A 72089-nucleotide genomic window follows, 5' to 3' on the forward strand; every position below is an offset into this window, starting at 1 on the left:
TGAATTATCATAAAAGCAACTTTTTTATAAGCAAATAATTTTATCAAAATCTGAAAAAAAGTGTGATCCCAGTACACTAGCTGTATATAACAGGAAACACAAGACAGGAAAAATAAATAAATCTGAAAAAGAAAACAACAACGAAAAACTCAAGGAGGCCAAAAAATCTAGGAACCCTCAATCAAAAATGATGTAGGCGGCAACTTCCACTCATACAAGGACTTGAGGAATATATATTTCAGCTTGGTCATGCTAAGTTCTTCACCCTCAAAGAACCTGGCATTAACTTCTTTCCAAATGCACAACAAGACAGAATGGAACTACTCGTCCTAATTATGTAATATTTAAAGCTGAACTGTAACATATTGTACTGTGCTGTTCAAGAGGTACATGAATATTTTTATATGTTTTGAGTCCTTTTTTCTATTTGGTTCAAAAGTTCTTGATTGCTTTTCACTATTATTAGGAGTGCTGGTATTTCTAGGAAATGGTTATTAAAAGTCCTAGTCTTTTTCTAGGTATTGGCAATAGCCTATAAAAGTGTCTTTATGTCTTCAACAAAATAAAAAAGTGAGATTTTAATAAAACTCCAACAGCTTGCTTTGAGCTTTGAGGGCGTGATTGCCTTCTCCCACCTAAGATTAACTGTTAAGATAACCTGGGTGTGATTGCCTTCTCCCACCTTAGAGTAGTTTCTTAGGATAACCTAAGTGTGATTGCCTAGAGTTTTATCTTTTATTTTTTTTTATAAATAATAAATTTTATTGAAATTAAAAGAGTCACCCAAGTATACAGGATGTATAAAAATGGGGACAAAACAGTCTATCTCGCAAATTACAATGGCCTATCAAATCACAAATTTAATATAAAGAATAACAATCCACAAGTGACATCAAATCCAACAAGGTTCTAAAGAAAAATAATTTAATAAGATCAGGCAAAGTTTTTTTCATAATCCTCAAATAGCTAGTGAATGCGAAAACAGCTATCAAACAAATTAAAGATCCAATAAACCCTTAAACATCAAACCTAACTCAAGAACCCTTCAAAATCCGCATCAAGAAACCTAATCTAGTGCTGAATTCCTAAAAATCCTACATCAAAAATTGGTATCAAAGCCCATTCAATCTTCTGTCTTGCATCAAAGATTCAAAGGGAACTAGTTATAGAGTTGGCAACCAGCATATAGTTGATCAAAGTGATTATATGAAGTCGACAATAAGCATTGGAGCACATTATTGACCCAACAAAAACCATGAAGACAAGGACATTGGTCACTACATTCTAGCCAAATTAAGTACAACTTGCCAAACTTCTTTCTAAAATTCAGATAGGCATTTCGAAATTTCTCCTGTATTCAATGCACATTTCCAAGAGTTCCCAATGTTCCAATCTCGCCCAATCTTACTTTCCTCTAATAAAACCCAAATTTACGCATGTGTTGCTACATGCTTTAATAAATTCACATATACCCAGTTATCAAACCGCACTTCTTATTGAAAGTAAAGCTTTTTAAAACCTCATTCTTTTCTAGGTACATCTTTTTCAAACAACCCCATTTTCAAAAAAAAAAAAAAAAAAACTGAAAAATAAGTTATTAGATTTAACTTTTTTTTTAATTTTTTGTTTTTCATAAGAAGGGTTGGTCGAGTTATTAGATAAAAGGACAGAACTTTTGACAAACAACATGTGGGCACTCGAAACATCAACCAACAAAAGATAAGATTGTTAAACTCTGTATGTTATGGCATTGATAAGAATAAGAAAAAACTAAAAACATAATAAATCTACGGTAATTGATAGTTGATAATGATGATGAGAATAAACAAAAGTTGAAATGAAAAGTATTAGGGTATGTTTCAGAGAAGATGACGACGTCGTTTTTCAGCTTACCTGAGCAACCGGAAATCGATTGGACGATGATGAATTAGGAGAGAGAGCTTTGGGGTTTGGAGATTGTTTGTTTGGAGCTTTTGTTTCTTTCTTTCTTTCTTTCTTAATGCAGCGAAAGAGCAATTGCCTCTTTGATTCTAGGAACAGTCAAAATTGGTACCATGTGACCGGGTGAGATAACAAACGGCGTCATGTTCCACCCCTTTTTGAACTATCAACTATGCCCCCCCACAATGCACAATTACCTTCATTGCCCCCCTTCTTTCTTTCTTCTTCTTCTTTTTTTTTTTTATTTTTTTATTTTTTAATGACAAAATTTGGCTATGCCTACATTTTTACATTTTTAAAAAAATGTTTACGTATTTTAAAATTAGTTGTTGGATTGCATATTTTTTATATTATTATTATTTTTTGAAAATGCATATATATTTTATGTTCTTAATATGCATTTCTGTATAAAAAAAAAAAACCAGGTATTTCAGATTTCTTGCCAATTAGATTTTATTTATTGTTCAATCCATAAAATTATTTTTTATCCATAATTTTAGACTACAAAAATCTAGAATTTAAATATTTGATTGGTAGCATGATATTTGATTTGATTTTTTTTTGAAATTTTACAAGTATAGAAGATATAAGAAGAAAATATAATTTAATAACAGATGTGTCAAAATTCACATTCAATAAAAATATAGTTAATGGAATTGTAGCTTGTATTTTTTTTTTCCCTAATTGAGCTTCTTCTATAGATCTAGTCATCACATTATTAATGGTGATTGAATTTTGATATTATAGTTAAGAAATCTTAAAACGTATATTTAAAATTAAATTAAATTTTTATATATTTAGATTAGAGTGATGGAACTAAAAATTATATATATATATATATATATATATATATATATATATATATGTAATTGCACAATTGCGCCTAGACCCAAAAATACACGTGGGCTCAGGCCCAATGAGCCTTAAACAATGAAATTTGTAGAGTGTGGGCTCACAATCTAGTTTAGAGATATTCGAAACTTGATGAACAGGCTAAATTATTACAGTGTTTGCAAATAAAAGACAAACGGGAAAAATAAACTTCCTCGGACATGTCTTTCTCTTTTCTCAAAGGCCACAGTTCTTCCTATTTTTTCCGCCCCCCTTTCTTTGCCCTCTTTCCTCCTTAAATACTTCTTCTTCTTCCCTCTTTGTCCACGTGTCACACAAATCACCCTATTAGTCACCTATCCCCTCCACCACCCTCTGGAAGTCTTTGAATTATAGCAAGAAGACTGACTTCTATTATTCAGGGGTCACTCCCCCATTAATGCGGCCAGTGAGGTAGGTGCAGGGTCTTTAATGTGGAGGCAGCAGCCTTTTCCTGAGATATTTCTCTTACACCGAAATGTCTAGAGGGTATTTGGACTCCCTCCGTAACCTATAGTCTTTCCAGAACTCTGCCCTGATCTTTCTAGTGAACCTCCAAGTAGTTATTGGTATGTCCGAGGAGTGACTCTTCCTTGGATGAATCCTCGGGCCCTCGGCTCGTGAGCCAACTCATGGCCCTAAAAGCCTTTAGTCAAGAACGAATTAGCGCCCATTGATAAAGCCCAAGGCCCAAATACCCACTTAGGTTCTTTCACTCCCCACAATAGCCCCTCAAAACTTTATTTTTCCCTATTCGAGGAGAAAAATGGAGTTTTGATCCGACCTAAACTTCCCCCACACGTTTCATACCTCACCACGTATGTGGAAATCGTTTCACTTCCTAGAAAATGCCGTATGGCGCTTCGAATTTCATAAACGCGCGCATTTATGACCGCAAGTTACACCTTGTTTCCCACGTTCAACGGTGAGATGAACATCCAACGGTCCGTATTGCCCCCTGAAAATTTGGCGGGATGAATCCAATTTCGAGGCCGCTTTACGCACGTCATAATGCTTTGGAAATATGCGCCTTCATTTATTTCTTCAGAACTCAATCATATCAAAACATCAGTCATTGCCTTTTCCCTCAAGAAATCCGTGGAAACTCGCATAACTACGAACTCGTAAGTTCCTACTTTTTCTTTTAATCCTTTCTCCTCGGATTCTATCCTCGGCTCCCTTCCTAACCATTTTCCTTCTTAAAACCTTCCCTTTCCTTTCTCATAGATGGATAGATTTAAGTGTTTAGTTGACACCGCCGCTGGGATGGAAGGTTTTAGGGCCAAATATCAGATTCCCAGCGATGTAGGCTTGAGATACTGTCCAGCGGAAGCCGTAGGTAGTTCCAAGAATACGGGAGAGGTCATTATCCCTATGATTGCCTTCATAGAAGGTGGGATGACCCTCCCTATGAGAAGCGTAACTAGGGAATATCTTCGCAATCACCGGTTGTGCCCTGACCAGTGTGCCCTCAATGTATTTAGGGTCTTAGGAAGCGTCGACGCCCTAAACGAGCAGATGGGCTTGAACCTCACTTGGCATGACGTTGTCTTCATGTACGAATGCCACAAACTTAGGAACGTAGGCTATTACATTAAATCCCGGTCTAGTGTAGTTAGGTTAATTTCCTGTTTGCCCAAGTCTAATAAAGGCATGAAGGACGACTACCTCATCGCCTCAGGCAACTGGCACGACGGCCCACACTGCCCAGTCGTATGGGGAGATCCAGGTGTGACTCCTTAGGATCTAATTTCCCAACCCTGTAACTCCATCTAAAAATCCTTAAATGCTTATTTACTTTCATAAACTATCTAACTCTAATTTGTTATATGCATTACTAATCTGACCACATTTGCCCTTTTGGGTGTCTTTTTCTTCACACAAGCAACTCATGTGCCCACGCCTGAGCCATTGCAACGTCGCTGACCTGAACCGCGTGCTGCGCTCAGAAGTTTTTGTGAGTAAAGATTTACAGTTGAGAGCGGCTCACGTAATATTGGGATTCAACCCAATATCCTCGGACTTCCAGGAGATAGAGAACGCGATTATCGCGGGAGATAAGAGGCGCAAGAGAATAAACGTAGCCAGACCAAACTTTCTTGCTAACTACGGCATTCCCGACAACCCCAACACCATTCTGTACACGCGTCCCATTGCGGCGATCCCTCTCTCGACGCACTCTCAAGCAACTGCCATCCCGGAGGAGCGAGTGTCCTCTTCGCACACATTGGACGACGAGATAGACAAGTTTCAGCTCGAGGACGTCGAAAGACCCCGAGGAAACCAGTTCGTCGTACTTTCTGACGAGGAAGAAGAGCCCACTAAGGCCTCCGGAGTTGCAGGGTTAGTAGTTACCCATCCAAAAGACGATTCTGAGGAGGAGGACATGGACAAGCTTCAAGGCTTTCTAACTAAGAGAGGTGAGAAAGTTGCCCAGAAGAAGGCGGGAGGGTCCCAAGTTCCTCCATCTTTGCCACCTCCCCCTCCTCCAGCCGAACCCAAATTTCCAGCTGAGGAGCCCAAGAAGAAAAGAAAGGGGGAGGCCGAGGAGACTGATGGCGAAAAACAAAAGAAGCCACGACAACAGCCACAACCAGCTCAGCAGCAGAAGCTAGACAAGGGCAAAGGACGGGCTCGCTCAGTTGAGAGTGGGGAGATCAGAGACATGGCCGAAGTGCGCCGAGCACCGGCTACCTGGTCTCCTGACTTAAGACTGGACGGAGCACCAATTTCTTGCCAGTCCAGCATCAGGGCAGTCCAACAAGGCCACGCCCACCACCTGGCCGACGCGTTGGAACGCCCTCTTCTGCTGCCTAAGGATATGGAAACCTTGGAAAAAATGAGCCAACCTCAGCTATTCCTGTTTTTAAAAAGGGAATTAGCCCTTGTAAGTTTAACTTTTTATAAATATTTCATTTTTCATAATATCGGATTATTAATGAGTGTTCTGCTATATCTAATTCTCTAACACTTTGTCGTAGGCTGTTCAAGAAGTCTTTGTAGCCAAGAAGTTTGTAGAGGACTCTTGGAAGAAGGCCAAAATGGAGGCTGACATTCGGATGGAGACTGAGAAGTCCCTAGGCCAGGCCCTCGTAGAAAATGAGAAACTCACCTCTCAACTGGCTGATCTGAAAAGAGAAAGAGACGGTGCCGAGGCCAGCCTGAGAACTATGAGGACTCAAGTAGAAGGGCAGCGCAAGCTTCTCCACCAAAAGAATGATGAGCTCTCCCAGGCCTAGAAGGAACGCTCGGACATGGAGAAGGAGCTCGTGCAAATGAAGGAGGAAGCCGGCACCTTCAAGCGCTCTCTGGAGGCCGCCAAGCAGGCGAGTTATGAGGAAGGGGTAGTTGCAATAGAAGACCAGCTGACAGAGGCTTTTGCGACCTTGTGCCGAGAATACTGTCAGCAGGTCTGGGGGGAAGCTCTAAACGTAGCAGGGGTTCCTTCGGCCCCCGAGGCGAAATCCGAGAACGTTTGGCTTCCTCTTGACATACAGGAGATAGAAGAGGCTCCTGCTGTTGCTCCTGCCCTTGAGGCTGCTCCTCCTGCTCTTCCTCCTATAGTCCTAGAGCTCATTCCAGATCCTACAGAACCTTCAGGTTCCAATAAAGAGAAGGAAGGGAGTGGGGATGCCGAGAAGGGCCTAAGCCAATGTATGGAGCCTATCGTCCCTCCAATCACTACAACAGACAAAGGGAAAAAAGTCCTGTCTGCCTTTAAATTGGAACTAAAAAGCACCGAGGCTAGCAGTACTTCTCATCAAGACCCCCCTCCACGAGCTTAGGGCCGAGCTTAGGGCTTCTTTTTCTCTATACTTGAAATTTTCCATGTAATAATATATATTGACATAATTAATGGAAGACAATTTTATTTGATTTTCATCTGAGTTATGTTTACTTCATCTTTTCATCTTTATGTTTACCATAAAGTCCTTATTAGCACGCAGCGAACAGAAAAAACGAGATAAATAGGTCCACTTTCAGCAGTTTGGAACGATTAAAACTTGTGAAATAAATAAGTTCACTTTCAGCAGTTTGGAACAATTAAAACTTATGAAATAAATAAGTTCACTTTCAGCAGTTTGGAACAATTAAAACTTGTGAAATGAATAAGTTCACTTTCCGCAGTTTGGAACAATTAAAACTTGTGAAATAAATAAGTTCACTTTCAGCAGTTCGAGGACCCTACCTTATCAAATTTCTGCCTAACACTTGAAGATATATAACTTAAGTCTCAATTTAACCACAGTTCTGTTTGACAAAAAATCAAACATCAATCTTAACAAGGCATGTGGTCGGAGGACCTTACAAAACCAAGTTTCTATTTGATACTTAGTAATGGTAACTTAAGATGTTAATTTCCCCAAAGTGGAAGGCCAGAGGACCCGGCATAACTAAGGTTCTGTTTAACAAATAATAAGATATCAATTTCCACAAGGCATGTAGTCCAAAGACCGTGCATAACCAAGTTTCTGTTTGATACTTAGTAATAGTAACTTAAGATGTTAATTTCCCCAAAGTAGAAGGCTCGAAGACCCGGCATAACTAAGGTTCTGTTTAACAAATAATAAGATATCAATTTCCATAAGGCATGTAGTCCAAGGACCGTGCATAACCAAGTTTCTGTTTGATACTTAGTAATAGTAACTTAAGATGTTAATTTCCCCAAAGTAGAAGGCCCGAGGACCCGGCATAACTAAGGTTCTGTTTAACAAATAATAAGATATCAATTTCCACAAGGCATGTAGTCCGAGGACCGTGCATAACCAAGTTTCTGTTTGATACTACGAGCGTTGTAATTGATAAGTTCATATACATTTATAACTTAAACCACGGATGACAAAAGTACCTTTTATTAATAATAATACCTTCGAAGGTTATTTACATTCCATGGACGTTGTACAACTTTTTCATCTAAATCAGCTAGTCGATATGACCCTATGCCTGCTACAAAAATAATCCGATATGGTCATTCCCAGTTCGGTCCCAATTTTCTCCAAGTTGGGTTTCTTGCAGTACCCACGACTTTTTTCAGAACCAGATCCCCAGGCGCTAGGGGCCTGAGCTTCACACGGGCATCATACCCTCGTTTAAGCTTCTGTTGATAATAAGCCATTTGGACCATAGCTGTCTCTCGCCGTTCCTCCACTAGATCTAGGCCTTTCTCCAAGAGGCCGTTGTTGTTTTCTGGGCTAAAAGTACTCGTCCTTAGTGTGGGGAAACCAGACTCTAAAGGGATCACTGCCTCGGCCCCATAAGTCATAGAGAATGGTGTTTCTCCTGTGGATCTACGCGGCGTAGTTCGATACGTCCGTAAGACATGCGGCAGTTCTTCCACCCATCTGCCCTTCGCATCGTCCAGTCTTTTCTTGAGTCCACTAACCATGACCTTGTTGATGGCCTCGGCCTGCCCATTTCCCTGAGGATAAGCTGGAGTGGAGTATCTATTTATGATGCCCATGTCACTACAATATTTTCTAAAAGCTCTACTATCAAATTGAACCCCATTGTCCGAAATGAGTGTATGCGGTACCCCAAACCTAGTGATAATGTTTTTCCAGATGAACTTCTTCGAATCGACGTCCCTAATATTTGCCAAGGGCTCAGCCTCGACCCACTTGGTAAAGTAGTCGGTGCCCACGAGTAGCCACCTTTTGTTTCCTACTGCCCTCGGGAATGGCCCGACTATGTCCAATCCCCATTGAGCGAAAGGCCAAGGACTGGAAAGAGGATTAAGGACTCCTCCAGGCTGATGTATGTTATGAGCGAACCTCTGGCATTGATCACACTTTCTTGCATAATCCTGAGCTTCTCTCTGCATATTGGGCCACCAATATCCCTGAGTTAGGGCCCTATGAGCTAGGGACCTTCCCCCAATGTGGCTTCCACAAATCCCCTCATGCAGTTCTTCCAAAAGTGCTTCCGTTGACTCGGGGTGCATGCATAACAGGTATGGTCCGGAGAACGATCATTTATACAGCTTCTGATCCTCAGATAACCAGAAATGCGTCGCTTTTCGACGGATCTTGTCTGCTTCAGACTTGTCCTCGGGAAGAATGTCGTTTTTCAGAAAGGATATCACAGGGTCGATTCAACTAGGCCCAGACCTTGTTAACTGGATACGGGGTGCACTGACGATGGCAAGAGCTGACTCTAACAAATCTTCAACAAGGATAATCCTAGGCAATCCCTGGGCCAAGGATGTAGCTAAGGTAGCCAAGGAGTCTGTGTGTGTATTTTCACTTCTAGGGATGTGAGACAGGATAAAGGAATCGAATTTAGATCGCAAACGTTTGACCTGAGTCAAATATCCTTGCATTCTGGGGTCCCTAGCCTCCATGGTCCCCATCACCTGGCCGACCACTAACTGAGAATCCGAACGCACATGAACTCCCTTTCCGCCCATCCTATGCACCATGTTCATACCGACCAAGACTGCTTCGTACTCAGCCTCATTATTGGTAGCCGAGAATGCCAACCTCAGAGATTTTTCAAAGACAATTCCCTTAGGGGATACTAGGACAAGTCCGATGCCAGATCCTTTCTGGTTAACTGCCCCATCAACGTACACTTCCCAAGTGGGAGGTCCTATGCCCGTGATTACGCCAACTGATTTTTCATCCATGTGTGATTCCTTCACGGCTTCCTCCAATAATGGTTCCGCGAATTCCGCCATCAAATCTGCAAGAACCTGGCCTTTTATTGAGGTGCACGGCATGTATTTGATATCATAAGCTCCCAAAATAGTTCCCCATTTAGCCACCCTTCCGGAGTAGTCAGCGCTGCACAAAACTGACTTGAGAGGCAGTTGGGTCAGAACCACAACAGTGGGGGATTGAAAATAATGAGAAAGCCTCCACGTGGCATGAACTATGGCTAAAAGTGCTTTCTCCAAAAGTAGGTAACGCACCTCGGCCTCATTCAGAGTTTTACTGATGTAGTAGACTGGTTTTTGCACCCCACCGTCGTCCCTTATGAGGACTAGGCTGACTGCATGAACGGCCACTGCCAGATATGCAAACAGGACCTCATCTAGTTCAGGCCGAGACATAATAGGTGGTCGGGAAAGATATTCCTTAAGTTGTTGGAAGGCTACAACGTACTCCTCGGACCATTGGAACCCCCTCCACTTATTCAAAAGTTGGAATAAAGGCTTGCATCGGTCAGCCGACCGAGAAATGAACCTGCTGAGAGCAGCGATCATTCCGGTCAATTTCTGAACTTCTTTAGGATTCCGAGGTGTCTGTAAGGTCTGAATAGCTCTAACCTGCGCTGGATTCACCTCTATATCCCTATGAGTAACCATATAACCCAAGAACTTCCCAGAACTCACACCAAAAGAACAATTCGAAGCGTTCAGACGCAACTTGTACTTTCTAAGTACCTGAAAAGTGTCGTCTAAATCCTTCACGTGTGCAGATATCGTCCTACTTTTCACTACCATGTCATCCACGTATATCTCAATGGTCTTTCCAAGCTGCAACTCAAACATTCTGGTCATCATCCTTTGGTAAGTAGCCCCAGTATTCTTCAATCCGAACGACATCACTTTATAGTGATAATTCCCTGTTGGAGTAATAAAGGCAGTTTTCTCCTGATCTTCTGCTGCCAGTGGAATTTGGTGATAACCCTGGAAGGCATCCAAAAAACTCATCCGAGGATGTCCCACGGTGGCATCCACTAGCTAGTCGATGCGCGGCATCGGGAATGAGTCCTTTGGGCAAGCTTTGTTTAAATCTGTGAAGTCCACACACACTCGTCATTTCCCACTTTTCTTTTTGACCACAACCGTGTGCGCCAGCCACTCCGGATAGAAAACTTCCTTAATAGCCCTAGCCCTTTTGAGCTTGAGCACCTCTTCCCTAACGGCTTTAGAATGCTCCCTAGAGGAACGCCGAGGGGGCTGCCTTCTAGGAGGAATAGCAGGATTGACGTTCAAATGATGACAAATGAAGCTTAGGTCAACCCCCGGAGCCTCATAGGGGCCCAGGCAAAAACATCGACGTTGCTCTTTAGAAACTCCACCAATTCCATCTTCTCCTGGTGTGGTAAACATACCCCAACCTGGAAGAACCTTTTGGGATCATCCGATATCAAAAACTTGTCAAGGTCCTCGCATATGGCCTTCTCTACTGTCACCACGTTGGGCGCATCCAGAGTCATTAATTGCTATAAGTTTTTCATAGCCGAGGTCGAGGACTGTGGTTCGGTCTGATGCAGCATTGCGGCCGATATGCATTGCCTGGCCATCAATTGGCTATCGAGGATCTCTTCAGTGCACTCCCCCGAAGGGAACTTAACCTTAACGTGCAACGTGGAGGAAACGGCTCCCAGAGCGTGCAGCCAAGGCCGGGCAAGGATGGCAGTGTATGGGGAATATGCATCGACCACGATAAAATCCACCTCGACCGTCTCGGAGCCAGATTGCACGGGCAACCGAATCTGTCCCTTTGGTATAACGGCTCTTCCTTCAAAACTTATTAACGGTGAGTCATAAGGGGTGAGGTCTTCTAATTTCAATTTTAGCCCCTTAAATAAGTCAGGATACATGATATCCGCGCCTCTGCCTTGATTAATCATTACCCTTCTCACATCATAGTTCCCTATCCTCAGAGTAACCACTAGGGCGTCGTCATGGGGTTGGACGGTCCCAACTTTATCTTCCTCTGAAAATCCCAAGATGGGTACACTTAGCTTCAGTCTCTTCGGCTTGGAGCCCCCTCCTTGGCTTGGGAGTCCGAAACGGCCATCACCCTAGTAGGACATGAGCCAGTCCTATCCGGCGTAGCAAAGATAACGTTGATCGTTCCCAAAGGAGGCTGAGATGAGTTATTCCTCTGATTATTCAAGCCAGACTGACTGCCCTGCCTGCTAGGTTGGTACAGGTGCTGCTTTAACTTTCCTTCGCTAACGAGCTGCTTCAAGTGATTCTAGAGAGTCCGACAGCTCTCGGTAGTATGACCCACGTCTTGATGGTACTGATAAAAGAGATTTTGATTCCTCTTGGCAGGATCCCCCGCCATCTCACTAGGCCACCTGAAGTAGGGTTCCTTACGGACCTTCTCGAGTAGTTGGTGCACCGGCTCTCGGAATACAATATTAACTGTCTGAGGTGTCGCCGAGCCAGACTGACTGGAGTAATCTCTTCTCGGCTTGTTGTTGTGATACCTGTCCGACCTGAAATCCCTTTTCTCCTGCGGGATAACCTTTGCCTTACCCTTCCCCTGCTGTTGGTCTTCCTCGACCTTTTTATATTCGTCAATACGGTCCATGAGGCGACGTACACTTCGTACGAGTTTTTTGGTCAAGGACTTCCTCAAGTCATGATCAGTTGGAAGGCCCACCTTAAAAGTATTGATCGCCACCTCATCAAAATCACCATCTATCTCATTAAACATCTCCCAATACCTGTCGGAGTATGCTTTCAACGTTTCGCCCTCCTTCACAGCCATAGACAACAGTGAGTCCAACGGTCGAGGAACTCTGCTGCATGTAATAAACCTTGACGCAAACACTCTGGTCAGTTCCCCGAACGAACTTATAGACCCTGATTTGAGATCGTTGAACCACTTCATAGCAACAGGTCCTAAGCTAGAAGGGAAGACTTTGCACATCAATGTCTCATTGTGAGAATGCACAGCCATTCTCTGGTTAAAGTGGCTCACATGTTCCACTGGGTCAGTCCGGCCGTTATAAATGGTGAAAGTAGGCTGGGTGAACCTCCTGGGGAGCCTCCCATTCTCAATCTTGCGCGAGAGTGGCGATCTGGAGAGCTGGTGCAACGCCCGGCTCATGGCATCGTTCCCTAAACCCCTGGAGGGGAGCTTCTTGCTCCTACGACCCGATAGGCTATCCTCTTCGCAAGAGGATGTTTTACTGGGGATGACCATGACCTCGAACTGTAACTACTTCCCCGGGATTTCCCGGAAGAGGTACTGGATGAGGGTGAGGCACGCCTCCGCCTAACGTGACGCAGCTTCTTCTTAAGGTGATTAATCTCCTTCTGCATGGCTTTAGCACCTTCTTCATGGGCGGTACTAGCCCCTCCACTGTGAGTATGACTTGCTCTAGGATACTCGGTATGAACGCTACCCTCTCGATCCCTTCGGTGCTCAAGGCGCTCGAAAAGATTCTCAGGTTGCGATCCCTGCGATTCTGCATGGTGTGAGCCTAAGCCTGCCATGGTGTTCGAGTTCTCCCGCCCTAGATTCCCACAGACGGCGCCAATTGTAAGTGCACAATTGCGCCTGGACCCAAAAACACACGTGGGCTCAGGCCCAATGAGCCTTAAACAATGAAATTTGTAGAGTGTGGGCTCGTAATCTAGTTTAGTGATATTCGAAACTTGATGAACAGCCTAAATTATTACAGTGTTTGCAAATAAAAGACAAATGGGAAAAATAAACTTCCTCGGACGTGAACCGAGGAGAAATTATATATTATTTGTCTTTCTCTTTTCTCAAAGGCCACAGTTCTTCCTATTTTTTCCGCCCCCCTTTCTTTGCCCTCTTTCCTCCTTAAATACTTCTTCTTCTTCCCTCTTTGTCCACGTGCCACACAAATCACCCTATTAGTCACCTGTCCCCTCCACCACCCTCTGGAAGTCTTTGAATTATAGCAAGAAGGCTGACTTCTATTATTCAGGGGTCATTCTCCTATTAATGCGGCCAGGGAGGTAGGTACAGGGTTTTTAATGTGGAGGCAGCAGCCTATTCCTGAGATATTTCTCTTACACTGAAATGTCTAGAGGGTATTTGGACTCCCTCCGTAACCTACAGTCTTTCCAGAACTCTGCCCTGATCTTTCTAGTGAACCTCTAAGTAGTTACTGGTATGTCCGAGGAGTGACTCTTCCTCGGATGAATCCTCGGGCCCTCAGCTCGTGAGCCAACTCATGGCCCTAAAAGCCTTTAGTCAAGAACGAACTAGCGCCCATTGATAAAGCCCAAGGCCCAAATACCCACTTAGGTTCTTTCACTCCCCACAATAGCCCCTCAAAACTTTATTTTTCCCTATCCGAGGAGAAAAATGGAGTTTTGATCCAACCTAAACTTCCCCCACATGTTTCATACCTCACCACGTATGTGGAAATCGTTTCACTTCCTAGAAAATGCCGTATGGCGCTTCGAATTTCATAAACGCACGCATTTATGACCGCAAGTTATACCTTGTTTCCCACGTTCAATGGTGAGATGAACATCCAACGGTCCGTATTGCCCCCTGAAAACTTGGCAGGATGAATCCAATTTCGAGGCCGCTTTACGCACGTCATAATGCTTTGGAAATATGTGCCTTCATTTATTTCTTCAGAACTCAATCATATCAAAACATCAGTCATTGCCTTTTCCCTCAAGAAATCCGTGGAAACTCGCATAACTACGAACTCGTAAGTTCCTACTTTTTCTTTTAATCCTTTCTCCTCGGATTCTATCCTTGGCTCCCTTCCTAACCATTTTCCTTCTTAAAACCTTCCCTTTCCTTTCTCATAGATGGGTAGATTTAAGTGTTTAGTTGACACCGCCGCTGGGATGGAAGGTTTTAGGGCCAAATACCAGATTCCCAGCGATGTAGGCTTGAGATACTGTCCAGCGGAAGCCATAGGTAGTTCCAGGAATACGGGAGAGGTCATTATCCCTATGATTGCCTTCATAGAAGGTGGGATGACCCTCCCTATGAGAAGCGTAACTAGGGAATATCTTCGCAATCACCGGTTGTGCCCTGACCAGTGTGCCCCCAATGTATTTAGGGTCTTAGGAAGCGTCGACGCCCTAAATGAGCAGATGGGCTTGAACCTCACTTGGCATGACGTTGTCTTCATGTACGAATGCCACAAACTTAGGAACGTAAGCTATTACATTAAATCCCGGTCTAGTGTAGTTAGGTTAATTTCCTGTTTGCCCAAGTCTAATAAAGGCATGAAGGACGATTACCTCATCGCCTCAGGCAACTAGCACGACGGCCCACACTGCCCAGTCGTATAGGGAGATCCAGGTGTGACTCCTTAGGATCTAATTTCCCAACCTCGTAACTCCATCTAAAAATCCTTAAATGCTTATTTACTTTCGCAAACTGTCTAACTCTAATTTGTTATATGCATTACTAATCTGACCACATTTGCCCTTTTGGGTGTCTTTTTCTTCACACAAGCAACTCGTGGGCATTTTTGTCAATCAATAAAAAATTCACCACCTAGTTTTCTCTCAATTTTAGGGAGAAAACATTTTGGTGGTCTTGGGGAGAAAATACCTAGGCCCCACCATTTATTTCCTTCCTCCCCACTCAACTAAACACACTCCAAAAAAGTTTTTCTTCCCATTTTTTCTCCAAAGTTTTCAATCCATCTTATTTCACATCCAAACAAACGCACCCTAGGACTGGGAGAAACCCATCTCAAATGACCCTAAACTCCATCAAGACAACACATCTTCAACCTGATCTTCAAGACTCAAAACAAAAATTCAATTTTGGCTTTTAGATTAAAGTTGTCAATATTATACATGAGATCATTTTGATTCTAACAATAGAATGAAACGTTTTGATATTGGTCAATAATAGTATATCGTTTTGAGATTACTGCTATATATATATGTAAGTACTCAGGAAATATGGTCCAAGCCCACTAAGAACAGTAGTACCTTACCCTTTATACTAAGTCCAAACAATAGAATTTCTAAGAGAGTGAGAAAAATACTTCAAGTATAATTCACAACTAAGTCCTGGTATATAGCCAAAGAGATTAGAATGATAGAGAAGAGAAATTTAAGTAGTAATTGGTTGTAATGCTCTCCTTGGGTAGGTCCAAGGATTAGTTTCTTATTTATGAGTATTACAAGTTCTAGACCAAATTATACATAGTTCACTTCCTTGTTTTTCTATTTCTTAGAGAAAATAAAAATCCATCCTTGTTTTTGGGATGCTCTTTTCCTTTTATATCCTTCCTCCTTGTCCCATTTGAATTCTGCTGAATGTGGTAGAAGGGGCTGTTAGCTGCGAAGTACTGTTCAGATGTCATTTCTACATTAATGTAGCTAATATGGTTGGTGTAGGGCATTCAATGCGGAGGTGAGAAGTATCTCATTCAAGAAGCTTCCTCTCACATCCCTTACCCTAATCATGGTTCTTCATAGGTACTAAATGCCCATGCTTCTACTTCCATCCTCGGGTTAATGGAATCCTCGGAGCTAACTCAATTCCTAGGACTGACATGCAAACCATTCTTCGATTGATTCATCCTCGGTCCTCGGACCCCCCACAATACACACACACGCGCGCGCACACACACACACACACTTTTTTGTATGCAAAATTATTAATTAGGTTTTTATATTTAGCCTTTACCAACATCTACTTTTTAGTTGATATACAAATACTTTACTTAATTTTCTTTTGAAATAATCATTTTTAATTGAAATTTTATCCATTTTAGTTTTGATTTTTTTTTTTTTTTGCAAAAACAATGTAACAAGTATTGTCTGGAAAATTCTATAATACATTCATTTGGAGAAATAATTATTCTTTTTATATAATCAAGAGTTGTTATATTACAAGTTTGAACATCATTATGATTATTTTCCTTATCATTTTTTCCATTGTATTATCTCTAATCTATATATAAAATCGAACATATTTGACTTTTAGTTTACATCATAATGTTGTATCACATAAATTTTTGATATCACAAAATTTTACATGTCATTATATTAATATATATTTTAAATGAAATTAAATTTTATGTTTAAACCTATCATTATAATCTTAATAAATTATATTTTCTTAAGATAGTACTATATCAAACACAATCGTAGCAGAATTGAGTGTTTTCAAGGTAGTTGTGGAGGGTGATTGTTTGAAGGTGGTTCAGACTTTGAAAGCTAGGGAGCGTTGCAATACTTTGTATGAGACTGTTATTGAAGATGCGTGCAATCAAGGGGCTTCCCTGCAAGCTTGTCATTTTCAGCATGTTAAAAGAGAGTGTAATAAGTTGGCTCATGCTTTAGCTAAGAGAGCGGTTTTATCTGCAGATTTTGATGTATGGGTAGAAGAACTACCTAGTGATTTAGAGGATTTATTCATTTCTGATTTTTCTGTTTTAGCTTAATAATATGGACTTACTGGTTTCTAAAAAAAAAAACACAATCGTAGCAAATAATTAATACTAAAATATATAGTTCTTTTTTCTTTTTCGAAAACCTAAAATATATAGTTCTATATGCAATTAAAATCATTATAAATGTCTATGCATAACTAACAAAATGATCAAATTTCATATTTAGACAAAAAAATAAAACAAAAAATTATATTATATTGAAATTGTCTATACATTGCACAGGTTACCAACTAGTTTTATTATATTATCACTCTTTTTATGATAAATTCTCATTGATTTGTGAGGTTTTTATCTCATATTTTTATATTCATAATAATAGATTTATCAAGGAATCCAATGTAATATTTCAATAAAATTTTCTGTTCTTCTCTTTTCTTTTTTACCTTAAGTTTTTCATGTCTAGATCAATATATATTTTTTGTAAAGACCTCTAATTAAAATAATATTTACAAAAAAAAAAAATTATCTACAATATAACACTATAATATGACAAGAATAAAATAAATTTCAAAGCATTGAATATTATATTCTAATTTATCAAAACTACGACTATAACTTCATTTAACAACATAATAACCTAACAATCTCAACTTGCCACAAAGACGAATTTAATAAATAACTTGATAGATTAATAGTAACCAAACCAAGATTAATTTTAGATAGAGAATCATATAACATGGTTTATACATAAAATTTAACAAAAAAAGAGAGACAATTTTTTTTATAAAAAAAAGTGTTTTAATTTACCTTGAGAAAATTGATATATGGTGTATGTGCAAGTTAGATTTGAGCTTATATATGGAAGTGAAATAAGTTACCTAACAATACATTTACATGTGAAAGCTTGAAAAGATGCAAGCTTTGACATGACAATCAAACAAGAAATAAAGAAAGTGATGATAGGACATGAAAAAGGCGGACATTTAAACAAGAAGAAGAAACTAATTACTTAAACAATACAGGATATACGTGGAAAACCCTACAGAAAATATAAAAACTACAATTTGAGCAAAAATGTAACATTTTTGCTCGGCCCAGCTTGTATTATGCGTGAAAAAGAGATTAGTTTACAATGAGATTGTCTTTCTTTCCTACCAACTCTCCGCTTTCATCTCAAAATATCTACTTGGGTTCTTGCCCTAATAGCATAGCTACATGTTCCTCTTATACTTTGAGGAATATGGCTGAGTACAAGGAGAGATGTCAAGTCATTATTTTCTCTTTTGGATCTTTTTACACCTGTGATATTATCTGCTAATCAAGGGATAAGAACTGCGCCAACGTGGCATTGAGACCCGTAGGTAGGTAGCTTTGCCACTACTTGGGAGATAAGTCTTGGTCATCAAAAGGGACATCGGGAGTACTGTGATTGGTACACGTGTCTCTGAGGTGACTCGTTGTGCATTCAATCAATAAGGGGTGTCCTCATAGCCTTTGATCTCAGAAAGTCACTATATCCCTTTTTGGTGAGTGCTTGAGTATCGTGTCAGATGTAAATCTCACTTCAAGGCAGTCATGCCTTTAGCATAGACCAAGACAAAATCTCTTAGCCAACACCTCCTCTCCCTTTTCCTCATAGCTGCTTCACGTGTAGAGTCCAGATTCACCCACTTATGCATTCTCCCATGCCTTAGTGGTGTTATGTACACATGGTATAGATAAATTGAAATCTAATTTTCTAAATTTAATTTTGGTGTTGAGAGAGAGAGAGAGAGAGAGAGAGAGAGAGAAAGAGATTATTTGGGTGCACCCATGTAAGAGAATGAATGGCTAATGTTAGAAATCTACTATGTGAGAGGCTGATTTATAAAAATTGAAATCTCAAGTCATTATGGAAAATTTATCATCAAATATATTTTTGCATATTCGTATTAATTTTTAGTAAAATACTATTTTGGTCCCAAAACTTTATAGATTTTTTTTATCACCTTAAACTTTAAAAGTTATTTGTCATCCTTAAACTTTGTAAAGAGTTTAGGGATAAAAAAAAATATTTTTTAAGATTTAATGACAAAAAGTAAATCATTTTCAATAGTTTAAGGATGAAGGCAAACTTTTTGGTAGTTTAGGGATGTATTTTTTTTTTGGTTGAAGTTAAGGGATGAAAAAGAATTTTTTGGTCAAATTTAGGGACCAAAAGAGTATTTTACCATTTTTTTTTTGTGAAACAGTTTAGGATTTCAATTGAGTTTGATTTCTACTCACCTAATATGATGATGCCAAGAAAATCAGTAGGCTGGATGCTTCGGACTAGAAAGGACTACTGGATCTTTCTACGGCCTGAAAAAGAAAGAAAAGCGTATCAAAGGCGACCGGGGCTGCCGGCCAAAAGTCCTCCGATGGCAAAGTTAGTTTTTTCCTCTAAGTTATTTGAGTTCCAACTTTTTTGGAGTCAAAACTGAACATACCTTGGGTTTGTCTGAAACAGCCTTTATATAGTGTTATCATAGGCGGTTACCAAAATTGGAACTTCTCCTGGCTTCAAGGAGAGATAGAAATCAAACGTAACTTGCATAACCGTCTGGAAGTTATGCTCTTGTTTCACAACGGATACCTGGCGGTTACGCGTGGGATAAGGGATTATCATATCTCATTTGGAGATTTTCCTAAGTATGACAACCTCGTCCTTGAGTTCCTCGATTGGGCGTGCTTTGTTTCGCACGCGGGGGCTGCCTCGTCTAACGGGTGAATTTGCTCAAGACGAGGATGTCGACACTGACGAGTGCATCACTACGATGGTGCGTACCTCGTCTTGAGCTCTTCTTCCGGACGAGGCACTTGTAGGTAAGTTTCGAGGGTGTTTATGGTAGTAGGTGGGCTATGGACGCACCTTTATGGACGACTTGGAGATAGGCTATATTATTCCCCTATCGGTTGCCCCCGTTCTAAGGTCGTCCAAAGCTCTTTTGTTTCTTCGACTCGTTTCAACACATTATTTCACGTGTCTCAAAGTAAGGGACGAGGTTGCCAAGGCTTCATATTATGTCACGTGTCATTACTTACTCGGGTTAACCGTTGTGTGGGTTAGGGTTTTCGAGGAGGTTGCCACGTGGTTCTTCTGATTGGTCATTGCGTTACGGGTTTTACTTTTCAACGCCTATAAATAGTGGATTTCCTCCCCTACCCTCCTCATTCTTAAAATTCTCTCGTTTGACATCTCTCGTCCATCGCCTCGTCTAGGAGTATTCCAGCGTCCTTTAGTTTTCTTCGTCTAGAGCCAGGTATTTTCTCTACGCTCGTTTTAGGCTTCCCTTACATTTCCAAAATGTCAGAAAGTTTTTCTTCGTCTAGCAATAGCGTTGATAGGGAGATCGATGAATATCGTAACACAACTAGCTATAGTGGCTCTAGTAGTGACGGTAGGAGTAGTGGTAACACCTCGACGAGTATGTTTCGGGGTTCCTGGGGTTCCCTTAGAAGTTTTCCAGAAGAATTTAGGACGAGGGTAGCATCTCGGGTCTAGGGCTGGTCCTTCTAGCGCGCCCTCGTCCTTAGAAGGGACGAGGTTGGGCTATACAGGCATGTTGCGGGGGTTCCGACCAAGACGGACGAGAGAAAACTAACGTCCCTTAGGAGTTGGTACCAAATTCCGGACGAGCTAAATCCTAGATTGGCCGTCCGTGATGAGTGGTGTTGCCAACCTCATTTTGGCATTGGGGTTTATGAAGCCTATCTTCTAGGGGGTCTTAGGTCGCCTCTCAATGCTTTTGCCGGGGAGTTGCTTACTAGGTTAGGTATAGGTTTATGTCAATTAAATCCTAATGCATGGAGACTAGTTGTTTCTATGCAAATTTTGTGGAGAGAGGTTTTCGAAGGGGACCGTCCTCTTACCGTGGACGAGTTCCTTTTTGCTATAAACCCTCCGAAATTAGTCAATCTCGTGGCTTTTATCAATTCACGGCCAGGAGAAAAGATCGTAGGATAATTAAATCTTTGGTCACCTCGGATAGGAGTTGGAAGACGGAGTTCTTCTTCGTCTCGGAGTTTTTAAGGGCGGGACGCCCCCGCCGATGTGGGCGGGGATTCATTTCCCCCATATACGGGAGATTTAGGGAACCTTCGTCCCGAAGGTATGCTCACCACTACTTTGTAGCATCGCCTTCATTACACATCTTTATGGGCTAATTTCTTCGTCCTTGTTGCGAGGTGTTAGGAGGCCGTCGTTGAGCCGAGTTCCATCTAGGACGCGTCCGTAAAGCTCGTCTTCACCTGCAGAGGGACTTCCACTCTTTGGTTACTCTTGCAGCGTCTTGCAACTTGGGGACTTGGCCCCGAGCCCTCTCCCCGAAGCCTTAGCCCACGAGATTACGGTCCGCCGACGTGAGTTCTCGTCTTGCCTTTCCTCTCCTTTTTTTTTTTTTTTTTTTTTTTTTTACTTATAATTATTATTATTTATTTTAGGGATGGCTACCATGAAGGAAAACAAAGGCAAAGGGGTCGTGGACGAGCGTGGCAAGCAAGACACCGAAACTAGGGCTCGTCCTTCAAGGCGATAAGAGGAGCCTGCAAAGGCCATCAACCTTGAAAACCTCCCCGACGGGGAGAGCCAAGCACGAGAAAGTCGTCCAAGGCCGGGGTCGTCTCTCCCGCCGTCCCCGTTCCTCCTCCACCACCGTCCGTCCCAATCTTCGACGTGGAGTCGTCTCGAGCCGCTCCCACTCCACCGTCCAAGACCGGCGTTCTGCCTCGTCCCAACCTCCCGTTGATGTTGTGCCCAACCTCGCTCGAGAGTGAGGGCTTGGCTTGGGAGAGGTTCCAACGGGCGTGTCCGACGAGGACGTGGCTGCATGCTACAACATGTCCTTGACGGATTTTGAACACTCGGGTGTCCACGATCTTTTCAAGGTAATGGATACAAATTTGTTCTCGTCGTTAGCTTTTCATGCTTGTTTACTTTGCTTGATACAAAAATTCTTATTTGTTTGTGCGAGGCCATGTCCAAGTTTATAGTTTGCGTCTAGGCAAGCTGCGAGTTGGACAGACGAGGCCGTCGTTGGAGAGGAGGATCAAGGAGGTTAAGGATGAGTGCAAAAGTCGGGCCGAGACTGCCGCCGAGGCTAAGGACGCACCAAGGATTTGCTAAACCTCGTCGAGGAGTTAAAGGCCGATGTAGTGGAAAAGGACTCTCGTCTTGACCACTTTCGAAAAAGACCGACGAGCTTAGCAATTCCCTTGTGAGGGCTAAGGACGAGTTTGTGGAGGAGTTCGGGGCTTCGAAGCGCTTACGGACCTTACGGACGCCAACTATGCGGCCGGATTTGAAGACTTTCGCATGGAGGCGAAAGAAAAGTTTCCGAGAAGTTGACTTCGGCCTCCTATCGTCCTTCAACTTGGAGGGTCTTTGCTAGTTCTTTTCTTCGGACTAGCTCGAAGATGTCAATGTTGAAGACGATGCCTCTACCAAGCCCGCCGAAGACGACCCTAATGCCCGATGCCCGTTTGAAAATTTTCATCATTTGTTTAAGTGTTTTCTTCCCCGTCTCTCTTTTTTTTTTTTTTTTTTTTTTTTTTTTTTTTTTTTTTTTTTAAATGTATAAGAGTACATTTATTTCGTCCCGAGCACTTTTGACTAGCTTTATAAACAATGCCTTTCAAGGCTTACTTTTCAAGGGTTTTTGGACGGTGGTCGTTCACCCTTTTATTGTTTAATGAATGCTTACTTTCGCTATCATCATTGTTGTTCCATGGACGAGTGTATGTATTTTTATTCAATTGCCTTTTAAGCAATGTTTCCCGAGTGTTGGGTGATTGTTTACATGATGCCCTTATGGACGATTGTATTTAGGACGATCATATGCTCGCCGTTAGAACGCAGGTGTTAAGGCCTACTTCCCTTCTTAGACGAGTATGCCCTGGCTAAGGAAAACTTGGACGAGCATGTCTTAACTTTGTTGCTTTATCCTCATTCTTTTAAGGAAAGCTTGGACGAATATGCCTTAGCATTTTTGCTTTACCCTCGTTCTTTTTTAAGGAAAGCTTGGACGAGCATGCCTTAGCATTTTTGCTCTTTTTTAAGGAAAGCTTGGACGAGCATGCCTTAGCATTTTTGCTCTTTTTTAAGGAAAGCTTGGACGAGCATGCCTTAGCATTTTTGCTTTATCCTCATTCTTTTTTGGACGAGCATGCCTCAGAGCTTAGACGGGTTTGTATTCGTCCAGAGCTTTTATTTGTCAAAGGCTTTTTCCTCGTCCGTGGATATTATCAGGGAAACTGGAATTCAAGTACATAAGAAATCCAAACCATATTATTACATGAACATTGTTCACGAACTTGGCACACGCTTATAAGCTAGTGCCTTATTAAGATATCAAGTACATAGCATCGTCTTTCATAAACTAGTCTGCAAGTAGTGCAAGAGTTTAAGAACTAGTGCACTTTTATTCATAACACGCTATAATAATAGTAAAAGCACAAATAAATATAAGCAAACACGCAAACGACAACTGTAGTTTTGCCACTGACTTCCTTCGTCCCCTCATCACCGATAGTACTTTCGCGGATGTTCCACGTTCCAAGGATGTTCTAACTTCCGTCCATCCGGGGCTTCCAGTAGTAGGACCCCTGCCTTTTGCAATTGATTACTTTGTAGGGTCCTTCCCAATTGGGTCCCGCTTTCCATGGCGTGGGTTCCCGGTCGCCAAGGAGACCCTTTTGAGGACAAGGTCCCCGACACTCTTGAACCGTCTGGGCCTTACCATGGCGTCGTGCCGTTCCGGCCATGAGATTTTTGTATCTTCGTCCTTTGCTCCGCATCCATTCTTACCTCATCAATAAGATCGAGGTCAAGGCGAGATTGTTCCCCGTTGTCTTTCTCACGGTACTTCATCACTCGATGGCTTGCCATATGGACCTCTGCGGTATAACGGCCTTCACTCCCATAGGCTAGCTTAAAAGGGGTCTCTCTGTCGGAGTTCGTGCGGTCGTCCTATAGGCCCACGGGGAACACCGGGTAGCTCGTGGCCATATCCCTTTTGCCCCCTCAAGCCGAGTCTTGATGATTTTCAGCGAGTGGATCGGTTTGCTACTTCCGCTTGCCCATTTGCACATGTGGATGGGAGGGTGAAGAATAGTGATTCTTGATTCCAAAATGATTGCGTAAATCCCCGAAGGGTGCGTTGTCAAATTGACGTCCGTTGTCGATACTAATACCCCGGGTACTCCGAACCTGCATAGGATATTCTTCCATACAAAATTCTTCACGTTCGCCGAGTGATTGCTTTGCAAGAGGCTCGGCTTCTACCCATTTGGTAAAGTAATCTATCCCTACCACCAAAAACTTCATTTGCTCTGGACTCCTATTGGAAAAGGACCCGGGATATCCGGTCCCCACCGTGCGAAGGGCCATGGGGGCCGTCATTGGGGTCCGATACTCGACGGCTACGTCTAGGTACATTGCTATAACGGCCGGCATTGGTCACATACCTTGACATAGGCTTTAGCGTCTCGCCCGCATTGTTGGCCAATAGTAGCCCTGCACGGACGATCTTATGGACGAGAGACCTTGCCCCCGAATGATTTCCACAGGGATCCTTCATGAACCTCCCTTAGAACATAGTTTGACTCGTCGGGAGCCGTGCATCTTAAGTAGAGCCGAGAAAAGCCTCGCTTGTACAACAACTCATTTATGATGACATACTTGGCCGACTCCGACCCTTAACTTTCTCGCTTCATCCTTGTCTTACGGAAGCCTCCCTCTTTGAGATAGATTATTATTGGACTCATCCAATTTTCTCCTCCTCCCTATCTGTTGTATGTCGTGGATGTCTATGCTCGGCATGTACCGAACGTCGTCAAACTCGTCTATGACTCGCCGAGGCGGCTTTTGCCAAGGCGTACGCCGAGCGTTCTCCTCCCCGGGAAGTTGAATAAAACTTATGGTTGAAAATTTCCGGGCAAGGCGTTTCACTTTATTAAGATACTTCTTCATTCGATCTTCTTTGACATCACACATCCCATTTACTTGGTTAATGACCGGTTGAGAGTCTCCTCCGATTGTTAACGACTCCGCCCCTAAGGACTTGGCCAATTCCAACCCCTTGAGTAGAGCCTCGTACTCGGCTTCATTGTTGGTAGTTGGATACGCGGACGGACCGCATACTCCGGCTTGTCACCCTCGGGGGACTTCGGTACAATTCCAACCCCACTCGCATACAATGTGGACGATCCGTCTACATTCACTACCCACATCTCATTTCCTTCGTCCTTGCTCGGGTCGTCCCGAGGGGGTGAATTCGCAATGAAATCTACCAACGCTTGCGCTTTTATTGTACTCCTCGGGAGGTACCCGACATCGAACTCGGCCGAGCTCAACGGCCCCCATTGTACCGGCCGTCCAACGGCCTTCCAACCTCGCTCATCGCCTTTTTTATGGGATGGTCCGTCAGACGTTGATGACGTGTGCTCGAAAATAATGTCTCGGCTTCCTAGAAGCCGTGACTAACGCGAAGGCTAGTTTCTCCATCATCGGGTATCGTCCTTCGCCTCTCGTCGCGTGGCTTGTGTAATAGACCGGCCTGCGGACTCTTCCCTCTTCTCCGATCAACGCCGAGCTTCTTGCGTGTGGGGACACCGCCAAGTACAAGTACAACTCTTCCCCGGTATAGACGGACTCAACAATGGGGCCGTCATTAGATACGCCTTCGGTCTTGGAAGGCCTTTTGACACTCGTCCGTCCATTCAAAAGCCTTCCCGAGGACCTTAAAGAAAGGTAAACATTTGTCGCAGCTTTCGATACAAACCCTGTTGAGGGCGGCGACTCGTCCGAAGAGACCGGACTTCCTTGATATTTCTCGGTGGCTCCATGTTCGCATCGCCTGGATTTTATCCGGATTCGCCTCAATTCCCCTGTGCGACACCATAAACCCTAAGAACTTACCCGACGAAACTCCGAAAGCACACTTGCTCGGATTTAACTTCATGTGGTACCGTCGCAATGTGTCAAAAGTCTCTTGAAGGTCTTCAAGATGTTTATCCTCGTCCCGGCTCTTCACCAAGATGTCATCCGCATAAACCTCCACATTTCGCCCGATTTGAGGACGGAACATATGGTTAACCAGCCTTTGGTAGGTCGCCCCTGCGTTCTTCAAACCGAAGGGCATAACCTTGTAGCAATACAACCCTTGGCTTGTGACGAATGAGGTCTTCTCTTTGATCCGCTTCATTCATCCGAATCCGGTTGTACCCCGAGAAAGCGTCCATGAAGCTAAGTATCTTGTGACCCGCCGTCGAGTCCACTAATCGGTCAATGCGTGGCAATGGGTAGCTATCCTTGGGGCAAGCTTTGTTGAGATCTGAAGTCGACGCACATCCGCCACTTGCCATTGGCTTTTCGACCATGACTACGTTCGCCAACCGTACGGGTAGTGAACTTCTCGGATAAACTTCGCGGCGACCAACACGCACCTCTTCCTTAACGGCATTATCTCGCTCGGGAGCAAAAATTCTTCTCTTCGACGCCTTGGTTTCGAATAGGGACACACATTCAGCCGTGGGTAATGACGTTTGGATCAATTCCAGGGCATGTCCTCATGACTCCATGCGAAGACATCGAGGTTTTTCCTCGTAAACCGGACCAAAGCGTGCTTCGCCCCTCTTCCATGCTCGCCCAACTGCGGTAGACTTCTCGGGCTGGTCATCGTCCAAAGGGACGTCCTCTAATGCTTCGGTGGGCTCGGCCACAACCCTTTTTCCGTCTATGCTCATTGTACGCATATGCTCGTCCATGGCCAAGCATGGCTAGGTAGCATTCTCCGCGGCCAGCCGGTCTCCTTGTACTGGCCTACTCCGTGCTCGGTCGGGAATTTAATGGACAAGTGGTAGGTAGAGGTTACCGCTTTCCACTGTTCAAAGTTGGCCTTCCAATTATTGCATTGTATGACGATGCACAATCAACAACAAGGAAATTCACCTCTTTGGTTATCTGCTTTGCGGATACGTCCCGACGACTACCGGCAACATGATGGTGCCCACGGAGTTGCACCTTCATTCCTCCGAATCCTACCAACGACGAGTTCACCGGTCGAAGCCGATCTCGTCCTAGCTTCATTTGTTGGAACGCGGGGTAGTAGAGAATGTCTGCAGAGTTTGCCATTGTCTATCAATACCCTCCGGTCATGTAGTCGAGATGAGTAGGGTGATGACTATCGCGTCATCGTGTGGATGGTGAATTCGTCCTGCCTCCTCGTCCGTGAAAGTAACACCTTTCGTTGGTCAACCTCCCTCGTCCTAGTAGGTCGTTCAAACTCGTTGGATGTTCCGCACCACCCTCGGTGCACGTCTTTCTTGATTTGGACGACCGCACCGTCGAGCTTCCTCCTATAATTACCCTTATTTCTCCAAGTGGAGGGCGTGATGATTCTTCCACCTTGGCCTTCATTTTCTCATCTCTCTGGTCTCGTCCAAGGAAGTTCCTCGATTTCCCCGTCTAATGAGATTTTCTATCTCGTTGCTTCAAGTCAAAGCACTCGTCCGTATCATGCCCATGGTCCCTATGAAAACGGCGGTACTTGCTCGTTACGCTTGTTGGGGTCTCCCTTCATTTTGTCCGGCCACTTCAAGGACGGATCATCCTTGATACGCATAAGGACCTGCTCTAACGGCATAGTCGGGGGCGTGTATTGCTGATTCCTTGCAGGAACCTGGCCTTCTTACCATCCTTATCTTTTTCTCTCGTCTACTCCGAACCTTCTTCGGACGAGGTCCCCGGTCCCGGTAGCGATGGTGGCCCACCTCCGAGCGCTCGCCCTTTTTCTTTTCTTGGCTATGATGGCGTCTTCGGCATTCATAAAATTCGGGCTGAATGGACAAGCTCGGCCATAGTACTGCGGTTCCCGCTCATAGAGCTTATGAATAAACAAGTCGAATTGACCCCCATTGTGGAAAGCGGCTAGCAATAGCTTGTCATCCATCTCGTCCACCGTTAAGGCTTCTGTTAAAACGGGTGATAAAAGATCGCAAACTCTCATTGTCCCCTTGCTCTATGGTCACGGGCTAGAGGAGGAACGCTTGTGACGCCGTCCTCCAATGAAGTTGTTGACAAAAACGGCTTACTAAGTTCTTCAAATGATCCCACCGCAGGTTTGGGGGAATCTTCTTTGAACCACACCTCGCGCCGATCCCGAGGTGTGGTGGGAAAAGCTCGCACATGATCTCGTTCGGGACCCCCTGCGGATGCATGGTCGTCTTGAAAGTTGCAATGTGATCGCAGGGGTCGCGATTTCCATCGTACGAGTCTAGAGAAGGCATTTTGAACTTCGGGGGTAGAGGGTGACCGCGATGGAGGTTTGTGAAAGGAGTGTTCGGTGGACCATATCATCTACCGGGTTTGTTCGCCTCATGTTTTCCCTCATTTCATCCATGGCTTTTCTCATCCTGGTCCATTTCTTTTTCCAAGTGCGGCACCCTTCTTGAAACGGTACCCCTTGTTTGATCTTCGAGACTCTACATTCTCCCCTCCTCCTTCCCGACTTGGGGCCCTTCCCTCCATGTGTACTTGACGCTGCCTCCGAAGTTGATCTCCTTATTCAATTCCCCGGTTCGACGCGTCGGTTACGCCATAGCGGCAGCCATGGATTGTATGTGCCGCATAGAAGGCGGTGGCACTACGTGTCGACCGCGATCACGAAGGGGATTGCGGAAGCATCCCTACTCTCTGGTGGCTGGGCTAGTGGCCCTTGATCTTGTTCGAACCATTCAACCTTTTGTCCGGGATAGAATAACAAGTTTACCGTTTTTCCCACGGAACGGCGCCAATCGATGATGCCAAGAAAATCGGTAAGGCCGGATGCTTCGGACTAGAAAGGACTCTTTGGATCTTTCTACGGCACGAAAAAGAAAGAAAAGCGTATCAAAGGCGACCGGGGCCTGCCGGCCAAAAGTCCTCCGATGGCAAAGTTAGTTTTTTCCTCTAAGTTATTTGAGTTCCAACTTTTTTGGAGTCAAAACTCGAACATACCTTGGGTTTGTCCGAAACGACCTTTATATAGTGTTATCATAGGCGGTTACCAAAATTGGAACTTCTCCGGGCTTCAAGGAGAGATAGAAATCAAACGTAACTTGCATAACCGTCTGGAAGTTATGCTCTTGTTTCACAACGGATACCTGGCGGTTACGCGTGGGATAAGGGATTATCATATCTCATTTGGAGATTTTCCTAAGTATGACAACCTCGTCCTTGAGTTCCTCAGTTGGGCGTGCTTTGTTTCGCACGCGGGGGCTGCCTCGTCTAACGGGTGAATTTGCTCAAGACGAGGATGTCGACACTCTGGACGAGTGCATCACTCTGATGGTGCGTACCTCGTCTTGAGCTCTTCTTCCCTGGACGAGGCACTTGTAGGTAAGTTTCTGAGGGTGTTTATGGTAGTAGGTGGGCTATGGACGACCTTTATGGACGACTTGGAGATAGGCTATATTATTCCCCTATCATAATATATATATATTAAAAAACTAATATTAATATAAAAAATTTTAGGGCCTTTTTTTATTGGATGGCCTAGGCAATGGCCTAAGTGGCCTTGCCCAATAATAAGATTGTTATTCTTTAACTAATTCAATGCACCTGATGAGGTTGAACCCATTTACTGTCCTACCCTTTTTTTTCTCACTTACATCCAAAATAGCATTAAAATCCTAAAACAAGTTTTCAAATATCAAAGATATGTTTCCAAGTGTCCAAGAAAAGGTAAAGTTTACAAAAGAAGCCAAGTGTCCAAGAAAAGTTATTTTAATGATACCAATAGTCCAAGTGTTCAAGAGAAGCATCCAAGTGTCCAAGAGATGTCATATTTCAAAAGAAGCATCCAAGTCTCCAAATCCAAGTGCCCAAAAGAAGTCCAAGTGTCTATGAGGGCGGCGGTGACGACAGAGGGAGAAGAGGGTGGCGAAGGTGGAAGGGGAGGGCAGTGGTGGCTGGGCTTTAGTCCGACAATGGAGGTAGGTGGAGAGGGAGAGAGAGACGAAGGGAGTGATTGAGTGAGGAAGGCAGTGGGTGACAATGGCATTGGGTGGCTGGACTTCGTGAGGAGAGAGAGAGAGAGAGCGAGAGAGAGAGAGAATGGAGTGAGGGGGGGAGAGAGAGAGAGAGCATCTGAGGGTGAGAGGGAAAGAGAGCCAAATGAAAATTTGGGGAAAAATTCCTAAGAAAAGACTTAATGTGGGAAACAAAAATTTAGGAAATTTTGTGCAAGAAGGATAAAAATATTTGGGGAAAATTTGACCTAATGCAGTAGTTTAGATGCTTCACTAAAGGTATTGTCACTATTTTATTATATAGCGATGTTTTAAAAACATTGCTATAATGTTCTGTCTAATAACTATTGTGGCAAGTTATAAAAATGTTGTTGCAGTCCAGGAACACGTTGTTGAATAATATAACAATTGCGGTGTTTTAAAAAAATGATGTTATTTTTTTGGGTTATTGTGACATTTTTAAAAAAAATGCCACTATATACCCACTCTTTAATTGCACTAGGGAAAAATGCCACAAAATACCTCTTTTAACGTCAGATTTGAAAATGTCACCAAAAAAAAAAAAGTCGCCTAAACCCAGATTTTTTTGTAGTGGTTTTTATAAACTGAAAATGCAACTTTAAGTTATGTTTTAGTTTTAAAAATAACAGTGTGTAACATACTATGTGCAAGAAGTTTTTCCCTTTCATGATAGCAACCCTCCAAGTGTTCAAGAAAAATCTAGGATGTGGTAACTGGACCTAAAAATGCCTGAAAGACTTCGAGGATTGGCTCCTAATTTACTTGTTTAGGGTGGGAAAAGAGTTTTCTACAATGGGGAAAACCTTTTTGGGCCAACCTGATGGCCCAAGTGATGGAGTCTTGGACTCAGTACGCACTCTTCTATTCTCAGTATGCACTTCCTGAGGAGGCTCTAGCTTAGAACTAAGCTCCTCCTTAATTTTTTTCTCTCTCTCTCTCTCTATCTCTTGTGTATCTCTCTCTTTTTCTCTAAATTTTTAACCCCTTCTCTCACTCCATTGGCCCCTATTTATAAACTTTCCTCGATGGAGTTGTCATGATGATAGAGTGGTTTTTCATGTTGGTGGGGCCCTTCTAGGATATATTCTTGACCAGATGGAACCCACTTCTTGCAACAAATGTGACTATCTTGAAACTTGCACCTATTGCCAAATGGTGTTTGGCAGGCAATTTCCCCCAAGGCATTACTATTACCGTTCTGTGCAGGCCTCAACCTAGTATCGATCCCCGAATTGATATGTACCTCGACCTGGTATTAATCCCTGAATTGATATGGACCCCGACTTGGTATTAATCCCTAAATTGGTATGGGCCCCGATTTGACACTGGACCCAAAATTCTTAAGCATATGGAGGTTAATGGATTGGGTCCATACCCGATGCCTGTACACAAGACAACTCTCCAAGCGTACAAGAAATGTCATTCTCATCAAATCAACACTCCAAGTGCCCTGAAACTCTACACTCCATTTGCATGCAAGTAATATGTGGCTACAAGACCACATTCGGACATGCATATGCCCCCAAGAATTGGCTATAAAACAGAATTTCAAGAAGTACTTTAGGCACATCTATTACAATATTTTCTAGTTAATATTTTATACTTAACTAGAAAATATTGTGGTCTAGATGAAGATAAGAGTGGAAGATAAAATATTAACAAACTAAAATGTTTTCTCTCTTATCTTCTACTCTTGATAAATCCAAGTGCTGGGTTTAAGTTGTGGTCTAGCTGCTAGTATTTTCTGGGTTGGTGAATTTCTTCAAAAGTTTATATTTTGATATTTAAAATTTTATAAATATTAAATCAGTATGGGACAATGAACCCGTCTATTATAATTTTGTGGGTTGGTGAATTTCTTCAAATTTTTTGTAGGCCGTTTTTAAAGGTTATGGTAAAATTTCTTAGATTGGGCCAAAATTGGCTTTGTTGGAAAAATACATGTTTGTATCGTATAAAAAACATACGTAGCGAAAAATTAACGAATCTACTTTATTCGCAATTGAAAACATGTATTATGTATATTTTAGAGTTTAAGAACAAGAGAGCGTACTTTGGTGCGGTGAAATTCAAATCCAAAGATTAGAAGTACTTGGGAACACTTTTAATCTTCACTCCAATTCCACTTAATGCCCAAGAAGTGTGGCCTCTCAATCAGATATCCAAGGGAGAATAAAAGAGTGACTTACTCTCACATACACACCATTTCATTCCTTGTTCAACACACTTTTTTAAAATTTGTATGTTTCTCCTCTTTTATTTAACTGATTGTCTAATTAGGCTAGTCTTTTGGGTCATTTCAGTTGGGTTTTAGTGTGTGGCTTGGAGATGGACCAAAAGGGAACAAATAAGATTCTAGCTCTAATGGGCTTTAAACTTTTCTGTTAACTCTTGACAAGTCCTAAGTTACCATTAGTTATATTTAATACCACTATTTAAATATAATTGCACTCTAGGCCTTATTAACAAATTATATCCCAAGACTTTATTATACATGCAACCCTTTCATAAAATATTCGTAGTAATACAAAGTCATGAATATAGATTGCCACTTTGAAGATCACTATATCTTAATCCTTGAGTACCCGGTTTAATCTTTATGTTATTCATCATATATTTATGAAATCAAATTTCATAAATATATACTTTAGTAACTCTTCACTAAAGTGGTTAGGCCTAACATTCTGAATAACCAAACCCATTAAACTTACCTTAAAAGAATATTTTATATCTCTATTAAGAGATTATGAATTTCATCTTGAGAATATATGTTTCATTAATACTAAATGTGACTGCCCAACATACTGAGGTTTTGATGGAACTAAATTCAAAATATGCATTGCTGTTTTTAGTGCACATCCCTAAAAGGAAAATGGTAAAGTTGAGTAACTCATCATGGATCTAACCATTTTTAAAAGAGTCCTATTCATTCTCTCCGCTACACCATTTTATTGGAGAGTTTCAAGTGCAGTCAATTGGGATACAATCCCATTTTGAATTAAGTAGTCCTTGAAATTCCCAAGAAGGTATTCGTCACCTTGATCAAGTCGAATGACCTTTATGCATTTACCTAATTGATTCTCAACTTCAGCCCTAAACTCTTTGAACTTTTCAAAGGTTTCAGACTTCCATCTCATTAGGTACACATAACCATACCTTAAGTAATCATCTGTAAAAGTGATGAAGTACTCATAACCTCCTTTTGCCTGGGTTGACATAGGACCACATACATCCGTATGAATTAATTCAAGCAACTCTTGAGCTCTTCTACCTTTTGCATTAAAAGGTCATTTGGTCATTTTACCCTTCAAACAAGATTCACAAATTGAAAATCCATCAAAGTCTAATGGCTCTAAGAGTCCATCTTTAATCAATCTTTGAATTCTGTTTGAATTAATATGACCCAAATGTAAGTGCCAAAGATATGCATCATTAGTAAAATGAAACTTTCTCTTTAATGATTTTACATAAGAGTTATTATCTAATTCAGAATTGTATAATTCATGCTTATCAGTAGTTAAAATATAAAGATCATTAACAATATTGCTAAACATGTTAGGACATATGTGATTCATGTTAGGAGCATATGTCATCATGCATTGGCTAATCCTTTGACAAAATGCACTTTATTTGTAAGTGGGTAAATCTAAGATGTGTTTAATACTTCAAGAAACAAGATTTCAAGTTCAAGTGTTAAAACCATGCAAGTTAATCCAAGAATTAAGTGATGAAGTGCTGGATTTTAAATCACGACAGCTAGCTCGATAGCTAGTATCTATTGAGATTTAAAAAGTTGTTTTAGCCCGATGCTTGACAGTTGCTCGATAGATCGGGTATCTATCGAGATTTATGAAAATCAGATTTTCAGTTCCGATTTCATTCCAATCCGTGAGTATGTGTTTAGACTTTCTTTTGTCACAACCCTAAACATATATAAGGATTATTTTAAGGGTTGTCGCAGGTTGCACTGTTGCACGAGTGTGAAGCAAAGTGTTATTCATGCAAATTATAACCAGAAACCTAATTTGCTCTAATTCTTCTTTCTTTTAAAGAAGCTGCTGTGTTTGTACACCGTAGAGTTTTGTGACCAAGGAATTTCGTGGTTTTCATCATGTGATGAACTGAAGAATGTTGTAGCCAACATCCTTTTTTAGTTAGTAATTAAGTCGCATACTGAGATCCGCTCATTTATTGGTTAGTCATGTATTGGGAGCCGTGCATTAAAAGGAGAGATTGTCATTACAGAATAAGTCCAATTGAGTATTGGGGTAAGGGTTCAATTGTAGGTTGATGTAAGGTATTGAGATTCCTTTACTTGTAACTGCTTGTTGTAATAATAGTGAATTCTCGAGAGTGGTGACCTTAAAATCACTCGGTGGAGTTTTTGCGTTGGAGATTTTCTCCATTTGTAAACAAATCATCTTGTCAACTTTATTTTTTGCTGCATTTTATTTTAGTTGGTGATTTGTTTATGCTACCACATAAATTGCATGTTAATTTGATTAATTAATAACTTTGGTTAATTAATCAATTAATTCATCACAAAAGGGTCAATACATTCTTGGCTTATTAGAACAGATAAACACTTTACCCTTCTTTATTACAACATTGTCTTTCAGGATAACACAATATCCATGTTTACCTAAATAAGTTGCAAAAATTAAATTCTTATGAACATTAAGTACATACAAATAGTCTTCTAATATTAAAACTCTAGAATCAAAGCATAAATTAAACACTCCAACAGCTACAACTGGAATTCTACTCCCATCAGCCAAAGTAAGAAATAGTTCTCCCTCATTCAGCTTTTTGGTTTCCTAGAACCCCTGTAAAGAATTGCAGATATGATTAGTACAACCTGAATCCACACACTAGGAATCCGTGAGATTCTATACCAAATATATTTCAAGAATAAATAAACTTTTCATACCCCTATTCTTGGTAACTCTAAATATATGACAATTTATATTCCAATGACCTTTCTTGAATCAATGGAAACACTTCCCTTTGGCATACTCCTTTTTGTTTCCCTTGTTAGCAACTCCTAAGGCAATTTGTTTACTATCTTGCTTGGTGAAGTCCTTCTTCTTCTTCTTCTTCTTTTTACCTTTGCCTTTTGGCTTAGGTTGAGAAGTAGAAGCTTCAGCCATATTGGCATCAATATTGGATGTACCAAGAATGCCTTCCGCCGCCACCAACTCATTCATTAATTCAGACAATGAATAAACCTTTTTGTTCATATTATAATTAATTTTGGATTCCTTGAATGATTTTGGTAGTGACTAGAGTATCATATCCACTTGGGATTCTCCATCAATATCGGCACCTAAAACTTTTAGAGTATTCGGATTAGAGATCATCCTAAGACAATGATCCCTCATTGAAGTATCTTTAGCCATTTTGGTATTATAAATTTGCTTCATAGTTTCTTACTTTGCAGTACGGCCTTGCTCACCAAACATCTCCTTCAAACTTAGCATTATGTTAGAAACTAGTTCTACATCCTGCATTTGATGCTATAGAACATTTAAAATAGATGCTAGGATATAACACTTTGCCATCTCATTAGATTTCTGCCAACGATTATATCGCTGTTTTTCCTCAAGAGGAGCATCTAATAATGGAAAGTTAGGACAAAGTTGAATAAGTACATACTTGTGCTCTTCAGCAGTAAGAATAATGTCCAAATTTCTTTTTTAGTTAACATAGTTGGATCTAGTCTATTTGTTTTGATTAAGAATAGCAACAAGTGGGCTAAAAGATGCCATGATTTAAATCTGAAAATAACAAACATGAATATAATAAGTAAACCGGACATTATCAATTTAGCATATAAATATATAGTATGAAACCTTAATAAACCATAAAATAAAATATGCAATGACAACCCAATTTCATGTTTAAAATTCCTTGGTAGCAAGTAAATTATAAACACTATGATTAATTAAGGACCATTCTCATTATTAGTGCTATCATGATAACTCTTATCAAACGCTAATAATATGCCGTATTTCCTTTTGCCTCTAAGTAATAATGACATAGCTCCGTAGGGAGGTTAACATTAAATTTAGTCTAGTGTACACCATTGTCTGAAATATATGTGAGTCATTAAGTAACTCCACGGTAGCGTGGTCGTTCTTAATGGAAAAACACATATCATCCATCATTAAGAAGTTTAATTTGTAGTACCATGAATTAAACATCCTTTGAAGAGAGCAAGACATATACACTAAGGCGAGGTGCTTAATCACACTACTATAAACGACAATGACGGTTGTGAAAGTCAACCCTTGAATCTCTTTCCCACTAGATTTTTTAAAATAAAGGCTTTTAATTAGAAACATGTGTAATCTCATCACACATAGCCTTGCACTTTTAAAAGTTTGAATACCTTTAGAAAAATTCAAAATCACAACTTTCGATATATTGAATGCATCCCTTGATCGGTCGAAAAAATTGAAAAATTGTACTTAACAATTTGCCTAGCTCGATTGGTACACGATCGCTGCTCGATTGGTACACGATCGCTGCTCGATCGATTGAAAAAGAACATTCGATCGATCGAATAGCAATAAAAAATAAATCGAATCAAATAGCATGGTTATTGTTGCACTCGATCGATTGAAAGCAATTTTCAATCGATCGAAACTCGTGAAACTCGAATTTTCCAAAATTTTTCTGAAGCAGTTTTCAACGGTTTTTACATGAACAAACAACCATCATATAAACATAATAGATAGAATTTGATATCAAAACTGAATTCCATTGATGCTATAGCCTTAAAGTTCAAATTAACGTACTTAATATCAAACTTAAACAACATCATAACATCAACATCAGTTTTCATTAAACAATAATTTCAATGACCATGCAGAAAATTAATTACATAATCTTCTAATATCTTGAAATTGCTATATTTGATTCCAAAACTCACAAAACATGTTATACAAATTTGAAATTGAAGACCTTTCTGATACTAATTTTTGAAAAAATACATGTTTGTATCGCATACAAAACATACGCAGTGAAAAATTGATGGATCTACGCCATTCATTATTGATAACATGTATTATGTAAATTTTAGAGTTCAAGAACAAGAGAGCGTACCTTGGTGCAGTGAAATTCAAAACCAAAGATTAGAAGTACTTCGGAACACTTTTAATCTTCACTCTAATTCCACTTAATGCCCAAGAAGTGTGGTCTTTTAATCAGTTTTTCAAGGGAGAATATGAGAGTGACTTACACTCACATACACACCATTTCATTCCTTGTTCAACACACACTTTTTTAAAATATGCATTTTCTCCTCTTTTATTTAACTGATTATCTAACTGGGCTAGCTTTTTAAGTCATTCTAATTGAGTTTTAGTGTGTGGCTTGGAGTGGGACCAAAAGGAAACAAATAAGACTCTAGCTTTAATGAGTCTTTTGGGCTTTTCTGTCAACTCTTGACAAGTAAAGTTACCATTAATTATATTTAATACTACTATATAAATATAATTGCACTCTAGGCCTTATTAACAAATTATATCCCAAGAATTTATGTAGTCATTTCATAAAATATTCGTAGTAATACAAAGTTATGAATATAGACTGCCATTTTGAAGATTACCATATCTTAATCCTTGAGTACCCAGTTTAATCCTTTATGTTATTCATCATATATTTATGAAATCCAATTTCATAAATATATATTTTAGTAACTCTTTACTAAAGTAGTTATGCCTAACACTCTGAATAATCAAATCCATTAAACTTACCTTAAATGAATATTTTATATCTCTGTTAAGAGATTATGAATTCCATCTTGAGAATATATATTCCATCAACACTAAATGTGGCTGCCTAATGTATTGAGATTTTGATCATGACTTTAGATCTCACTCTTGATATATCAAAGTAACATACACCTCATGATCAGGTCTATTATTCTCTTAGAATTAAGAGTTTATGTAAATAGAAGTCATGAGATTTATTATTCAGTTGACAGTCGTTAAGAGAATAATAAATCTCACAGCGGTCCAGTTCAATATGTCTTAATTCTTAAAACATATTAGCACATCAACTAGAAGTCTTCACTTCCATGATCAAGACAAATCATCTTAGTTGATATGTTATAGTCTTCGCAGATGAAATGCCCAATTTCATCACTGACTACGAATTATAATTCTGAATTTACAAAGAACTTGTGATCTATATCTTCTGTGAATAAATCACATAAATCACATAATATGCATCTCTTAGACTATATGATAATGCTCAAATATTCATATTACCATTACCTTTGATAATAATAAAACAACGTAATTAATCACAACATTAAGTCATACATAGCATCATACAATAGGATTTAAGGCACTAATCCTAACAGGTTTGCCATTCAAGAAACTACTTAGGTAATTGCTCAATTGGTTTTCTTAAAATGAATAGACCATGAATGTTTGAATCAATCATTTTGGATGTAGAATGTGTTAGTCCATGCATCCATATAATCCTAATAACTAAAATATTATAGGTCATGTAGTTGAAACAATCTTTTCATTATGGTTGTTCCCCTATTGGTTGATTGTGAGGAATCGTTTAATGGTGCTCTTTGAATGAAAGATTTTTGAGGGTCATTTGGTACAGGCATGTGGGTGAGAATTATGGAACTTGTGTCTACTAGGATGAATATATAAATTTTTGGGTTTTCTCTCTCTGGATCATTTGGAATGAAATGTCATTTGGATGGAAAATATTTATGGACAATTGATGTGAGATTTGATCATTGATCATATTTTGGCTCAATTGTAAAGAAAGGATGACAACTTGACTTGGTACTATGAAAGCAATTTTATGTCTTTTTTCTAAAATTTGTATTTGCCAAGAAGAACCACTAATTATGTCAAAATTTGAGAATACTGATGCATTACGTAATCGGCTTAAAAGGTCTTTAAAAAAAAAAAAATTATATTGGAATTGGGTATCATTCCATTTAAATGCTTTGTTTAGTGATTTGTAATTAATTAGTAATCGAAGTATTTCCCTTTCTAATTAAACAAATTTTTTTAAACATAAAAGGAAAACCAAATCCAAGGGGATTTCATTTTTCTAATTTTTCCTTTGTCTAGTAACTCTTGAATTTCTTTCTTGCAATATTCCATCAATTCTTGATTCATTTGAATGGGTCTTGCTCTGGCTGGTACATCTTATTTCTCATTGAAGTCTTTTTCATAGGTTGATTCAATATCGTGTTCTACCGTTCCAAAAGGCATTGGGAGGTTCGAGCAAACTTCATTTTCAATTTTAAATTTAAATTCTTCAACTTTTTGCTGTATATTATGATCTTCTAGTTGTTTTCAATTACTTGATATTGTAATCCTTGTATTTATTTGTTTTTCCTTCCTTGCTATTCTCTCTTTTTATTGTATCAATGTTTTTAGAAATTGAATATTGTTTTAGTGAAGTGATCTCTCCCTTGAAGGGCAAGTAAAAAAAATTTGAATTTTACTCCTTGTCCTAAGACATGTTGTTATTCCTACACTGCTAGTATGGATGGGTATAACAAGGCTAAGAAGGGACTTCCCAATATTACTTTTGAGGTGATGTTCTTTACTAATATAAAAGTAGTTTTTAAAGCATATAGCAACATTACACACGAGAATTTGAAAGTTTATATTTGATTTTTAGTATCAAACTTCAAACTACTTAAGATTTTCAAAATTTAAGGTCGTTCACTAATTAAATTCAAAAAGAACCAAAGCATGAGTACTTAACTCTTCTTTTCTTTTGTATCAAAAAAAAAAAAAAAACTCTTCTTTTCTTTTGGACTACATGAAGGGGGACAATGCTCTGATCATATAAAAAATTTATGTAATAAGCTTACAAAAATCTTAGAAACCCAAAGACAACCATAGACTGTCAAAAACCAGAATCATATATCAGAACTCTCTCTTTGATGAATCTATCTGTTTCTGAATAACCATTCCATTTTCCTCAACTTTCTGCCAAAGTTGTCTTTCTTGACATTTACAACTCTGTCTCCGGTTCAAGCAGCTGACTTTTATGTTATTTCTTGCATCATCCAGAACTCCAGTTCCAAGATTCCTAACTGGTCATCATTATTTGACTTCGAACAGCATAAAATGTATTCCTTGCTAGCTGAAGTATTTAGAACGCAGCATTGCGCTCATTGGCATAACCTCAGGTCAACACTTGAGGAACATTGGCCAGTGATGCTTGTATCTTCTCCTCTGAAAATGAAAGGTCAACCATATTTCCTTGCAAATACTTATCATACGATGGCAGGTCAAAATGGCCATGTCCACACATTGCTGTGAGAATAACCTTTGATTCTCCAGTCTCTCTACAACGAAGAGCTTCCCTAATGGTGGCAGCTATTGCATGAGTTGGCTCTGGGGCTGGTATCAACCCTTCTGACCTAGCGAATTGTATAGCACCTGCAACAAAGGAAAGGAACAATCATAGCCTGTCTTCTCTTGTTCCCAAATAATTGTTCCATGCATATACCCAATTTCCAGAAGTATGATCCATTTTCTAGAGTGCCTAAGATGGTCATTATTAGTTTAAATCCAGCAAATTGTGAAACACCTTGAAAGCATTCTGTCTGTGGAATTGCAATTGCTTCCATGTAACCCAATTCATAGACATGTGAAATCAATGGTGCCATGCCATGGTAACGCAATCCCCCTGTAGAATGAAAAGTAAATTGTTGATGGACAAGAAAATGTAACAATTCTTAGTTTGCAATACCACCAATCCATTACCAGCATGAATAGGGTCTGGAATGAAGTCATGCCCAAGAGTATGCATCTTCATCAATGGAGTCATTCCTGCCGTATCACCATAGTCATATGCATACACACCTTTGGTCAATGAAGGACACGCTGTCGGTTCGACTGCTCTTATAATTGGGTTGATTTTCCCATTAAGCTTCTCTCGGATAAATGGAAAACTGAGCCCTGCAAAATTAGACCCACCACCTGTACATCCTATGATTAAATCTGGGGTTTCACCTATAGCTTCCATTTGTTTTAGACACTCCTCACCAATAACAGTCTGGTGGAGCAAAACATGATTTAGAACACTCCCCAGACAATACTTGGTATCAGCATTTGTAGCTGCAATCTCAACAGCTTCTGAAATAGCTATTCCTAGACTTCCTGGGCTTGATGGATCCATTTGAAGAATTTTCCTACCAGCCTCAGTAATGTTAGATGGAGATGGGTGTACTTTTGCACCCCAGGTTTGCATCATTAGTCTTCGATATGGTTTCTGATCATAAGAAGCACGGACTTGCCACACCTACTTGCAGATTGGAATATAAATCATGTACTCTATGTCTAGGAAAAATAATAAAAAGTCAAATGATACTTCAACCAAAGGTTTGAATGGTCCAATTTGGACCAAACTACACTACGCAGAACTACAAGAAATAAGCGGGGATGGTGAGTGGTATCACAAAGATTGGCTCAGATGGCTCTTATTTAATAGCATGATAGTAGCTATATCTTTTGCACATCAGATGAAGAAAATACAAAATTTTAGACCCGACATATTCAACCTATCAATTTATACAGTTATATGATACGTTCATGACAGTTTAACCCTGTTGAGCAAGCTAATCACATCAATAACCCAATTTGAATTCAGCCCTTCTTAAAATTTATTGAAATGGGTCAGCTTTTCTGAATAAAAGTGTTCCTTACCTCACATCCAAGTCCAAATAAGCTACATGCAAAGGCCAGTGAACTTCCCCATTGACCAGCACCAGTTTCTGTCACAACATTCTTAATACCTTGCTGAGCATTATACCAGACTTGTGGGATTGCAGTGTTGGGCTTGTGTGATCCAGCAGGGCTGTTACCTTCGTACTTGTAGTAAATTCTGGCTGGTGTGTCGAGAAGCTTTTCCAACCTCTTGGCTCTAAATTCAATTGAAGAATATAAGATACTTCTTGCCATGGCTGACGAAGAAAATTTCCAAGGACAAGAAAATGAAACCAATATATAATAGTAAAACAAACCTGATCAGAGGGGTTGGGCGCCATAGACTGTAAACATCAAGAACTTCATCTGGAATGTCTATGAACTTCTCAGTGCTTGCCTCCTGCTTAATCAGCTCATCAGGAAACAAAGCAGATAAATCTTCAGGTTTGATTGGTTCCAATGTCTTAGGATGCAAATAAGGAGGAGGTTTCACTGGAAGATCTGCAATCAGATTGTACCACTGACGGGGAATTTCAACTGCTTTTAAATCAGCACCCAAAGCTGCTCTTGCTCTATAGCCATTTGAAAGCCTAAGATACATAGGCTTTGTCCTTACTGAAAAATGCTGAAGCCATTGCTTCTCAACTGAAGGGACATAAGTAGATGAAGGATGTTACAAAGAGTAAGATGAAAACATACACCCATCACTAGTGTGCAACCAAAAACTTTAAGATTAACCAGATACCATTTTGGTGGGTTTATATTTGAAGTAAATAACTTGCAAGCCATGATGACTTGTGGGAAAATTATGTCAAAATGTCTTTTCAATGAGTTATTTCAGATTTTTATGGAATTAGATTGATAATGGAAATGGATTTTTCCTAGTATACAACATAGGAAGTATACATATTGGTGGTATTACAATCAGAAAGCACCTGTAAAGGGTAGATGCTACAGAAATTTTATTTAGTTGGAGAAATATGATTTCAATCTAGTCAAATTTTCCCTCTACGTCTTGCTCTCATTGTACATGCTCTCCAGTTTGCTTCTTCAATTGAAAACCACCAACAGAAGGGGCTTCATACTCTATATATAGTGAAATCTAAAAAACAGTGAGGTGTTATGCAACATTAGTTGGAAAAACCTACTAAACACTAGAGATCTCATAGCCAAATGCTTTGAGACCAAAAGTGCGAAAGGCCTTCTCATTAGAACTTTGTGGGACAGACTATTAATGCAGGTAAAATACAAACCAACCTTTCACCCAGAAAAATAAAGTGAAAGAAAAAGTGTTGTTATGGTTTTCTATGCCCCATTTGGAGCTATTTCATCATGTTTTTCCAAGCACATTGACATAGCTTCAGTGTTTACTATCATCAGTAGTGACACTTACATCTTGAATGATGGGATTTTGCATTTAGAGAATATATTTCCATGGAACTCTCAGAGCTGCCCCAAGTAGTTTTCACTTCTATTATACAGAAGATTAAGTTCTAACTTATATAGTAGCCTATAAAGAAATACTGACTCAACTTGCCACTGAATTAAATGTGCTGATATCATGAGATTTTACCATGACCTCAAGACACCCTCCCCTGATTTTGTTGCAGCATGATGAGACAAATATGGTAGGAAAAACAGCCAGAAGGTAATCAAGTGAACACTAATCAGTAAACAACACAAATGTCAGTTGTCCCTATATCCAAAAATTTTTACTTCAGTTTTTAATGGAGATCATATTCGACATAACACACTTATTTTCTGTTTGGTTTATGGCCTTAATTTTGTTCAATTTAAGTTGCATTTATCACTGCTTCCTACTTGAATGCAACTACTGTAAGAATCATGTTTTGACAAGGACATTTTAGAATTTTGGCACTCTTCCCCTAGAAAACTCCTTCAGCTTGAATTTACAACTTGTAAGCCAGTACCTTTCTGTTTCAGTTGCATTATCAAGACTATGTGGGCAAATGGAAAGACCATTTGCTTGAAGTGTTCTTTTCAATCTTGAATAATTCTTATAATCCATTCTATGCAAGAGTTCCACTTAAATGCAGATCCATCACCCATATTTTTACCTTCCCTTTGGCATCAATTTCCTACTTGGGTACAATTAGTTTCTTAAAAAGAAATAAAATTACATACACAAATGCTTAAACAAATTTAGGTGATTCCCACACAGCAGTAGGCGAAGGTTAGAGTACTGCATCAATGATCATTAACAAAGCTAGCTAGCAACTAACAGAGCCTAAACAAGCATTGAAATCACATCCTAGAGTTATACAGTTAAAAAGGCTCAAATAATCATGTCTGCCATTTCAGAACCAAGAAGCGCATAAAACCAATCTGAGTTGACCAAAATTTCCAGTAGCAACTAAAACGTCAGCCATTCATGACAAAAACAAACTTCAATCAGCAAAACTGAACTAGTTATTACTTATTAACCTGGGTTTGTACCAAATCACATAATAAAGCAGCTAAAAACTAAACCAAATTATGTATCAAAAAGGAAAAAAAAAAATAGAGTAGGAGAAAGTTACCTCTTCCTCTTGTTGCAAGTGAACTAGGAACTGGGTTTCCAAAGAAAATAGAGTTAGTGGCCATTTGATCCTTTTACTCTTCTGGGTTTAGTTCCAACTTCCTAGGTTGTTGTTGTTGTAAATTATAGTATGAGTTTGGGGTTTTTAATGTTTCTAGTGGTTCCAAACATAGCAACGGTGGCCATCGGGAATGGTCATGGGCATTTATGAGGAAGCAGTTAGTCAAAACTTGATATCAATGACTTATTGATTCCATTATTAAAACGTGCACATGCGGCCAGCTTTCACAAAAGACAACCAAAAAAAATATAAGGCTCCACTCTATATTCCACCAATAAAAATTTGCCACGTATTTACCGCATTAATTAAATAATACTATTAATTAATAACGGTAGCATTAATAAGTCAATTAATGATAGTATTTAATTAATGCGGTGAATACGTGGCAAGTTTTTATTGATGGAGTATAGAATGGAGCAGAAAAAGTGAGACAGAAGATTTGGACTCGGGACCGTAAGCTCTCTACTATTGAACTTGTTTGTGCGGTGCCACACACAGACTGCTGACACGGGGGTTGAAGTACAAATGGGTCGCTTGAGGGCTGAGTGTTTTTTTTTGGCTGAATAGAACTGAGTGTTTTCATCATCAAGCTTGTTAAATTTCCTCCCAATAATAATTCCGAAATCTTCCATAACTTTATAGTTGAGCTAAGTTGATGAACTCATGTTCCATAAATTATTTATCTATACAAAAAAACATGTACGAATTTTAAAAATAAATTATGAATGTCTACACTAGATATAAGAAATACGAATGTTGAATTTAAAAAAAGAAATTATATCATTAGCTAAATGGTCCATGACATTTACTCATTTAAGAGTAATCTATAACACTCATATTTAAAAAACGAACATTCATCTGATTCCCCTCATTTCTTCAACATTTAATTCAGTCTCCTCCTCCGCCAAATAATTGAAGTGCAAGAAAATAAATCTTTAGTCATCACATACACTTAATTATCATAATTCATCAATAATTAAATACACAACCATAGAAATTGAAAAGTTATAACTGATTTTCCACATTTTATAATGAAACTCATAAAAGGGTGAACAATATGGAAGAATAAAAGGGGGATGATCTGCAATAAATAGTAGTTCAAATTTAGCAAATAAACAACCACTTAATAATTAAATAATTTAGTAACATCAGCTGTACATGGGGACGTCATAGTAATTAGCAATGACATCACGAGGAAAAATAATAAAAATAATTACCTGGTCAGTACTACAAAAATGACCATATATAGGTAGAGCAATTAGTTTTTTTTATACTAGATATAATTTTTAGTTTAGAATAATTTAAGTTTATATGTGGGTGAAGTTTCTTTTTGAAAATTTGAACTCAGCCCTTATCTCCCACACCCTACAAGCACATTTATACTTATAAAGTGATTACCGTACTAAGGGTGTGCGGTAATAAAATTAGTTATTATAACTACAAAAATTATAATAACTAATTATATTCTAAACATTGCATAAATCAAAACATTAATCAATTGTAAAAATATTATTAAATGCATAGCTAGTTACACTATGCAATCAAATCTTTGACGTACAACCTGAATTACCTGAACAGAGACTATACGTACTACAAACTTTTGTCATTGTTGGAAGAGAATCACCTAAGTATTTAGGCAACATCAAGAAAAGGCATAAAAAAAAAAAAACTCTAAAAATAATGATTATATGCTACTTATGATATCACAATTACATTTGCAAAATTAATCCATTAATTATGATATTCCATATTCCATATCGTTTTGTGAAAAATGTTTTTAAGATTGGATATGGTTAAATAATCAATGATATACTCTAGATCTTTCTAATAATATATTCTACAAATAATGAATGATATCTGTGGGCCACTCTAAGCACCTTTTAATCTTGAATTTCCGTTGATTCGTTTAATGCTTAAGTCGGTCATGTCGGTCATGTCACTCATGTGTAAGCGAACCATTTTTATAGAGATATATATATTGATTAGGTGATCTTCCTATACTGCTGGAGAGAGAGGTTCTGTTGAAATATGGAGGAATTTAAGTTTATTTTTATCAAAATTTAAATACTATCAAATTTATTTACAAAATTAATATCGGTCACATGCAAAAGATTAAATCATTTTTTGATATTTTTTTCATGATAAACCCACTACGCAATGTTCCATTGACTCACTAGCTTTGCAAAATCTCATATATGAGAAAATTTGAACGATATCACTTTTTGCTTTTTCATGAAAAATTACATAAAAGAAAAAATTGCAAAATTTAAGTTTACTATGCTATACTATAAGATCAAGGTAGATGTTTTTAATTCAAATGCAATTTATTTCTCTTTCCTATTTAGTTCAAAGAAAAGAATGCATAGATCATTTTTCAAAAGTTATCTCAAAAATCCAAATGGCAAATGTTAAAGTTACTTTTCAAATAGTTTTTCAAATAGTGAATTATAGGAGTAATTCAAAACAAATTACTAAATAAATATAGACATTGTGCGGTGCTTAATACATTTCTCATATGTAACTGGGTTTCTAAATTCATTATCTTTGGTTCAAGACATGATTTTTTAATCTTAGCTTAGCATAGGAGCCATTAGGATATGGAAAAATAATATAAAAATACACGCTTATTCATCAAAATAGTCTCATTTCAGTTTTGTTTTTTTTTAAACTATGTTCTTTCTTAGCAGCCTAACATTTAGAACAATAAAGCATGGATGTTCGTATAATCATATAAATTTTTTTAAAACTTTTTATAAGTATTATATGATCCCATAATACTATTGATATGTTGTTCCACATTGTCCACCTTATTCTTATCCTATGATAAAAATTTTATAAGTATTCTATGGTCACACAATATTACTGATATGTTGTTCCATATTATCCCATGATTTTGAAACTCGGACCATTTAAAGAACCAAAAAAGAGAGAGATTCAAAGTATTTAAGGTTGGATTGAGGTTCAACTGAAGTCAAATCGTGATGTATCATTTAAATTTTTAATATATTTGGTACTTACTTGTCTTTATAATTAATAATGTTTCATTCCTGACCAACAAGTTCTATTTGGCCTAGTGGTTTGTATGCTTGGATGTTATCTCACCTAGTAAGAGTAGGTTCTAGTCTTGCTAGCTGCATATTTTCATTAAATTTTACCAAAATACTGAAATGATTGAACCGTGACATATAAAATCGGCTCAGGGCCGATTCCCAGTTGAACCGCCGGATTTCAAATATTGCATTATCCACCTTACTCTTATCCATTCGCATTTTCTTGAATTTCTCCATCTTAATGAACTATTTATCCAAGATATCGAAAGCCCTTGCTCATTGGAATCTTTTAACTATGAAGTCTTATAACTCACTCATCTCAGTTTCTAATATTACTAAATTTACATTCCATGAAGTGTATTTTAGTCCTACTTAATTGAAAGCTTTGAGATTCTAAAGTATCTTGTTTAATTTCTAACTTGACACTAACTTTCTATCTAGTTTCATATACTATAATTATATAATCTGCAAATGGCATATATATATGCTCAGAAATTTCATCTTGAATCGATTTTGTGAATCGTGTACTGTGTTATTCCACCTCAAAACTAGTTGCTGATGAGGAAGATACATTCAAATCTTTCATGGCATTTGATATCACACCACGTGGACCTGTTTTTAAAGTGGCTGTAGGGAGTCAAATTGTGGTTCCCTCAACAATCCCTCTCTCACAATGACAATCCCATGACTCGGACCCAAGACCATTGCTCTAATATCATTTTTTGGACCGTGAACTATGCCATTCTACCTCAAAACCAATTAGTGATGAGAAAGACAAACTCAAATCTTTTATGGTCTTCAACATCACACCACGCGGGTCTGTTTTTAGAATGGTTGTAAGGAGTCAAATTGTGGTCCCTCAATAGATCTTATATATGTTTAGGTATTTGGTAGTTTCTAATAACTTATTTGTAGAGTATTTATTAAAATTTTTGATAAATTTTATGTTAAATATTTAACAAAAAGTTAAAAATTAGTTTTTGCTATTATTATATATTTGTTAAAAAACTAAAATAAAAGTGAAAAGCTAAAAACTAAAAATTTTAGACAAATAAACTTTAAATTTATAATTAGTGTAAAGATATATGGATTTAATGCTGAACCTTTACACATTCAGCGAAAAAAAAAAAAAAAATGCTGAACCTTTACACATACCTATAATGATGGTTAAAACCCCAATGATCCAAAAATGTGATGGAATTCACCTAGCAGTTACCCTATACTTGTTTTTCCAAGTCTTGTGGCTACTTTAACGTAGTCTAGGCGTCTAGCTCCTTTACCAAAATTTTATAATATTTAATCCTTAATGGGATCATTCATTAAGGCCCTATTGTCCCCATAAAATGTCTTGTGTAGTTCCATTGTTAAAACTGAGAATAGCTAGTGAAGGTGTTAATTATTTTTGTGCAACAAGACCCCCCATAGATAGAGAGAGATGGTGAGAGGCCCCTTCTATGACAAAAATGGATTGAAGAAAGGTGCATGGACTCCAGAAGAAGATTGTAAGCTAAAAAGTTTTGTTCAGAGATATGGCCACTCAAATTGGTGCAAACTTCCCAAGCTCGCGGGTATAAAACTACATTATATATTTTGAAGCATGGATCCAGTCTTAGTTTGCTTTTGATAAATAATTTTAAAAAATTACCTAGAGTTCTATCATATGTCTAGGTGAAATTTTAATTTTTTCAGCGAATATGAATTTGAAATTCTGTTTAAGAAAGCAATAATTTTTCAACTAGAAGACAAACATTATTAAGGAAAAACATCTTTTCCTGCATGTTGTTTCTCACTCTTTCCATGGAACAAATTTCTGTTCATGCATGATGAAACTTCATTATCTATTGCTTTCTTACTTACTTCTGTTTAAAAACATTTAGTTATTTTCTGGCAACCATATATACATGCACGAGAGAGATAAGAAATGAAACTAATTAAGCAGTATGATGTAACAATACTATGATATTTTGGACAGGTTTATCAAGGTGTGGCAAGAGTTGCAGGCTGCGATGGGTGAATTACCTCCAGCCAGGTGTAAAACGAGGAAACTTCACCAAAGAAGAAGAGGAGTTAATCATTAAGTTGCATGAAGAAGCTGGAAACAAGTATAGAAACATCTTACTTTTTGCAACTTGATAAGAATAAATTTTTAGGATCCTCAGATCGACCTAAGTTTATGAACCAATATCAACATAAAGCAATAATATGTTTTCTTCCAAGTTCCCGTAAGTATTATACGTGTCTTGTCAAGTTTCTAACTTGAAAAACAATCAGAAATCAAATATTTTCAGAAACCAGAAAGAAAAAGAAAACAACGAAAACAAAACCATATTGTTTTTCAGTTTTCTTGCTCTCCTTCATAAAGATTCTTCAGTGAATGTGAACTGTTTTCCTTTCAGATGGTCTATGATTGCTAGGAATTTACCTGGACGAGCAGACAATGAGATAAAGAACCATTGGCACACGCACCTAAAGAAGTATGTAAAGCAAAATCCAAAAACATCTGAGGTGAAGGAGAAAAGTGAAACTTCACAATTATGCAAAGCCAAGGAAAATAGAGAATCAGAAAGTGAAAGTCTTCATGCCAGTGATTCCTCTCACCAAAGCTTAGAGAGCTCTCCATTGTCCAAAGATTTATCTTCCACTAAACTCTTCTCTTTGAGCCGTGATCATTCACCTGTAAATGGCATAAATTGCACTGAAGACAGTCTTGCTTCATTGGAAACATCTGAAAATGCCTTTGGAAACATGCACGCGAAGAAATATACAAAGCAAAGATTCGAAACTGAAAGTCTTCACGCTAGTGGCCACTTTCACCATATCTTAGAAATCTCTCCATTGTCTACAGAAGTATCTTCTGCTAAATTCTTCTCCTTAGGCAGTACTGATCATTCACCTAAACCTGGCATAAATTGGATTGAAGAAGACAGTCTTGCTTCATTTGAAACTTTTGAAGAAGCCTTTGGAAACTTTTGGACTGAACCATTTGTAGCAGACTACATGTATATCCCAGATGAGTTTCCACTATCCCAATATATTTCATACTATGATGACGGCATTGGCATAGATTTATTTGACCAAGTGATGCAGGAATTGCCGAAGAATTGATGCAAGTTTCTGCTGTACTAGTTATTTTTATCAATAACAATTGTGCTAGAGTGACTGATTGTAAAATATCAAAGTAATAATGTTTGTGCTGTTTTCTTTAGTTACAAACAGCTACCTTAATTAATAACAGATACGTGAAAGTGATCATGCAGTCAAGTTTTGCTCTTGCTTCAATAATACTGCAGGAAGTGGTTGTTATGCCAAGCGTATGTACCCTTTGGGCTAGCTTGTTAAGCTCAACTTCCTAATGATCGAAGGAAGTAAGTGTGCTGTTATCTTCTTGATCAGATTCCACTAGTTACTATAAGTTGAGTGATTCTTCAGTCCCTCGTTTTTGGATAGGTAATTAGATTATCTTATCCTGAAGTATGCATAAACTCCCGGGGCTATGAAACATGAGAAGATCATACACTTTCTTTGATTAATGTTGGATGACACAAAGGTAGTTTCTAGGACATGAAAATGTGACGGTTCATGGATATTTTAAGCAACGAGAAACCAAAAATATTTCAAGGGTTAAACATAGGGCATGTATAATTGAATGTATCATTAGACTGATCACATGGCATGACAGCATTAACTATTTCAAATGCAAGGACCTCAATTCAGAGAAAAGAAAGGCTTGTCTGTACAGCTATGCAAGGCAAAGTAATTAAAGTAGCTACATGACCAATGAGAAATATAATGCAGTCCTCATTAATAAACTCAAAACATACAGTTTAAGCATTCTTCATGCAATTGAAAAAAAAAAAAAAACTGAGCAATTTGAACTTTAATTTATTAAACAAACCTTAGATATTCTTTCCTAATACATGTATCTATCAAATAGGCTATAGTGTGTGTGAAAGGAATGACTCATATATTTAATGCTCAATGGTGATAAACATGTGGTTCAAGCTGTTATATTTAAAGGTAGACTTGCCGGTGCATTGGAAGAGATGCAGCTCATTTATAATATAGTATATAGACGACACATACCAATCCTCATTTTTGAAACCAAGAACAAAAGAAAAAATAAAATAAACAAAAAGAAAAGAAGAAAAAAGCAAAGACTGAATTATAGAGTTCCAGACCATTAAGTGAATCGTGGTAAACGTGATCGTGAACTAATGATTGGATGTCATAATTCCTCTATCGATCAAGTTCCAGTGTGAAAGGAGCTATGCAACTTGTTTTACATTTCAAGTACAATGTAAACATAAAAATGTCCTACTCCTAATTCTTTAACTTCTAATATTTACGTGGAAAAAGTTGGTTTAAGTTTCCCTAGTAAACATAGTGGACTTTTGTTTTCACCGCAGACGCACAATGTACAGATGGTTTGTTTAATGTTTTCGGTCATGATTACAAGAAGGACAAGTTAACTATATTTTTCTTAAAGTCTTGTGAGTCTGTTAGTCTTAGTTCACTGTTTATGGATTCTTGGGATTGTTTGTATCTGAGAGTCATTATAGTGAATTAAGTCAGATTATGTAAATTGATCAATTTACATAATCTGACTTAATTCAGTATCATGAGTTCTGTCTCAGAATTGCTTAAGGGGGATGTTGTTATGTTTTAGATTGGCAAATTTTATGACATTGTTATTTCTTATTTATTTTTAGATTGGCATATATTATGACATTGTTATTTCTTATTTAGTTTGTAATGTGTATTAATGTCCAAGTTCGAAAGGTCCAAGAGTTAGCTCAAAGAATACCTTTATGCAAGATTTCAACAGTCTTTCGATCGTTGCGTGATTAATTGAAAGTTTGGAGCTAGTGTGAGGTCACATTAGCAAGTTAAAACTTTCAAGTAGTGTGTAGGGTGGAGGGTTGAACTAGATCATAGAACTTCTTTTCCGACGGTGAATTGCCTTATTGGGGAAGAAGTATCGTTAGAATGTTTTTCTCTCTCTCTGGAGTTTTTATTTATTATTTATTATTTATTATTTATTTATTGGCGTTTCACTTCATCATTAAATCTGTGTGTTAGTGCTAGATTTTCAGATTTGGAATTCATTGTGGCTGTAATTAAGCAATCTAAACTGTAATCATCTAATTGGCTTAAGTTAATCAACTCTTAAGTAATTCACACAACTAATTAAGGGGCCTAAAGATTTTTTCACATTGTATATATTTATGCAATATATTATCTTTATTTTTTGAGAAGATGCAATATATTATCTTATTGCCCCAATTTTTATTTTTATTTATTTTCTTACTTTTACTTTACATGATATCATTTTAAATTGTTTGTCATTGATATTATCAAATTTGGACATCAAGTCCAATTACCGTGAGTTTATGAGATGTAAAAATTAGATATAAAAAAAAGTAGTAAAAAAGTTAGAAGTTTAAAGGTTAAAAGATTTTTTAATCAAATGACTAAGATATATTTAAAATTCAACTTTTAACCTTCAATCTCATTCATTTATTCACTATTGCTAATTATATGAAAATAAAATAATAGTCACTTATTATGCCATGTATGAGATAAAATTAGCAAAAAGATGACTTTACCTTTTTAAAACTTTTACTTTTACTTTACACTATATTATTTTAAATTTTTTGTCATTGATATTATCAGATTTGGACGACATGCACAGTGCAATTAGCATTGAATGTATGATCGAGATGTAAAAGTTTTTATTTTATTTTATTTATACAAGATAGAAGTTCTACTCTAATATAATCTAAGTGTATATATGTCTAAAACTCACTCTTGGAGACTTGAACTTTGGCTCATACTCCTCATACTCCACAAACATTTATATTTGTAGAGTGACTATCGTGCTAAAAGCATACGGTTGTGTGGGATGTAAAATTTAGATATGGAAAAAAAGTGAAAAAGTAAGAAGTTTAAAAGATTAAAAAAAAAAAAAAATTAATGCAAGGACTGAGATATATTAAAAGGTGAATTTTTAACTTTGAATCTCACTCATTAATTTACTATTGTGGTTTATGTGAAAAAATAAAAATAAAATAGTAGTCTTTTTTTTTGGGTTAAAATGGAGAATTCATTGAAACTAAAAGCCCAAAACAGGCAAGTCACTGGCTACGAGCCTTACATAGTACATACCCAAAACATCTGAGTCCAAAATACTACATAGATTAACAAAAGAAGGATTATCTAATACAACAAAAGCAATAGAACATGTGTAGGCTTCTTTCGCAAGCAGATCCGTGCATCTATTCGCCTCCCGGTAGACATGATTGATCTTGTAACGTTGAAAGTGGCGCAGCAGGTACCTGCAATCATTTAGGAGTGGCGTGTAAGCTCTGTTACAGGTATTGTTGGAGAGCATGAGATCAACAATAACTTTTGCATCAAGTTCTATAATTAAATGGTTAATGCCCAGTTGAGAAGCCAACAGTAGGCCATCTCTTAAAGCCCAAAACTTAGCAATGATGCTCGTGGCCACCCCAATATTCCTCATGTAGCCTTTAACCCAATTTCCACTATGGTCACATATCAATCCACCTGCTCCTGCACTCCATGGGTTTCCTATGGAGGCACCATCCGAATTTAGTTTGAACCACCCTTCAGCTGGTTTGTGTCAGCGCATAGGAATGGCTGAATATTGCTTGGTTCAGAGTGGTTTCCCTACACAAAAGAAGTATTCCGCCACTAGCTGGGTGCAAGATTTATAGAGATTAGTATTTAGAGGAATGTTTTCAAACGCTACTTTGTTCCTATGCTTCCACAGACTCCACACTCCAAAAAGAAATTGAGTGCTCCAAGGGAGGCCGTTGACTTGAAGTTGGCTACTGCACTGACAGTTTCTTTGCAGCCACTCAAGAAGGTCGAGGTAGCTAAGGTTTGATAGAGTAGTCATTGATGCCATGTATGATACAAACTTGGCAAAAAGATGACCCTTTTTTTTTTTTTTATAAAAAACTTTTACTTTAAATTATCTATACTACTATTTAAGCGGCTGCATCTGTTTGGAGTGAATTTTTTTTTTTGTTCCAAAATACCTCTATACCTTTAGGTTTAAGTAGAGACAAAACTAAATGATAGTTTGGTAAAATATTTTTTTTTGTCTAAAATACCCCTACAACCTATGTTTAAGTAGGGGCAAAACTTGGTAAAAATAGTTCTTTAACTTCCATGTAAAACACTATCTACAAAATAGGAGCACACTTCCAGTACACTTATGTTAGTTTTCAAACTCAAATTACTTTTTCTTTAGTTATGCAATTTTCTCAATTTTGTGTTTGCAAACTCCTTTCACCCACCTCTTTGCTTCAGATTTCAATACAAACGACAACAACAATAGCATAGATTTGAGGTAAGCTTTTTCTTATATCAAATCTCAGCCCTCTCTCTCCCTGATCGCACTTTTTTGTCTTTAATGATGACTACACGAACTAAAAACATGTTTTATTTCTGTATGCATGAAGTTTGTTTCCCTCATGTTCATTTTTTAAGTCTGATTTTTTTTTTTTTTTGGTACATGTTTTTTTTTTTGCCACCAAGCTTAATGCCTTGCCATCATAACACCCAGGGTTGAAGGTTGTTTCCCTTAGGTAAGTAACGTTTTTATTTTTATTTTTTTGAAAGTCTTGGATTATGGTTTAATTTGTAAAAAAAAGGGTTGTTTTATCTCCAACAAAAATATATTATTTTATCGTGATTTAGATACTAAAAGGACTCCACTTTGTTAACATTATCATTATCATTTTCATATCATTATCTTATCTTTTCTTATATTTTTTTTGTTTTTCTTTTCTTTTATTATATCATTATCTTACCTTATCTTCTCTTTTTTTTTTCTTTTTTTTTTTGGCTTGAAGTTGTAAACAAAAAAAATTAAACCAACGTTGATGGTTTTTTTTTGCTTGAAGTTGCAAAAAAAAAAAAAAAAAAAGAAAAGAAAAGAAAAGGAAACCAACGTTGATGGTTTTTTTTTTTTGCTTGAAGTTGCAAAAAAATAGGAAACCAACGTTGGTGGATTTTATAGGAAATCAAGGTTGATGGATTTTATTTTTCTTTTCTTTTATTTGGACGGTTTGATGGGTTTTTAAATATCTATCTATACTATTATTTAAGGAGCTTCCCCTGTTTGAATTCCTCAATTTTGATGCCCAAAATATCCTCAAATTTACCAGTTTGTAAGGCTTAAATAGTAGGGTTAGACATGTAAAATTGTCAATTTAAAAAGTCCTAAATTTTAGATAAATTTGAAAAAACATTACCTACAAAATAGGAACACTCCTACTAACCCACTTATTCTAACACACGTTTCTAATATTATATTCTTAAAAAAACTTCATGTTGAGTAAAAAAAAAAAAAACACAACTAAATAGTAAAATTTCTAATATTTTACTCTTAGAAAAAACCTCACGTTCAGTAAAATAATAATAATAATGAAATACCCTTAAATTTTTTTTTTGAAAACGAATGAAATATCCTTAATTTAATAAACTTATCTTTATCTCTAAATCATAAGAAATGGTTTAAAACCTTAAATTGATAAAAATTGAAAACAAAAAACCTAATGAAAAAAGCCACGTTGTATCAAAAAAATTATCTACCACATTTCTATTTTGAAAAAAAAAGTCCTACATTTTGTAAAAAAAATACCCCCACCGACCCTTCTTTTTTCAAATTCAAAAAAAAAAACCTTAACACGTTTGAATTCCACTCTCACATTTTATTCCTAACAAATTGCTTGAATTCCACTCTCCCATGTTCTACTCCTAAGAAACTAATTTACTATCAAATTTAAAAAATTTAACTCCTCTTTAACTTCTTTTGCTTATCCAGTTTTTATTTTATTTAAGTTTCATGTTATATCCTCCTTCCTTTTCATCTTCTTCTTCTTCTGGAAATATAAAAAAAAAACCCGAATACAATATTACTGCACTGGAATAACAAAAGACTTGATTACTTGACTACCAAGATTATCTGGATAAGTATATAAGCAAATATTCTTCTTTTACTTATCCTTTTTTTTAGTTTTCTATTTCTTACATTCAATTGCTGCTTTAAAATATTGTATTTGTTTTTGCTCTTAATGTGTCTTCTTTTGACTTCCATTCATTGTTATCCAATTTTTAATGTCCCGGGTTGCAACCATTGTCTTATAGAATCTAAGGTGAGTAGGGTTGCTTTTTTATTTATGCTGTAATAAATTTATTTTAGAATTTTTTTGAACAAAAATTTAAATGGATTTAATCTCAATTGCAAGCCAGGCAAGACCACGTGTGGTGCTGTTAGCAAACCGTGGAACCCAATATGTAGAGCATTCCTCAAAATCCCATTAATTCTTTGATTTCGTAAGAAAATCAATGGAACTTAATGGATGGTTGTGCCACTCGATCATTCCTTTGCTTGCACATTTATTTGGATTTATTTCAGATTGAACATTTGCATCTTTAGCCTCCACTCTACAACACCATTTTGTGCTTTGTGTGAGCCCATTGGTCTTACCATTTTTTATTCTTGCACATGTTATGTACATGTGCAAAGAACATGAGGATATTAGCAAGATGGTAGAACAATTGACTGCCTTGGCTTTGAATTAATGAGAGATGTACTTTTTTTTTTCAAGTAAATATTATGTATTGTAAGTAGTTGACTTTTTTTAAAATTTTTTTTATACCATTTATTCGCCTTATTGAGAAACTACCTTTTGATTGTGGACTTAGTAGAGGGCACAAATTTTTTTCGAAATCATTTTGTTTACATTTTTCTAACTGAATGGCATATACCGTTTTGTTTGATTATTTTCTTTCTTTCATTTTAGAATTCTTTTCATTTTTTATGTTGCATTATATTCTTGATTTTTTTTTTTCATTTGATAGTGCAAGTTAGCTAGGAGTGATATAGATAATTTTGAGTATATTTTAGTAACCATTAAATTTGATTATCCAAACATTTTAGTAGGGAGATCGTGAAAAAGAAAAATATAAGGCGGATCAAAATTTTAGTAACAAATAAATTTTATGAAGTTTAAAAAAAAAAAAAAAGATTCCAAACAAAATGACTACAAACATATCAAAAGGAAAGACATTTTAGATGGGTTTGTGGGAGATATGTAACGACAATATAGGAAACCCACACATATTGTAGGAGAGAGGTTTTATGAGAATCTCTCATAAGATAATTTTCCTCTTTTCTTATTTATTCATTACATATAACCTTACAAAATTTATTCGCAAAAAATAAATAAATAATTAACAAAAAATAGAAAAGTCTTTAAACATAACAGGATAACTGTAAATGTTGTTTTAAAACATTTGGAAGGCTTAATAAAAGAGTTGAATCATAATCTTCTTTGTCATACACTATCATATATATATGGTCTATGGATGAAGTTTTTAGAAAACATTTTTATTATCCAGACATTGTTTACTTTATGATATCCTTATATATTGTGGTCAGGACATTGAAAAAAATATAAGTTTCAAATGTGACTAAAAAAAAGCAACTAGAAATTTAACCAATAAAAATAGAAGATTGACCACACCCATAATGCAGAACCATTCAATTTGACTTATGCCCTACAAATTTTAATTCTAACTCTAATTATAATAATGTTTCAAAAATTAATCAATTAACAAATTTTGTGTTCGTTTTTTGGAGCTTGCCTGATGACACTTATGGTTGTATCAGTAGTTTGCAATGTGTAATATTATTGGACAAATGCATAAACCTAAAATTGGGATGAATAAAAAATTATGACACTAAACCCAAAAAAAAAAAAAAAGGGCCTCATTGTACACACATAAGAATAGGCTCTTTTTGAATCACACAATATTTTTCCATTGAATTTGTATTTTCCTTTCATTATGGTCACCCATAGGAGTTTTCAAATAAAGTGGTTGGCTGTTAGGAGTTTTAGTAGCATTAATTTTGACCAATTTCATAAATTCATGTTAAGTTATTTGTGATATTTTGTTAAAAAAAATACTAGCCTCTGAGCACGCGCTCACGCACGTGCTTAGAGGCTTTTCTATTTTTTTGGGAAAAAGTTAATAATTTGCATCCATTATAATTTTGGATTATTACATTTTTCAATCACAAAAAAAAAAAACTAGGGGTGTGATGAGTATTATGTGTTTGCAGGTGAAATAATTTTTCATCACATCCTTAGGTTTTTTTGTGATTAAAAAATGTAATAATTCCAAATTATAATAGATGCAAATTATTAATTTTTTCTCAAAAAATAGAAGAGTCTCACACGCGTGCTCAGATGCTAGTATTATTTTAAATTGTTTGTCATTGATATTGTCATATTTGGACATCATGCACTATGCAGTTACCGTTAATGTATGAGATGTAAAAGTAAGATAGGAAATAAAGTGAAAAAGTAAGAAGTTTAAAATTCAAAATATGTTTTAATCCAATGACTACGATATATTAAAAAGTCAATTTTTAACCTTCAATCTCATCGATTAATTCACTATTGCAATTTTTGTGAAAATAAAATAAATAAATAAAATAATACTAACTTGAGCCATGTATGAGACAAACTTAGCAAAAAGATGACACTTGTAAGTGGTAGTCCTATCAATAAACCACCCCTCCTTGATTTGTGGGGTAGTTACTGGCCGAAAATAACTAGCACCTATTACCTACAAATGAAATATTGAAGTATACAAGCAAGAAATCTCCAACACGTCATCCAAAAATTTTCAATCAAGAGTGACCAATCCATGTCTGTAGGGATGGAATTCCCCTCGCATTGCATGCATGTTCGTAGGAATGTCTGTACCACTTGCATGACTATTGAGGAGTAGGAGTAGACAAGTAATTTGTAGGCTTCTTGTCCTCTTATTATTAAACTTTGTCAATTTCAGTTTGTTATTAAACTTTGTCAATTTCAGTTTGTTGCTTTGTTGTTCTGTTCTGTTGTAATCAAGTGAAATCGAACTTTTGCTATTATATTATCAAGTGAGTTGTATATTTAATATTTATTGCTTGATCATTACGCACTTGATTTGATTAAATTCTCTCCCTCTCATCGGTAATTTGTGTATGTTTAAGTCCTATTAAGTTAGGAAATTATCGAACTCAACACTCTTTCAGGGAAGTCTTATCTTTTATTGTGCAAAATCATTGCAAGCGGCCTAAAAATTGGTTCGTACTCCAAACAATTGCACGATGCAATAGTTCACTAGATTAGGATCCGATATTATCATACCATGTTTTCATTGATATATATATATATATTATATATATATATATATATATATATATATATCAATGAAAACATGGTATGATAATATCGGATCCTAATCTAGTGAACTATTATATATATATATATATATTTTTTGGGTAGAAAAAGAAAGAAAAGGTTAGGATGGGGCAGCCAGTATGGCTTCGCGACCTGAGAGTAACCATAGTACTATAGTAGTCCTTAACATCTCTTGAGTTAAGACCTCATTTTGATATACGAAGAATAAGGCAAGTAACTAGTGGGTTTGGGTCTAGAGTGAATCAAACCTAAAACTCTCTGCACATGAGAGTCTAGTTGGCCCCAACCACTAGGCCACCATTTGCGTTTGTTGTCATTGATAATAGGGTCCGGTTGATGCATTCTCTTAGGGCAAACATTAACAATTGATTTTAGGAAAATTTTTATTAGGAATTGAAAAAGCTGTTAAAAAGTTTGACAACCTTTTCAATTCTCGATAAATTTTTTTTTCAAATTGTTTACTAACATATGCCCTAAAGGCAAATGTTAGTAAAACCCTTGATATTATCCTCATCTATTTAGTGCTTTTTAAGAAATATTGATAGGACATATTGTTAGCTGATTTGTAACTTGGTACATTTATATATAACAAATTTCTTTTATAAAAAGTATGTGGTAAACTAATGAAATATTTATTGAAAGAATATATATAATTAGTACAAATTTTACTATATAAATTTACAAATTGATGTGTCAACAAATGAGATTGGTTTTTATATAAAAAAAAATTAGTGTCATTTCAACAAGATATTAAATGAGTCTTTGTATTACTTTTTATAATTTATGACACCTTAACTTATGAGACATGCATAATAAAATTTATAATATTTCAAGCAACACTCATATTTATTTACAATAACATTTTGGATTCAATCATCAACTAGATAATAATGCATTCTCAAAAAAAAAAAAAAAAACTAGATAATAATGAGTCATTGCGATATGCTTGATTGTGCCTTTCTTTTTCAAGAATAATGTAACAATTAGATTCAATCAGTTATAAAAGAGTCTTTGTATTAGATTCAATAAGATAAAAATTCTAGTCAGGAAGTACGTTCTTCATATGCCTCTTCACAAGATTCAATCGGTCATTTTTTTTTAATTTTTATTTATTTATAATATATTTATTAACTCTTTCTTTCTATGATCATACGAACTGTTAGGTTCTAAAAGTTTAGAACAATTGGTAAATCGTAAACACAAACTTGTCTAGATATAGATCCTAGAGTCTATAAGTATTATTAGGCAATGCTCAAGGTGATACAAGTCAAGATTCAAGAATATACAAGCTGCAGAAAGAAGAATTCATAATCTGCCTGGTTCGATCGATCGAAAGATAGGCTCGATCGATCGAGAGTCGTATCTGCAAAATTTTAATTAAGGCCCAAATAATAGTTCAAGCCCATTAAGGATTAGGGTTTCAGATCTACTTCTTCTAGTATACAAAGAAAACCCTAAGCACGTTTTTAAAAGGCTTTTAAGAGAGAGAAGAGTGTGCTTCTTTTGTAGGTCTAGGGTTTTGTACCCAAAAGCTCTCTAGAGTTTTTGATAAGTTGTGTGTTGAATCTTTTGTGAGATTTAGAAGTGTTTACCTTCATACACACACTTTGAATTATCAAGATCAAGATTCACATCAAGAACTTGATGGTTGTTTCAGTTGCTGCATAAAGAACATTAAAGAAGATCTGAAATCTTTGAGTGGAGTTTCAAAGTCAAAAGTAGGTGAACTTGTGGTTGCTACAGATCAAGGAAAGAAGCAGTCTGTGGACTCGGAGCTGTCATGGGATCGTGGTAGTAAGTTTTTTACTCGAGGTAGCAATAGAATGTTAGTGGTCTAAGTTCTATTGTACAAACTTCAATTCTTTCATAGTAGATTTGGTTTTTACCTTAAGGATATCTAGGTTAAATCCTTCTTAGGTTTTTTACTGGTTTGGTTTTCTTGGGTCATCAGATCTTTGTGTTCTTTACTTTCTACTGCTTTGCATGATATGATTGTTTTATTTTAACCTAGATCTGAATAATAAACCTAAGTATTCACTTGGTTAATTAATTAGGTTAAACAATTTAGTTTACAGGTATCTAAAACTTAACAAGTGGTATCATAGCGGGTTAGCTCTTGTTTTTAGGTCTCTTGACCTAGAGTTGATCCTTGATCCCTGTTATCATAGATAATTTAAAGTGTCTTTCTGCTCTTGAGTGTGATAATTTGAATAAAAAGGACACTATTGTTTCTGTTGGTCTTTTTGATGCTTGTAAAACTCTTCGTAAGGAATTATTTAAATCTTTGAAAATTGCTAAGAAATTCAAGGAAGAGTTAAAATTGGCTAATCTTGAAAAAGAGGAATTGGTTGTTAGATTAGATGAATCTAATAAAAAGAATGAATTTTTGAGAAATCAAATTTCCTCTCAAGATGAGAAGATGAAAAGTTTGGAACAAAAGTTAGTTGAATCTAAAGCTAAAATTGAAAATTTGACTAGTACCAAGCCTGCTGTTGATAACAAAAGTGTTTCTGTTTCTCTTAAGCTTAAAATTGAGAAAGTTTATATCCCTCATTTCAAGAGGAATAATAAAGAAAAGACTTATTTTGCTAAGTTAAACAAATGTAAAAGTTCTGATGTAGACGCTGAAGTTTCTAAACCGATGTCTAAATCTACTATTAGAGAGCATAATAAATCTGTCTTTGTTACCTTTGTGGCGTTGTTGGTCATATTAAACCAAATTGTTCTTTGTTGAGAAAAAAACTAAAATCTGAGATTAGATTTCCTGTTAGGAATATTGATGTTCCTAAATTTGTTCCTGTTTGTCACTTTTGTGGTGTCTCCAGTCACATTCATCCTAATTGTCATAAATTGAAATTTAAACATTCTGTACTTCCGTCTAGGATATGTGATGATATTTCTCCTACCATAAGTCCAAATAAATTGTTTCATATTCTTTTGAAAAATTTAAGCTTGTTGGCTTGTGAAAGGAATTTGTTGGATTTCAGTCTTTCTCAAAAGATTGGTGTAATCCCTCAAATACATTTGCTTCTCATGGATTTTCAGCTACAAAGCCGAAGACTTGTGCTATATAGGTGAGAATAGATTCTTTAAGGTGAGTGTTGTTTACTTGTCCCTGATTTAAATTCTTTCAATTATTTGTGGACATGTTTTGTGTCTGTTTTTGGTTGTTTTGTTTTTTCGATTTTTTTTTATTTTAAAAAAAATCCAAAAACATTGAAAAATTTCAAAAAGACAAAAATATTTTATTTTGTGTCTAGTTTTATTTTTTCTTAAGGATTACATGAATTATGATATTTCTCTCTCTTGATTTAGAACATCATTGATATCGTGGAGAAACTTGAAGAGTATGTGTTATATAAGTGCTAAGCTATTTCTGATTTTGTGTAAGTATGTACTAGTTTGTACATATACTCAAGGGTTAATTAAGAACTTGATATTGCTTGTTTGTGTACCCTCTATAGCTTAGTTAAGCACTATCATGCATAGCTTTGCAGTGTTCATTTAGCATAATGTGTACTTTTTGTTTTTGGTAATTAAAATTTTGAAAAACCAAAAACTTTGTTTGTTTGTTTGTTTTTTTGTTTTTGTTTTTTTTTGTATTACATATCATAAATGTGTAGTTGAGGTTGGCCTATGAAATTTGCACTTTATGACTATGTACTTTGTTTAGCTTAGATGAGCTTATTTTACTGCACTTTGTTAGGTTTAGCTATGTAGTGCATGTTATGTGGGAATTGTTTATAGTTTCTTTATCACATGATCTTGATTTTGAAGTCATATGATTTTGATTGTAAGGACTAAAAAATCCTAAGAGAAAGACATAAATAACCATCTTACCACTGTTTACTAACCAATCATGAACACCTTAATGCATATCATAAGATTTTGTGCTCAAGAAAGTGTAGCACATGCACAAAAAGAACATAAGGTGTAGCCTCGGATATAATAAATTCAAATAAAATGAAATTGTTGTGTACATTATCTGGCTTAAATATCAACTTAACAATGAAATAAAATTGGTATGTACATTATGAGGTAAAACAAGAAACTTCCATGATTGCAAGCTTGTTTTTTAGGAGATGTGAGAGTTATATGATGTAACTTTTTAGGTGATAGTCTCTTTCAAATTTATGTGATGAATTTTGTAGAAATTGTGATTGATTACTATCTACATATCACCTCACATGTATCTCATGTTATTACTAGTTGCACACACTTCACAAGTTATTCTTTGCTAAACTTAGTAAATGAAATTGTGTGTGAATTTGGTTTGGCCATCCATGATTATGTTTTCTATGGTGTTTGATGCAAAACATGTTTAAAAGTTGGCAATATTTATGTTTTTTATGATTAAAAACTTTGTTTTGAAGTTCTGGGTTAAAAACTCATGTTTTTTAAAAAATATTTAAACTCATTCTCATGCATTTCATTCATGAAATTCCTTGGTTTGAGTAGTTTCTGCATAATCTTCTGCTGTTTTTCAAAAAATTCAGTTTTCCAGAATTTTGATCGATCGAATGTGTTTTTCGACCGATTGAAAATCCCTTGATTTTTAATCATTGCTCTCTGCCTAACTCGATTGGTATTCAATTGATTCTCAATCAATTGAAACTGAAAAATTTTCAGTTTCTAAGTTTTTGACCAAATTTTTTCATGCATCATTTATGTTTGGGATTCACATGCATAGCATTTTTTTTTCCAGTATCCATCTTGCAGTTTTGTAGTGATATCTCTCATTGTTTTCACACATGACATGTATACACTTTGCTAAATTGGGTACTCAACTTGATTTAAAAATTTATTGATTAATTTTTGAGTTATGTATTTTTTAGTATATGCTATTTATATGTGTGAATTGTAGAAATTATTTTTCTAAAGAGTTATGATGGATAATAATGCGTCCCATAGTATCAAGTTTACATTTATTGAAAGAGAGAATATTTGTGTTCATGTGTAACCTCAAATTTTTTTTTGTTTGGTTTGTGTTTTTATTTATCCTCACCTTCTATATTTTCCCCAAAACTGTTTTTCCAAAAACTTGTTTTGTTTTGTTTTTTTTTCCTATTTTTATTGGGGGAGAAGCTTGTTTTTAAACTTTGTTGTTCATAGGGGGAGTTGTCTCTATTTTTTATAGAGTTGAATTGTTATGTGTTCCCTTAATTCTCTATTTTCTCTTATATTTTGTTGCGTATGTTTTCAGTTTACTCTTTGATTGGGTTGTCTTTGTCAATACATGACAAAAAGGGGGAGACATAGATGAAATTTGGAAAAGTCTTTTAAAATGTTTTGTTTAGGGGGAGATGAAATTGTTTTTGAAAGGAGGAGACAATAAAACTTTTTGATGTATCTAACTTAGGGGGAGAGTTAGTTTACTTTTCTTTTTATATTGAGTTTCATATTGGTTTACTTCTATTTTCCACACATGCGTTTATGGTTTGTTTAATGTTTCAAGAATTTACAGGTTAATTCATTCGAAGCTGTTGTCTACTCTTGCAACTGATAAGTAGTGGTTAGTTTGAATTTTATTTTGGGCAACAATGTGTAATTGGGCATTATATTGTATTGGGTTATTCTTGTATTTGAGCATTTCATATTGTATGTAAGTTTTGTCAAAAATTGCCAAAGGGGGAGATTGTTAGGTTCTAAAAGTTTAGAACAATTGGCAAATTGTGAACACAAACTTGTCTAGATATAGATCCTAGAGTCTATAGGTATTATTGGACAATGCTCAAGATGATACAAGTCAAGATTCAATAATATACAAGCCGCAGAAAGAAGAATTCAGAATCTGCCTGGTTCGATGGATCGAAAGATACGCTCGATCGATTGAGAGTCGTATTTGCAGAATTTTAATTAAGGCCCAAACAGCAGTTCAAACCCATTAAGGATTAGGGCTTCAGATCTACTTCTTCTAGTATATAAAGGAAACACTAAGCACGTTTTTAAGAGGCTTTTAAGAGAGAGAAAAGTGTGCCTCTTTTGTAGATCTCTAGAGTTTTTGATAAGTTGTGTGTTGAATCTTTTGTGAGATCTAGAGGTGTTTACCTTCATACACACACTTTGAACTATCAAGATCAAGATTCACATCAAGAGCTTGATGGTTGTTTCAGTTGCTGCATAAAAAACATTAAAGAAGATCCGAAATCTTTGAGTGGAGTCTCAAAGTCACAAGTAGGTGAACTTGTGGCTGCTACAGATCAAGGAAAGAAGTAGTCCGTGGACTCGGAGCTATCATGGGTTGTGGTAGTAAGTTTTCTACTTGAGGTAGCAATAGAATGTTAGTGTTCTAAGTTTTATTGTACAAACTTCAATTTTTTCATAGTGGATTTGGTTTTTACCTTGAGGATAGCTAGGTTAAATCCTCCCCAGGTTTTTTACCGGTTTGGTTTTCTTGGGTCATCAGATCTTTGTGTTCTTTACTTTCTGCTGCTTTGCATGATATGATTATTTTGTTTTAACTTAGATCTGAATAATAAACCAAAATATTCACTTGGTTAATTAATTAGGTTAAACAATCTAGTTTACAGGGATCTAAAACTTAACACGAACCATCAATTTTTCAAAATATTTAAAACCATCACACTAGGTATATGTGGAACAAAACTAGTTGGATCCTTTATATCTTTAAGAAAAAGACAAATTAGTAATTATTAGCAATGTATAATCCTGGCCTGAGAAAAGAGAAATTTGTAATTATCAACCAATTGATAACATTTGTTTATAACTATGCAGGATTACTTCTCATATGACTAAAGGAAGTTAAATTCAGAAGAAAGTTGTTGGGTTAATTAATCAAATTGCATACAAATTAGATTAAGGCACAATCAAATAACCAAACTATATAGAGTGTAGCAGAAAATTAAGTTTCACACAACGATTTGATCATGATGGAGAAAACCCTCATAAACAAAACTCTAACAAGTAAATTTTAGGCCTGCTCCTAAAAAATTCACTAATCAAGAATAAGTGGTTATAAATACAAGAAATCTTACCCTATAAACCTATCTCGAAGTATGGACCTATAGTAGAACCTATTTAGCTATACTAGTTTTCGCTCCAATCCCCAATTGGACTTATGATCTTGTAAAAGACTTCTCATTTGCATTAATCTCCCTATCCGTTACTAATTCCACAACAACCTTTTTGATTGTTGTAGTTTTGTAGAATTCTTCAAACCATGCTTGGATGAACCGGAAGTAGCTAGGCGCACAAACATGGTAAAAACTCTTGTTATGTGTGTCTCTTTGTCTCAATGATGACAGCTATAAAATGTCTTTTATATGTTCTGAAACCCTAACCCCTAGAAAACCAAGTCATCACGGGCCAAAAACAGAACTTCACATTCAGTTTTCCTGAAGCTTGATAAGTCGAGAGGTGTCTAGTTAAGTATCGAGATTCATTAAATGTTGATAGATTGACAGGTATTGGGACCTATAGTTTCAATTTTTCTTGAGAAGTTTCTTGAGTAATCTTGTGTCTTCAATAATACCATTTATTTGACAACTTCAAGGTCTTCTTCAACACACTAGAAACTAAGACTTAATTGCATGTAAAATGCATTTTATTGAAGGATATGCCAATTACATAAAAACATGACCCTTACAAAAGTGTTTGAACATGCCTACTGAGTAATGGCTGGTGCATATATATGTAGTTTTGAAACTCACAACATTGAATACTTGTTGGTCATGACTGCGAGTCTATGACAAGAATCTAGATTAGAGAGGTTATATAACGATCTAAGAAAAAAATGCTAATCACATCTACGCCATATCTTAAGAAGAATAATTAAGTCATAATTAAAGTTTATTGTAATTGTTAATAAAGCTCAGGTCACAGCTTTGATTCTCAAACGTACACCTCATGTTTAGACAGTTGTAGGAAAATCAATGTTAGGTGAATGACAACCATTAAAAAGTAAATACATTAGTTGACACTTGACATATGCTTATGAAGAGCATATTCTTGTTTGTGAGAGTATTAAGTAACATAACAAAAGGGGGGGGGGGGAGTGTACGTAGAGCAAAAATGCGGTAAACTTCATAGACCAGCAAAATTATTTGTCACCATAAAGTATAGATGCTACATAGAAACAAAGGTTCATGGAGAGTCTCACCACATCAACAGACCATGGTCCCTAGTGAACCCAAAACCTAGATTCATAAATGCCATGCTTATTCTTTAGTTCAACATAGCATAACATGCAAGAGTATAGTCGTAGTTACAAACTCTCTCTCTCTCCCCTCAAGCCCAACATTTTACATTTATGTAGCTGGATATATTGCAAAAATTAATTTACTTTGTGATTGTATAAATAGAACAACATACAAATTTAATAAATAAGAAAACAAGTAGATGTTATAAACAAGGAAAATAATAGATTATGTTCACAATATAACAAATATAAATTTGTAAAATAAATAGAATTACTCATAGATGTGTAAAGAATGAATAATGCAATTTTGATCAAGGATGGTATTTGACATTATCTCTTTAATATAGATTTCATTCCTCACAATAGGTACTTTGAGTCTCTTAGATGTCTCTTTCTCTCTCTCTCTCTCTCTCTCTTTTATGGGAGGACGGTAACTGTATTTATTAATCAATATTGAAAGATACATCATGGGCAAGAGCTTGCACTAGAAAGTAAGGGTTCTCTTCAATCCAAATAGTCAATAATATCTAAGGCATATTTAGCTAGTAAATGGGTAGGTTTATTACCTTGCCTCATAATATGAGAAAAATCAACTTGGTTAAAGTTTGCACACATCATTAGCATTCCGCTTATGAGAGATGCCACCGGGGATAGAGGAGGAGAGACACCACAGAGAGCATTAAACATCAACAAAGAGTCACCTTCAATAATGAAGTCATGGACACCAACATCTTTTGCAAACTGAAAACCCTCTTTAAATGCTTTCACCTCCGCTTCTAGTGCTCCTAATGGATAGTTGATCTTCTTACTCAAAGTTGTAACAACTTGACCATGTGAGTCCCGAATCAAAACTCCCTACACCTGCTGCCTTTTGAGTTGAGAAGACCGCACCATCCACATTGATCTTGTATCTCAGCACTGGTGGAGGGTCTTAGCCAACTAGTCTGGCTTGTGAAGATTTAGCAAGTACACAATTAGCTCCCCGATACTCTAGAAGGTACTACGTTGCCCAGAGAGCCAAAGCTGAACCACACTTCTTCCTTCCCTCATGACGAAATTCATTTCTTTTAGACCAAATTGACCATGCAATTGTGACCGCCAGAGTAGCATCATCTTCACTGTGTGTATCGAACATCAGCAAGAGCCATAACAAGTCAACAACCTCCAGAACCTATGAGAACTGCTACCATCTGAGTTGGTTCCTTGATTGGCAGGCCGTGAATGCTCTATAGCTAACTTGTAGGCACTACTAACACTAAACAAACCGTTAGAAGTTGGTACCCAGACCAGCTTGTCCTCACGAAGATGCATGCTTATAGGGATGCCTTTGATTAACTCCGCCTTCTGAGAAAGAAAAATAGCATCAACTGTTGGGGACATATTTTTATGTAATTGGCATATCCTTTGACAAAACACACTTTACTTGTATTTGGGTAAATCTAAGTAGGTTCAAGATGATCATTACAAGTGGTTAAATTGAAGACATGAAGATTACTCAAGAACTGCTCAAGAAAAGTGCAAACAGCAGGTCTCAATACCTGCTCAATAGAAGCTCAATCTGTTGAGATTCATTAAAGCTCGACAGATGTCTTGATCGATCGAGCTTATGGGATTCAGTTTATAGCCGGCAACGTTTTTACTCTAAAAGGCTATTTGTTTATGGGTTTGTATAATTCTTATTGGACTAGGAAAGCCCAAGGTTTGTGTAAATCTATTTGAAATAGGAGAGCCCATTAAAACTCCTATTTAAAGGAGGTGGAAAAAGAAAAACCCAACCCTAGAGAGCTTCATAAGGTTTTCTTTTTGAGACCATAGCCTCTTCCTACAGAAGAAATGGTTCTTGTTGCGTTTCTTGTACGCCTTTGGGTTTTGTAACCAAGCAAAGTTTCTTGCACCAACATTGAAGATCTTATTGGTATTTCTATGTGAAGCTGCTACAAATCAACTACAACAATCAAAGGGTTGCTGTGGAGTTAGTCATGTACTGAGATTCGTGCAAAGGAGTAAGCTGTGTACTGGGATCTGCGCATCAAATTGGTTAGTCACGTACTTGGGAGCCGTGCATTGAAAATGAGAGATTGTCACTATAGAACAAGCCCAATTGGGTATTGGGGTAAGGGTTCAACTGTAGGTTGGTAAGGTACTTGGGATTCCTTTACTTGTAACCGCTTGTTGTGATAATAGTGGAATTTCGGCAGTGGTGACCTTAAATTCATCCGGTGGGGTTTTTGCCGTGTAGGTTTTTCCCATTCGTAAACAAATTACCGTGTCATTTATTTTCCGCTGCATACTTAGTTTAATTGGTGATTTGTTTGTGCTACCACGCGCTTTGCATGTTAACTTGATTAATTAATAATTTGGCTAATTAATCAACTTAATTCATCACAAGGGGTCAATACGTTTTTAGCCTATCATCGATTACCTGTGAATTTTAGCAAGCCTAATCCTATGATATTAACTCACTCACCTGAGTTTCAGCATCTAGAAAAAGTCTAGGAGATACAACTTTAATGGTTGAAGAGGAGGGGAGCAATCTGTCACCCAAATTTGGATTGTAGCTTCATTCCCCACATTGCATTGAAGACCATGTTGCACTAGATGTTGGGTAGCCATAATGCTTTGCCAAGCATACAAGGGGTTGTTACTAATTGAAGCATGAACAAAGTATGTATGAGTGAAATATCTTGCCTTGTATACACAATAAACTGTAGACTCCTGCTGTGTTTGGAGATGCTAGCCTTGTTTGGCGAGCAAAGCAAGATTAAACTATTTCAATTGACCGAAACCCATACCTCTTGATGCCCTAGGTTCACATATTTTTTCCCAACTAAGTCACGCCATCTTTCTCCCATCCCTTTTCTGAGCCCACTAGAAATTTTGGACCATGCTAGTCATATCATCACATTAAGAATCAGGTAATTTAAAACAACTCATCTTGTAAGTAGGTATAGCCTGAGCTACTGCCTTAATTACCACCTCTTTACCTACCTTTGCTAAGCTTCTCCTTGATGTCATTAAAAGCGTTCCTCTTGTTTCTACCCACCAAAGAAGGAAGGTCTAAGTACTTCTCATGCTGTCTGATAACTTGTGTACCAAATTTGTTTTTGATTTTCTACTTAATATCACCTAGTGTATTGCTGCTAAAAAAGAGGGAAGTTTTTGCTTTGTACAACTGCTGACCAGATGATTTTTCATACACTTCAAGGATTCTTTGTAGGGAATTGCACTCCTTAAGAGATGCCTTAAAAAAAATGAGAGTATCATAAATAAAAAAGAGATGTGTGAAAGCTTAGGGCCACCATGACATACGTCTAAACCCACCATTACACCATCCTCCACAGCCTTTTTAATCAAAGATGAAAGCCCCTCTACATATAAGAGAAAAAGGTAAGGTGATAAAGGGTCACGCTGACAAAATAAGTGACTGAAGTAACACATTGCATGATAAGTTTCCTCCATTTCTCAACAAAACCCAATTTAGTCATGATTTTTTTCTAGCCAAACCCATTCTACTCTATCATAAACTTTACTCATATCCAATTTTAGAGCCATTTCACCCAGCTTACCCCTTTTCTTTTGAGTTATATGGTGCATGACCTCAAATTCTACCAAAATGATATTAATAATTAGCCTACCATGCATAAAGGCACTTTGGGTATCACTAATAATGCTTGGTAGAGTTTTCTTAAGCCGATTGACAATAGCTTTGGATTCAATTTTGAACACCACATTGCAAAAACAAATAGGCCTGTAATCAGTTACCCTTTTAGGTTCTTTGATCTCAGGAATAAGCACAATATGAGTCTCATTAAAATTAGGAGGAGATATACCATGATTAAGGAAATCTAAAATAGTTTGAGTAACCACATCACCTATATTCGGCCAAAAATGTTGGAAAAATAAGGGGAGCATACCATTAGGACTAGGAGCTTTGAGGGGGTGTGGGCACAAGGGGGGAGTTGCCACCTAGTTTTTGTAATGGTCTAGGAACCATATATATAGTGTTCTCTTGAGGAAGGACCTTTTAATCTTACTACTAGAGATATGGGTTCGGAGTTTAAGTACTCTCTTGGGAAGGTTTTAGGCACCCAAGATCGCCTAACCTTAAGGTTGGCCTCCCATCATTGTGTCTTATATCTTAACCTTATTAAAAGCATGTTCAATACTTCTATTCTAACTCACACACACACTAGCATACATCTAAGCACACAACATGGCATCATTCATCCCAAACCCTAACCATACATCTAATCATGGCATCTCATTACAAATCTTAGCATACATCTATCATGGCATCAAAGCATATTCAAGGCAGCAACATATATAATCAAATCAAGGCAGAAACATAAGCATAAGGAAAGATCCAAGTAATATGT

At 37.1% G+C, this 72089-nt stretch overlaps 3 protein-coding genes across 3 annotated transcripts in view; 1 reads left to right on the forward strand and 2 right to left on the reverse strand.

Annotated features, from left to right (window-relative positions):
- LOC142622353 (protein FLX-like 2) overlaps positions 1–2121 on the reverse strand; it is a 6617-nt gene extending 4496 nt beyond the window's left edge. Inside the window, exon 1 of the mRNA XM_075795802.1 lies at positions 1894–2121. The gene's annotated coding sequence lies outside the window, so the exon portion shown is untranslated. The remainder of the gene's footprint in view (positions 1–1893) is intronic.
- Positions 2122–39650: 37529 nt separating this feature from the next.
- On the reverse strand, positions 39651–44347 carry LOC142609441 (uncharacterized). The gene is made up of 6 exons (XM_075781401.1): positions 44153–44347; positions 41930–42257; positions 41613–41829; positions 40671–41208; positions 40495–40593; positions 39651–40343 (listed from the first exon to the last, which is right to left on the reverse strand). The coding sequence occupies exons 1-6, from the start codon at positions 44214–44216 to the stop codon at positions 40087–40089; spliced, it is 1503 nt and encodes a 500-aa protein (XP_075637516.1). The 5' UTR covers positions 44217–44347; the 3' UTR covers positions 39651–40086.
- Positions 44348–48697: 4350 nt separating this feature from the next.
- Positions 48698–50367, forward strand: LOC142639658 (transcription factor MYB15-like). Its single transcript, XM_075813808.1, has 3 exons — positions 48698–48830; positions 49235–49364; positions 49659–50367. Exons 1-3 carry the CDS (start codon positions 48698–48700, stop codon positions 50365–50367), a joined length of 972 nt encoding a protein of 323 aa, XP_075669923.1.
- Positions 50368–72089: the final 21722 nt, after the last annotated feature.

This window comes from Castanea sativa, chromosome 1, assembly GCF_040712315.1.
Source record: "Castanea sativa cultivar Marrone di Chiusa Pesio chromosome 1, ASM4071231v1".
NCBI lineage: Eukaryota > Viridiplantae > Streptophyta > Magnoliopsida > Fagales > Fagaceae > Castanea > Castanea sativa.

Excerpts from the sequence above, each read along its gene's own strand:
- LOC142639658 (XM_075813808.1), top strand. The coding sequence starts at position 48,698 with ATGGTGAGAGGCCCCTTCTATGACAAAAATGGATTGAAGAAAGGTGCA. Across the intron at positions 48,831-49,234 it reads CAAACTTCCCAAGCTCGCGG|GTTTATCAAGGTGTGGCAAG; the intron begins GTATAAAACTAC and ends TATTTTGGACAG. Across the intron at positions 49,365-49,658 it reads CATGAAGAAGCTGGAAACAA|ATGGTCTATGATTGCTAGGA; the intron begins GTATAGAAACAT and ends TTTTCCTTTCAG.
- LOC142609441 (XM_075781401.1), bottom strand. The coding sequence starts at position 44,216 with ATGGCCACTAACTCTATTTTCTTTGGAAACCCAGTTCCTAGTTCACTT. Across the intron at positions 41,830-41,929 it reads CGCCCAACCCCTCTGATCAG|AGCCAAGAGGTTGGAAAAGC; the intron begins GTTTGTTTTACT and ends AATTGAATTTAG. Across the intron at positions 41,209-41,612 it reads TATTTGGACTTGGATGTGAG|GTGTGGCAAGTCCGTGCTTC; the intron begins GTAAGGAACACT and ends ATCTGCAAGTAG.